General features: G+C 36.3%; 1 protein-coding gene and 2 non-coding genes across 3 annotated transcripts; 2 read left to right on the plus strand and 1 right to left on the minus strand.

Annotated features, from left to right (window-relative positions):
* Positions 1 to 7,282: 7,282 nt before the first annotated feature.
* LOC105734696 (cytochrome c oxidase subunit 7C, mitochondrial) lies at positions 7,283 to 10,095 on the plus strand. Its single transcript, XM_012477613.3, has 3 exons — positions 7,283 to 7,467; positions 8,691 to 8,834; positions 10,016 to 10,095. The coding sequence occupies exons 1-2, from the start codon at positions 7,393 to 7,395 to the stop codon at positions 8,805 to 8,807; spliced, it is 192 nt and encodes a 63-aa protein (XP_012333036.1). The 5' UTR covers positions 7,283 to 7,392; the 3' UTR covers positions 8,808 to 8,834; positions 10,016 to 10,095.
* On the plus strand, positions 9,854 to 9,916 carry LOC135275023 (small nucleolar RNA Z39). The gene has a single exon (XR_010342746.1). It is a non-coding gene; the product is annotated as a small nucleolar RNA Z39 (small nucleolar RNA).
* Positions 10,096 to 53,566: 43,471 nt separating the features above from the next.
* On the minus strand, positions 53,567 to 53,669 carry LOC135274979 (U6 spliceosomal RNA). Its single transcript, XR_010342716.1, has one exon. It is a non-coding gene; the product is annotated as a U6 spliceosomal RNA (small nuclear RNA).
* Between the last annotated feature and the right edge of the window lie 18,420 nt (positions 53,670 to 72,089).

Below are 72,089 nucleotides of genomic sequence, written 5' to 3' on the forward strand. Positions count from 1 at the left end.
AGTTGCCTATTCACTCTACTGATTATTATTCTTTGCAGTGCTAAAGCTTTTTAGTTTAATTAAGTCCTATTTGTCTCATTTTAGATTTGTTGCTTGTGTTTTTGAGGTCCTAATCATGAATTCTTTGCCAAGGCCAATGTGAAGAAGGGTTTTTCCAAGGCTTTCTTCTAGTATTTTTATAGTTAGGAGTCTTTTAAGTCTTTAACTCATTTTGAGTTAATTTTTGTATATGACGAGAGATATGGGTCCAGTTTCATTCTTCTGCATAGAAATATTCAATTTTCCCAGCACCATTTATTGAATAGGTTGTCCTTTCCACAGTGTATGTTTTTATTGACTTCATTGAAGATCAGTTGGCTGTAGTTATGTGGCTTCATTTCTGGGTTCTCTATTCTGTTCCATTGATCTATCTATTTTTATTATTACAGAACCATGCTGTTTTGGTTACTACAGGCTTGTAGTATGATTTCAAGTCAGGAAATATGACACCTTTAGCTTTGTTCTTTTTGCTTAGGATTGCTTTGCCTATTCAGTTTCTGTTTTGGTCACCTATGAATTTTAGGATTGTGTTTTCTAATTCTGTGAAAAATTATGTTGCAAGTTTTGATAGGGATTGCATTAAATCTGTATATTTCACTGGGCAGTATGGTCATTTTAATATCATTAATTCTTCTGATCCAGGAGCATGGACTGTTTTCCACGTGTTTGTGTCATCTACAATGTTTTTCTTTAGTGTTTCATAATTTTAGTTACAGAGCTCTTTCACTTTCTTGTTAAATATACTCCCATGTATTTTATTCTTCTTAGAGCTATTGTAAACAGGATTCAGTTTCTGATTTACTTCTTGACTTGATCATTACTGGTGTATAGAAACACTGCTGATTTTTATATGCTAATTTTGTACCCTAAAACTTTACTGAATTTATTTATCAAATGTAGGAATCTTTTCAGGGTTTTCTAGGTATATTATTATATGATTAGCAAACAGAGGTAATTTATTATTTTAAAATTTGGATGCCTTTTATTTTTCTCTTGCCTGACTCCTCTGGTTAGGATTTCTAGGTCTGTTTTGAATAAGAGTGGTGAAAGGGGGGCATTCTTGTCTTCTTCCAGACCTTAGAAGGAATATTTTCAGCTTTCCACATTTATTATGATGTTACCTATGGGTTTGTCATACATGGACTTTGTTATTTTCAGGTATGGTCCTTCTATTTTTAATTTGTTAAAGATATCTATCTTGAATAAATACTGAATTTTATCAAATGCTTTGTCTACATTGAGATGATCATGTGGTTTTTATTTTTAATTCTGTTTATGTATAAATCACATTTATTGATTTGCACATGTTGAACCATCTTTGAATCTCTGGAATAAATTCCACTTAATTATGTTGCATCTTTTCTTATATTCTGTTGAATTCCATTTGCTGTTATGTTTTTGAGGATTGTTGCATCTATGATCATCAGGGATATTGGTGTGTGGGTTTCTTCTTTTGTTGAGTCCTTGTCTAGCTTTGGTATCATGGTGATACTGGCTTCATAGAATGAGTTAGGGAGAATTCCTTCCTTCTAAATTTTTAAATAGAAATAATAACCCAGGGATAATCCAGGCATTTATTACTCCCTTCTAGCAGTAGAAAATCACCATAACTGTGGTAGGATCTAGCAGCCCCCTGCAAAAGAGATCCAATCCCAGGTCAGCTAAGTAGCTGAGAGATGATAAGGATGAGGCAGTCAGCATGCAATTCATCGCATTGCAATCCCAAGCACTGGCAGATTTGATTTTTCCGAGAATATTTCCAAAGGTGGATTTGTATAATGTTTCCAAAACCAGTGACTTCAAATCTCCTGGAAGACAATTTAGATGTGTTAGAAGCACAAATTCAGAGCCCTGGTGATAGACAACAAACACAGGACCTCGTTATCTGCCATGCCATTCTACCACCCAGCCATGCTGTCTCTGGAACCTGAAGAACAGTCCAACTCTAATTCCCTCTGCAATGTGAGAGCTCTTTTCAGCCTAACACAGCAGAAGATGCAGCTGTAAGTCATGAAGAGCCTACACACACTGTATTAGTCTGTTCTCATGCTGCTAATAAAGACACACCCAAAACTGGGTAATTTACAAAGAAAAGATGTTTAATTGACTCATAATTCAGTATGGCTGGGGAGGCCTAAGAAAACTTGCAATCATGGTGGAAGGTGAAGGAGAAGCAAGGCACCTTCTTCACAAGGCGGTAGGAAGGAGAAGTGCAACCAGAGGAAATGCTGATAAAACCATCAGATCTCATGAGAACTCACTCACTATCAGGAGAATAGCATGAGTGAAACTACCCCCATGATTCAATTCCCTCCCACAACATGCGGGGATTATGGGATTACAATTCAAGATGAGATGTGGATGGGGGCAGAGGCAAACCATATCACACACACACACACACACTTAAATCCATATATGATCATGTAAAACTATATCTCTCTCACACACACACACACACACACACACACTTAAATCCATATATGATCATGTATAAAGTGAATTCTCACCTGCCTTCCCTTAGGATATGAGCAACATGTCTTCCAAGCAACTCATTTAGACCATGGTATGCAATGATTATGAGTAGAACTTTGAAATCAGTGAAAACTTGGTTTAACTTCCAGTTTTGCTACTTACCAGCTGTTGATGCTCAAAGCAAGTTATTTAGACTCGTTAATCTCAATTGCTTCTTCTATAAAATAGTAATTATAACAACAGTAATAGCTCCTTCATAGGATTATTATGAAGATTAAATGAGATCTTATATGTAAAGTCTATAATAAGAACTGGATGTTAGTTTTTATTAATAAATTTTAAAAATTTAAGTAGAATTAAGGACACGGTAAGCCACTAATAAAATATGTATTTTGAACCAGGGACCACTCTATTGAAGAAACACTGAACCACTTTGTATTGAATACAACATTATTTATCCATCTATTCATGAAACATAAATTTATTGAGTACTTACTATATGAGAGGATAAAATGACAATAGAAACACTGTCTTTTTTTTTTTAAGAAGCATATGGTAAAAAGATAGAGACAAACATAGCTAATTACAATGCATGATATTACTACCATAAGAGTATTATAAATTAAATTCTAGATGATTTTGAAGGAAAGATAAATTGATTTATTTTAAGAGTTTGAGGAAGACTTCTTAGAGAAAGGACGTGGATGTAGAATTTTGAAAACTACAACAGAAAAAAGAGAAAGGAAGTGAGGGCACTTTAAAAAGAAGAAACAATATAAAGAGTTAAATATATGTTATAGTTTGATCAGTAAGTAAGCATTATTTGCAAAATTTTCTCTTTCAGTGGGTCACCACTAAGTCATTCAGAAGACTAACAGAATATTTCACAACCCTAAGTGCTTCAGAAGAGTCTCATTTTCTCCTTTTCCTGAAGCCAGTTTCCCTTCTACCCTTCCCCCAACAAACATATAAAATTTCAAATAGATATTAACACAGAGCCCTGATTCTAATGCTACAGTAGCAAGAAGTTATAAAAACTTAAAAAGAAACTTATTAACTTGAGTTTTGAAATGTAGGATGGAAACATATAATTTACTAACAAAACAATTTATTTTTTAAAAATACTTGAACCTAGTCCTTAAAAATCTAATATAGCAGCTGTTGAGAAAAATGACAAATATTGTACTTTAAGTTTTGGATATATTGTTCTATATAATATCAAGAAAAATGACAAATACTGTAATTTTTGGATATACTGTTTTATATAATGTAATTTCAGTTTCTAAAGCCTCTTGTGGATGTAGAAAGTACATTGCTCATTCTTTGATATACACCCCACTCACTACTTAAAATAATTGGATTTTATTTTTAAGATATAATGCTGAAGTAAACCTCAGGTCTCTAAAGACATTTTCTATTTTGTACCCATCAATTCATGAAATGTCTCATTTCTCTTTAAATGCACTTTATAGTGAAAGAGTACCATACTGAATCCAAAGTTGCTCTAGAATTATTCACATTTTTCTTGCCAGCTATTATGACATGAATATAGATTGTTAGGCTACTTATATAAGAAATAATATATATTCCAGGTTTATACTCCTGTATAAAAAACTACCCCAAAACTTAGTGACTTAAGGAAACAATTTACTATCTTCTCTTACAGTTCTGGGAGCTAATGGGCTCAGTTGAGCAGTTCTTGTTTAACATGCTTCATAAAGTTGCAGGCAAATATAACTGTGGCTAGAGTTACCTGAAGGCACCTTTACAAATACATCTGATGCCTGGGCTGAGATGGCAAGAATAGCTGGGTGCTGGTCAGTCTGTCCCTTTCCCTGTCTCCCTCTCCCTACTTACACTCTCCTTCTCCTGTCCTTCTTCCCTCTCCCCTTCTGCAGGTAGCGCCTCCTCCCCACAAGTCATGTGGCTTCTCCATAGAGTTAGTTTGGTTTTCCTCTTAGTCCAGAAAGTCTCTGGATAGTTAGACTTCTTATGTGGTAGTTGACTCCTCCAAATAAAACATTCCAAGTTGCTAAAAAGAAACTGCTAGGCTTTTGATTTGCTAACCTCAGAAGTCTCAGATTGTCACTCTGTTGCATTCTATTGGTCAAGCTGGTCACTAAGGTCAAGAAAAGGGATGTTCATCCCCACCACTCAATAAAAAGAGTTTCCAAAAATTGTGGCTATCTTTAATTTCCCATGATGCCTATCCAAAAACAGAATATTGCCAGATTTATTTAAACTTTTTCTTCTTCTATAGTGAATTTAAAAGAGACCAAGATTAGCATAAAACTCCTAAACTCAGACTACATTCTTAGTTAACTAATTTGTTAATTGCTTTCTACTTAGTAATTAAGAAAAAAACATATAGCAACTAGTAGAAATTTTTTTTTGCTTAGTTTGGCTTAATGACAAAAATATTCTTTAGAAAATATTTGAAATAACTATCAAGAGTGTGCTCTACAGGTAATTATCTAGCCACTAATACAAAAGTCAGTAATCTGCCAAGAATAAGTGATCTCAGCCACTTTGAATCCCACTTTAATTTGCCTCCTACCTCATCAGGAGCATCAAAAAGCTGCAAAGTGCATTTCTGAGTGTGAAGCACTTTCAAAAATATGCCAGCTGCTACACCAACTTCAAATGGAACCACTCTACCTCTCATACTTTCAATGTTTTGGCATGTTTGGCACATCCATCTTCATTATAGCTGAAGAGCTATCACAGAAACATGACTCCAGAGAAAGATATATTTGAAGCTAAGATAATATTTTACATGATACAGCCAAATTCTAATCTACAGATTGGTAATGAGAAACTGTGTTCTCCTCAGGGCAGCTAGAAGAAAGGCTAATTTCCTTAAATAGAGCTGCTGTGTTACTTCTAGGTCTCTCTTTCTTGCTCCATAAAAAACTTAATGACTTGAAAAAACAACTTTATTATGTCACACAAATCTCTAGAACAACATTTTGGGTAAGGGTCAACTCGACAATTCTGCTCTACAGAGTGGTGACTGTGGTCACTCAGCAATATTCAGCTGGGGCAGGGCTAGGCTGAAGGGTCCAAGATAACTTCACTCACATGCCACTTGAATGTGACCACCCCCTACCCATGTTTACATAGGTGTAAACATAATTTTTTTATGTTTAATTTACCACAAAGCTCACGAGAAGGCAGACAAATCTCTGGCCTGCAGGTCCTTAAAGAGTTAACTGAAAGCCAGATACCCAGAGGAGACTTAATTAATGTGAATTAGAAGCAGCAATGAACCAAATTCACAGATAACAATACTTACAATACATTGAAAAAGTATAATCCAGAAATATTAAGTGTGAAAAAGTTTCTCAATTACAGTTAAATCAGAATCCTTTAATATGTAAAGGCAGTGAATGGAATGTTAAAAAAAAATGAATGTCACATAATTTCTATAAATTAGGTGGTGGGGGACACCAGTTATAATCCATGCATCCCTATTCAAAAAGAAACTACTTGTTGAAACAAAATATTAATTTAAGTGTTTTTTTTTAAGGGGGGCATGGTTTTTCTCTTCCAAAAACTGAAAAAAAAAAAAAAAAAAAGAAGAAGACAAAATAAAACATATATGTTATGCCTGCTTTTCAAAGCAAACCTTAGGTCTCATTTGAATTGTTTCCTAACGCTCTATAAATGAGACATGAGAGGCAATATACATTCTCCCATAGATGAATAACGTAACACTTAGGTTAGGAGGGTCTTTCACAGTCTAACCTAACATCACTTTCCCAGGTTCATTTATCACTGGTTTCTTTTCAAAGACTACTTCTAGTCAAAGACCACCATAAGCACACCTGTAATTGACAAACAGTTTATTATTCATTGCAGTAAGAGAGACCACATACTATGAGGAACTATGATGTCTGAGGGTTCTCTGTAAAATATCAGAAAATGCTTATTGGATTTGGGATTTTTTTTCCCCCGAATTTTGGCTATCTTACTAAATCTTAGTAGGAAGAAAGGTTAGACCAAGGCTAAGATTGTAATTGGTAAAGAAGCAGAAGTCATAACATTAAACCAGATAGGGTGATGTTTGGTCATTTTTGTGGCTTGGACAATGTTTTATCTGTGTTCAGGTATGATTACACAGTGATCATATACTTTTCTTGATGAACACTGTCAGACTGGTCTTGTTGGATGCAAATACTTGCTGAAATTGTGTGCCTTCATCTGGAGGATACCAGTTCCTCCTCCAGGCTAGCTCCAGGTGTCAGAGGCTGCTTTTCACTTCTACTCCCTACACATGCAGTACTTATATCAGCCTTGAGTTTTGTCTTTTGTTCTTCATTCTGTTCCCTTTATCGTTCGTGATTATTCCCTTAGCACTTCAGTTCAGTTTTCTCTGAAGTCCTTTGTGCTGCATATTGTTTGGTTACTTATGTTTATGCTTTGTTTCCTCAGCTAAGATCATAGCACATACCTCTCAGCATTAGCAAGAGTCCTGGAAATCATTGACACCTAGCATATACTTTATGCAAATAAGAAAAGGGATGGGTTTCTTGTTCTGTTCAACAGACTAGAGTACACGGGTGAAACTGCTTAATTTGATTCAATAAAATCATTTCAGGTAGCAGTTCCCAAGAATTCTAGCCCTAGGCCTGGCGCGAAACTACATTTCCCACAATCCTTGGGGGCCGATGAGGAGCCGCAATGATCTAAACTACAATTCCCACAATTCATGAAAATCTCCACTGTGTCGCGTTTTCTCAAGGCTCCGCCCCATTTCCCATCTTTCCTTTCGGTCCGTGCGCACAGGGGAACAAGGTCGTGAAAAAAAGGTTTTGGTGAGGTGCCGCCATTTCTTCCGTCCTCGGTCTCTGCGCCTTTCGCAGAGCTTCAAGCGGCGCTATGTTGGGCCAGAGCATCCGGAGGTTCACAACCTCTGCGGTCCGTAGGAGCCACTATGAGGAGGGTCCTGGGAAGGTTAGTGTGTAAGGGGCTTGGCTTCGTTGGGGGAGGGGAGACTTGGCTGTGACTTGCTCACCTGCAAGCCGCCTCCGAGCTTTGGCGACGGAGATGATAGCCAGGAACCTGGCAGAGACGCAGACTAGCATTCCACTTACCTCAGGGGCCAGTGAGGAAGCTGAGGACCCGAGCGCGTAGCAGCGAAAGGAATGGACAGGTAGATCCGGAAGCCCTGCCTCCGTCAGCCGCCTGACGCCCCCTCCCCCGCCCCGCAGAAAGCCCTGGAATGACTCTGGAAAACCGAGGATGCAGGTGCTGTGGCTTAAAGCGGAATTGGAGGTCATTAGACCCTAAATGAAGGTCATTGGGAAATCATGAGGAAATCGGGGCCTGTGGTTATGGATCAAGCTTTTTAAACTAGTTGGGAGACTTGGAGGTATTAACCCTTCTCAATAGAGGCTGGCGTCAGGTGTAAATAATTTAAACCAGATAGCAGTAATAACTTCGGAGGATCACACGAGGCCTAGTCGTAAAGGACAAAGAAGGTGCTTTGCAATGAAGAGAAAAAAAAAAAAAAAAACTCTGGGCCGGGTGTGATGGCCCACGCCTGTAATCCCAGCACTTTGGGAGGCCGAGGCGGGCGAATCACCTAAGTCAGGAATTCGAGACCAGCCTGGCCAACATGGTGAAACACTGTCTCTACTAAAAAGTACAAAAAAATTAGCCGGGCGTAGTAGGGTGTGTCTGTATTCCCAGCTAATTCGGAAGCTGAGGCAGGAGAATCGCTTGAAGCCGGGAAGGAGGTTGCCGTGAGCAGAGATCACGCCACTGCGCTCCAGCCTGGGCAACAGAGCGGGACTCCATCCCTAAAGAAAAAAAAAAAAAAACAACTTTGTATTGCGCTTAACATTGCCATGTATCTTGTTCTAAAGTGACTACTTAGAACAGTAGTGTTTTCGATTTTCTAAAATAAGAAATTTTTCACCATTTGATATGAGTTCTTAAGACCATTGCCTAGTGCTCAGTAAAGCCAGATTGTTTCTTACCTGTTAGTGGTGTGTGATGAAAATCATAGAATTTGAACGATAAATGTTCAAATTAAAAAGATATTAGCATTTATGGCATATATAACCTGATGATGTAAAACACGTAACTAGCATTTCCTTTATACTTGTATTTTGATTTATTAAGCAGATGATCTAAGATTTTTTTTTCTGTTATTTTCTTTCTTTTTCCAACAGAATTTGCCTTTTTCTGTGGAAAACAAGTGGCGGTTACTAGCCATGATGTGTTTGTACTTTGGATCTGCATTTGCTACACCCTTCTTAATATTAAGACACCAACTGCTTAAAAAATAAGGATGTTTCAGCTCATCCATTTAACAGGTAGTTAATGGGTTTCTAATCTTTGTAAAGCAGTGCATTTATTCAGGAACCTCTTCCCCCTCACCCAGAACATGCACACAAATGCATTGTTGTATAGGGCTGATGCCTGAGGTTATGTGTAGATGTGACTGGCATGGCGGAGACTGGCTGTAAACCTATATACAGATATTTCAATAATCAATAATGGCCAGTGTTTATTGAATACTACTACTTACCAGGTACGCTTTACATCACTATCTCATGTGGTTCCCTAGTAAGCTTGTGAGGTGGATAATAGTAACCCTATCTGAGACAAAAAGATGTTAAGTTGTTCAAGATCTCATAGCTAGTAACGGTGGACTCGGACTTTTGCCCAGGCAGTTTCTTGTTCCAGAGCTCACACTTTTAACCAAGTAAAGCTCTGATAAGCTGATTAATGTTATGCTATCTTGAACACTGTTACTAGAACAGTGGCTGAGGACGTGTCTTTTAAAACACTATAGAAACTTTTCCATTCCTTTAGAAAGTGGTCACTGTGGTCCCAGTTCTTAAAATCTAGGCTTACATAAGTTGTGAAAAACCTCTGAAGATAAAGAAAATCCTTCTAGCGCTCCTTGATATGTAAGTCCCAGATAATGATGCAATTGTAAATCTGTGCCTCACCAACTCAGTGATGTTGGGAAACTCAAACTTGTGAACATACTTCTCTCATTAAGTCAGTGGCTTTTACGTGAGAATGATTTTACAACACTATGGAGCGTTTGACAATGTGAGACATTTTTGATCGAACCAACTTGGGGGCAAAATACCAGTGGTGCTGGGGTTGAGAAGCCTTGTGTCAAGGGGATATGTTATTGCATGCTCAAAGGAGTTTTTCGTATTGGGAGGTTAGATTTCCTGTGTGTGGATAAAATACTTATTTAGTTTAATCGTGATCAAATTTTCTCAGAGTAATACTAGAGAACACTGGGATGATTGGAAAGACTCTCATAGTTGGAGGGGGAATAACTTATCGAAGCTATTAATGTGGAAAGCTTTCGGTGCATATGATGAAGCAAATCAGTATGAATGATGTCATGATACTGTAAACGCTTTCTGATGTACCACTGAAACTGACAGAAAATATTTTAATCAAACTATATGATTTCTGTTACATGAATGGGATTTTTTAAATGCCATTAATTTTTGTTTTTATTTTGCAGATATGAAGAGCAGTCTCTGGAAAATGGATCAAACTCACGTGGCATACTAGATATGTGTGTAAATAAACTTATGACATGAATGCTTAATGCCTCTTTTCTGAAATAGGGAATGTAATAATTGACCATTTGCCTACTTTATTATTTGGGTAATATTCAAGTATTACTCTTTGTGATTTAGATTATTTAATGGTGTTAAACTGAGTGTTATATTAAGGGAAATACAAATTGATCTTAGGTTTTCCTGTGATTTTTTTTTTTTTTTTTTTTGTCATTAACTTGGAGGAAAGAATACTTTTGCTCTTGCTCTTTACTTTGATATGGTAAAAAAATTTTTCCCCGTGATTAATCATTAGGAAAACTATTAGTTTTTTCAAATTGAAGTTCTGGTTAATCAGATATTTAGGAGCTTCATTTTTATTTTCTTCTGGACCTGTAACCTAAAACAGAAATGTTTGCCTCACTAAGTGTTCTGATGACCAGTATTAGTCTTATTTAGCATGAATAAAAGAATATTTGAAATGGAATGTAATAACATGTAATATGTAGTGTAGGAAATACTCCCAGTTTATTCTGGTGCTTTGACTATCATAGCATAGTAGAAATGGGATAAAAGGTAGTTCTGATTACTAATTATATATGTGAATCGAATTTATAAGTAGTGAAATGCTGCTTGCCATTTAAAATGTGAGAAATCATTACATTCTAGGGCTTTTCATAAGATGTGGGACAGTAATCAGCTACTGAATATTTTCATATGCTCACTGTCAAAATACCACTGGTGTTAAAATCCTATAAAGCAGACTGCAAACTGGTAGTCTGTATGGCCTCCAGACTGGTGAAAGGGTGGTGCTCTGTTTTTAAACCAGCATTCAAAAAAACAGTATTTCCATAAAAGTATATTTCTGGATTTTTTTAAAAATTGCTCTGAGTGGTTCTACATCTCTTCATTGAAGAAAATAGCTGCCTTGGCCATTCCCCACCATATCATAGGATTTCTTACATGGCCCTTCTGTACAACTACTGATTTGCTAAAACCTTACATTTTTATTTTTCTGTTTCTCTTCTAGTGCCTCACTTTAGGCTCTTCAACAGTCACCTGACACTACTTTATGTGACTTTGCTCAGATACCCCTGTACATACATGTGTGTCATTGTTTTTTGATTATTCAGTGGTAAATCAAGTATCCTGTATTGAGAGAGTTCCTCATATGGAATGTAAAGGTTTTTATCTTTGGAAAAAGTAGAAGTGACCGAGTGCAGTTGTTCACACCTGTAATCCCAGCACTTTGGGAGGCCAAAGCAGGGGGATCACGAGGTCAATAGATCCAGACCATCCCGGCCAAAATGATGAAACTCCATCTCTACTAAAAATACAAAAAAATTACCTGGACGTGGTGGCGTGCACCTGTAGTCCCAGCTACTCGGGAGGCAGAGGCAGGAGAATCACTTGAACCTGGGAGGCAGAGGTTGCAGTAAGCTGAGATCGCTCCGCTGCACTCCCGCCTGGTGACAGAGTAAGACTGTCTCAAAAAAAAAGTAGAAACGAGCAAGAGTCTAAGGTTTGTTAAATGATTTTGGTTTTCCTGGAAATTATAAGGCTTTCCTCACTGGATTGTTGAGATCCAATAAGTTATATAAAAACTTCTCACAAGTCCTAAATGAAGATGAATTTTTTGGAGAGAAGGTTAAAATATATTAGGAATCAATAGTAATAGTTTTGGGTAACCACGTCTAGGCATGAGTGAGAGAAAACTTCCCCTGCCTGTCTCATAATAGAGATTGTGCCATCCCCATAAAAAGGCTTCAGCAGGCTGGCTGTTGTGCATGAGTTTATTGTAAGTGGTAGAGGCTGTATAACTGCTTAGTTTCTGTATTAGGGTTCTCTAGACAAACAGATCGAGAGGATGCATATAGAAAAATTGAAAGTTGTCTCTTCCAATTCTGGAGGTTTGCTGGGTTGAAAATATGGGTATGCCAGCATGCTGGAGACCCAGCAAAAGCAGTCTGCTTGCAGAATTCCTCCTTGGTGCAGGTCAGTCTTTGTTCATTAAAGTTTGCAACTAATTCAAGAAGCTTAGCCACATAATAAAGAGGATCAGCTTTACTCAAAGTCCACTAACTTAAATGATAAACTCAATGATTCAAGAAATACCTTCACAAAAATATCTACAGGATTATTGATCCAAATATTTGAGCACACTGTGCCCTTGCCAAGTTGACACAAAATTAACCATAACAGTAGTTTTTCTATTTCCCTAAACTGGTTCAATTCAAGCCAATATTTAAAATCAGGAGGTCTCGATAAAAGTCCAGATTCTAGGAGGAAAAAAAATTAGACTGACTGAACCCACAAATGCTCATGTGAAACTAATCGGGACCAAGTAAAAAGTTTGTACCTTTTGCAGTGGCTTCCCTAACTCACCAGAATACTGGAATAAGAATTTTGATCAGAATCCAGGATTTGTTTTCAAGAGAAGCCATTGTCATTGCTTTCATAATTAAGCCATGACCACAAAAAGGAAGTAATTCAAAATGTCAGGTTTTGCTGCAGAGACCATAGGCATTAAGAATGTGGGCTCAGAACTAAGACTTGGCTGGATTCAAAGCCATATGTTCCTCATCTTCACCAATCTGTACCTTACTTTCCTGATATGTCAGACAGTATCTAATTTAGTGTAGTTGTGAAGATTAAAAATGAAAATATAGGCTGGGCACACTGACTCACGCCTGTAATCTAGCACTTTGGGAGGCCAAGGCAGGCAAATCACGGGGTCAGCAGTTCGAGACCAGCATGGCCAACATGATGAAACCCTGTCTCTACTATAAATAAAAAATTTAGCAGGGTGTAGTGGCGGTGCCTCTAATCCCAGCTACTCAAGAGGCTGAGGTTGGAGTGAGCAGAGATCCCACCACTGCACTCCAGCCTGAGTGACAGCAAGACTCTATCTCCGAAAAAAAAAAAAAAAAGTCTAAATTGAGGCACATTTCCAGTGTAGAGTGCTTAATTGAAATGAGGTGAATGAAGTACAATGGGCATTGTGTAAGTTAAAGATGACAGAGCAGTTCTCCAATAGTTAATAGGTTGGTCATCTGTGCTATAGATACTGTGTCTCCAAAAGTGATGCCAGAATGATAGTGCTAAATTGCAAGTCATCATTTTACTCACTAAAACAGCTCACCATGACATTCAGTCACTTCCCTGTAGTTTCAGCCTCATCCCAGTCATATCACACAATTTTACGTACCACCTCCGTGTCTTAATTTAGCTCAGGTGCCACCTTTCCTGTAAAGCCTCACCTTTTTATTTTTTTAAGAGAAAAGGTCACGATTTGTCACCGAGGCTGGAGTACAGTGGCACAATCATAGCTGGCTGCCACCCTCCGGGGTATCCTCTTGCCTTGGCCTCCAGAGTAGTAGGGGCTACAGGTGCTTGTCATCATCCCTGGCTAATATTTTTATTTTTTGAGATGAGTCCCGCTGTATTGCCCAGGTGGGTCTCATACTACTGACCACAATCACTCCTCCTTTGAGGGATTATAGGCATGTGCCACCACACCCAACCTTGCTGATTTCTCCTCATTATCTGTAACACTCCACATAAATATCTAACACCCTGTAAACAGCCTTGTAATTCAGCAGGTACTGTAATTACTGATTTGCTCATCTACCTTCCATACCAGCTTGTGGTCTTTCTGAGCCCAGAGAAACTTCTTCACATATCCTGCATCTATAATTTAGTTGGTGATCCATGAACACTCTCTATTCTATTAATCCTTTCAATAATCAGAAGCCAAGATTGATAAAAATTGCCTAAAAAGAACAAATTCTAGGCCTCTTACACACCAAAATGTGTTTCCATGCTTTAATAGTAAAAATGAATTTTTCCTTGATAGTTGGAAATTGGTAGTCCCACCAAATATAAATGTATTGAAATAATCCAGTTGTTGAAAAAAAATGAGTTTAAATTTGCACCAAAATATACCTCAATTATGGCATCACTAGTCCATCTGATATTTTTTTTTCTTTGCAGACAAACCCTTAATAAAAGAAAGGGTTGATATACATTCTGGAATAGCTCTTTTATCTTGTTTCAAACCAGCATTTTAAGAAGCACTGGCTTAAAGAATTGGGGAATTTTTTTTAAATCTTGTATAATGAAAGATGGAGCTCAGGAATTTTAGGGCCCTCCAAGTTCCTCAGCCCATTTTCCCTGAGCTGTTCTTTCATCATCATAAGATGGCTGCTGCATTCCGGGCATGCCATACAGACTTGACAATATCCAACAAGAAAAATTACTGTCTTGTTATTTTTTAAAGTGAAGAAAGTTTTCCTTCAGAGTATCCCTCATTAGTCATTGGCCAGAAAAGTGATAAATTCACCTCTGAATATAACGGACAAGGGAATAGCATGACAATGATTAAATTTGACCAATTAGCATTTTCTCACAAGTCTTACCTGGGCAGAGTGGATACTGCAACAAGTCAGTATTCTACCGGAAAAAGAAGAGAAAGTGGTTATTGGTTATGCAAAAGACAGTGCCTGCTGCAACTATTCTATATACTTAACTGAAAAGATGGACTTGAATGCTGTAAAATGTAAAAAGCCTTCATTTTAGTGTTTCCAATAAAGACCATAGCATAGGTCTTTAGAATAAGCTATATAGAGTAGAGGAAAAATGCTGGTTATGCTTTTTTTTCCCCTGTCTCCTTTCAATAGAAAATATAATAAATAATACAGTTTTTATATGATTTGTAGTCTGCCCACATCAAAACCTTTAAAAAAAAATTCATCTATTAGCAAATGGTGTTTTGTTATCATAGCTATTGTAACTTTATAACCCAGAGGGAAGATAGTCACTTTCTATGTATATTAATACAGTGAAGATTTTTTAGTGAGTATGTAATTTAAATAATGTGTAGTTGATTTGTGTGGTACCCACATTTCCTTCCTTAACCTGGTATAGTAGTCCTTAAGGCTTTTCATAAATATGACAGCTCTGTTTCTGTACACATAGGATCAAACTCTAACCCCTTTGCTTTGACAGTGAAAAAATGAGAAGTAATATGCACTACTTCTGCATGAAAGCTCTGAAAGACAGTATACCCTTCACCAACTTCCCTTCTTCCTGCTATAGGGATATAGCCTTCATCAGCCTGGGTTCCAAAAGACTCTAAGTATAGCCTTTTGTCAGATGTATAGAGTGAGCAAGAAATTTTCATCGTTCTAAGCATTTGGGGTTTGGGGATTGTATGTTACTGCAGCAAAAGTTGTCCTACCCTCAAAATACTTAAGTATTTCATATGTCCTTGAAAAGTATCACTTCTCTAAGTCTCTGATTCTTCAAAGAATTGTGTTAAGTAGATGATCTTTTAAGGACTCTTGCCATTTAAAGTGAATTGTATCTACAATTAAAAATGTGAGCACCACACAAAAGCTTGACTCAGAGGTGGTAAGATCTTTTTGCATTTTTCTTGTGTGGACAGGGGTCAGAATGATGGAGGTGATGTAACATTGTAAAACAGTACAGCTCTATGTTACATTCCTGTACAGTCATCTCACCTTTGAATTTTTCATATTATTCCTACTAAAATTCACTCCCCCTCCCAAATTTTCCCAGCTCTAACAAAAGGTGGATAGCATAATTATTATGGGTTGAATAGGGCTCTGTATTTTTTTAGAATAAGCTTTGTGTGTTTTCTTTGCTGGATTCCAAAACGTTGTACTATGCTTAGTAAATATTAAGCTTCCAACAAATATATTTAGATAGATAAAGGCATGGAAGAATACTAATTAGATTTAATAGCATCTTCAAGTTTAATAGCATTTGAAATCAGTCTAGGAAGTTCTCTACTTGTTATGTCCCTCTCTAATGAGGACCAGGAGGTGATTGTTATGTACCCATATATTGATAAATTTATCAGGGTTACATCTTAACCCTAATTTGCTTAATATTAGCAAAAATTTTTTCATTTATGTTGTGAGAGTAATTTTATACCATCTATGAAACTGCCTAGTGTGAAATCTTTATTCATGCTCCAGCCCTCATGCTAACTACCAAAACAATTGTTTGAAAGTAATTTTTTATTTTCCCCAGACAGCATATATGCTAAGTTGAACCATATGACATTACTGATATTTCACTTTTTTTTAAACCTATCAGTCAGCAATTTCTGATGGTTCAGTGGTTGTAGTTTCCCTTTTCAGTTACTGGACCACCCATGGAGTTCCTTTCATCCATATATATATATGTATACCTGTTTTGGGAAACTGGATTCTACTAACAACAAAAATTGACTAATTGGGTTTTATACACTCAGTATACCAGAACTAATTCTGCTTAATCTGGGTACCATTATTTCATTACCAATTATACAACAAGGTAGTCTGAAGTTCCCAAATGTCACCTTTTCCTAACAATCTGTACTTTGGGGAATATAGTTCTGAATTACACAGCTCTGAAATCCATTACTTTCAGATGTAGAGTAAAATGAGCTTACAGCAAGACTCTGTCTTGCAGTGTTTTCACTGTGGGATTTAATGTAAATTATCTGGATTTTAGAAAAGAAATTCCAAATATCTCCATGTTTTCACAGGGAAATGGAATATTCTAAATCTAAATCTCCCCACATATCCTCCAAAAAAATCATACTGATTGTCAGGAAAAGAAAATTCACTCATAGCCTATAACTTTAATACAACTTGGAAATAGATTTTAAATTACCTATAAATAGGAAAATAAACACTTGAGATGATTAGAAAAAAAAAAATTGTATCTAGACCCTATACCCAATGCGAGACAAACAGAGGTGAGGGCAAGATGGGAATATTGATGAGGGATGTAGGGTAGGGAGAATGAGGGTGATAAAATACAGATAAAAATCACGCAGAAACCAAGTGCCACTCAGAGTAAGAAATAAAATACTGAGAGTTAGTTTGAGCTCTTGTAGATGACTAATGGGGAAATTGAAGGGACTTGAAAATCAATGGAGCCCAAGGCAGGAGTTTCCAAATGGCACCACTTCCAAGTAAATACAAATGTCGGGAAGATGGTGTCCTTGGTGCCTTAGAGGGAAAGGAAGCAAAAGGGGGAAATGAATATTCCTGTTAAAACAAGAAGAGAGCCACAAAATCAGACAACACAAAATTTTTCCCAACAAAACAAGTAAAACATTGGTTAAAGCAACAATAATATTTCACCATATCAAAGAAGTAAAATATCTTTGAACTAAGAAACCTAGTTTTCTTCCTCAAATTCTCAAAGGTTAATAATTATATTAACACATGAAAAAAAAGCAAAGATATGACAGGTGACATTCACATAAATTTTTAAGAAGAAAGTAGAAATTTAGAAGCATAACATTTCATTTCAGCTGATGGAAATTCTGCCCCTAATAAATACTATTCATGAAGCAGAAAAAAATACCTAATATAACCCAATCTGAATTAACTTCAAACAATCATTTGAAAATATTAGGGGAGAAAAAAAACACTGTAAATTAGAAATTCAAAAATTTAGAACAGGAACAGAGTGGGGAAGGAATAGGAAATGAGTTGACTAAACAGGGAGAAAAAAATAATACATGAAAAATATAGTAATCTTTTAAATTATAAAATGCCTAAGGATAGATTTGCCTAAAAATTTAATAAAGGAACTAGAGGAAAAGTATATAACAGCTAAGAAATAAATACAAATCAGAGACAGACTAAAGGTAAAATGTGCATACAATGAAATGCACGAAATCATAAGTGTTCAATGAGTTTAGACAAATGTATATAGCTGAGTAACACAAATGCCTATTAAAATACGTAACACTACCTTAATCTTGAAAGTTCCCTCTTTCCCAGTTAATCCCTGTCTCCATCTTCTAGAAGCAGCAACTGTTAGGGTTTTCACCATAGGTTATTGTCTTTTCAAGAACTTCATATTGTATATATTTATTTGAAAGTTTCAGAATATAAACATGATGCTTTGTGTATACTCTAGTAAATGATGTTATTTTAGGATACGTGAATATTAGTATCAGTTTTAGCACTGTCAAAGCATTTACCAGAGAAAATCTGTCCTAAGAAACTAGAGATGACAAAGTATAATTAAAGAATTGTGGAATATGAAGGAAGAAAATATATGGAGTAAAAGAATAAGCAGCATCAGGTGAGGTAAAAAATTTTTGTCTCAGAAGTATCTTAAGTAGCATTAAAGAAAAGACAAAAGTATTGACAAAGATTAAAAGAAGGAAGTATCCTTGAAGGCAACTGTGGCATATGTCTCTATTACCTAACACAGTCTCTGGGAAATAGTAAGTACTTGATAAATGTCTGTGGAAGCGAATTGAATGGAGGATGAGCATGCCAATGAAAGGGAAAAGTATGAACACTGTTGAAGATAAGAAAATAACTAAGATTTGTGAAGTATGAAGACGCCCTTGGCTTAAGTGAGTACCCTCAGAGGAGACTTGATAGATATGTGTGTGGCAAAGAAGAAAGGTCGTGGTGGGGAGTGGGGTGGGTGAGTTGTTGATGTAACACCTTAAGATCTAGAATTGTTGGTAGGCTTCAGCCCTTTACAGTTCTTAACATATGGATGACAAGAGCAATATTATATTTGCAACTGCCTGCCTGACGACCTGGTAAGAAGAGAAACTGTGGAGAAGAATAGGCAGAAAGAAGTAATCTGAGAATGGGAATATGGAGGTTCAATCAGGTTTAGAACATTATCAGTTTAAGAGATATTTGAAAATAAAATGCAGAAAAAGAATGTGTCCTGGTGTCCCTAATTGTCCTGTTTCAGCAATGAGCTTGTTACACCTGTGCACCTCATTAGATTCTTTAGCAATTCTGTTATATTGTATACATGTGCAAAATGCAAAAACTGAACATATAGTAACTCAGAAAAAGAAATGAGAGCAGAAAATTCTTCAAGGGGCCAGCCAATGTGAAAAGTGCTACTCTATCTCCATAGTAAATTTAATTCTGATCTTAAAATCTAAATGCCCCTGTATTCTAAGACCTGTGGTAGTCTTGTGATGTCTTGAACACTTCACACTTTCTCTGACATTATAAAATAACTTTATAGTGCAGTTAATCAAATGACAGTAAAAAAAAAATTACTCTACAGAGAGCTCATTTGAATATTTAGTAAGATGAATGCTGATCTCTGAAGTTGAAGGCAGTCCCATTTACATAGGTACATAGGATGTCAGTACTCTATCAATGCAGTAACTGTCAGTCCAGAAACTCTATGTGCTCTTCCCAAGGAGTTATTTGACAAAGATATATATTCATTTCACTCAATATCTATTAAACTCCTGTGTTTAAGGTATTGTAGTGGCCTTTGAGAGAAACACTAAGAGAAGTAAGTATTCCCCATCTTTCAGGAGTGCGGAAACTCAGGAAAAGATAGAAGATGCTTATGCACATAAATTGAGTACAAATTAAGATGCCATAAGTACTAGAAAAGAGGCTTAGAAAGGGCAATGGGAAGAATGGGGTCAGGGGCTGGAAGCCTAGTGTATCTAAATATTTTGAAGTTTGGGTCTTAAGGCATGTGGAGAATTTGAGCTCATAGAGAAAAGGGTGAGTTATACAAAGTATATATACCCACATATGTATATATATACACACATATGTATATATATAAAAAGAGTATATCTATCTAACTAGAGAGAGAGAGAGAGAGACAGAGTCTTGCTCTGTTGCCCAGGCTGGAGTGCAGTGGCATGATCTTGGCTTACTGCAACCACCTCCCAGGTTCAAGCGATTCTCCTGCCTCAATCTCTCAAGTAGCTGGGAGTACAGGTACCTGCCACCATGACCCCACTAATTTTTTTGTATTTTTTTTTTTTAGTGGAGTTGGCGTTTCATCCTGTTGGCCAGGCTGGTCTTGGACTCCTGACCTTAGGTTATCTGCCTGCCTTGGCCTCCCGAAGTGTTGAGATTACAGGTATGAGCCACCACACCCAGCCCTATTTACATATATTTTAAGTGTATACATACCTATACGAGAGAGAGAGACAATAATTGCATAGATTATTGCATAGATAAAATTCCTAAAGCACTTTAGTGCTCAAGGTAAACATTTTATTTATTTTAAAAACTGTTCAAAGCAAAGCAGAAGGATACTATTCTTCAAGTATATGTATTAAATCTGAAAATCTGGAACACAAAGCCACTAATCTCTGGTTGTTATGACAACCTCTTTTGTACAGTTTGTAAGTAATGATGATAGACTCCAGAATATTATATTGGTAGAGGGAGTCTTCATTAAGACAAAACGTTGGACCTCTGTGCCCTGGCATCAAATCAATCATCAATTGGCAAATGTGAAAAACTTCCCAAGCAACAAACTTGGGAACAGACACATATATGCATTTTAAATATATACACACACATATATAAATATATATGCATAGATACACATACATATCTATGAATGAAGAAGAAAATTAATGAATCTTTTATCTTATGGGTACATCTAAAATCTTCTGGAGAAGGGAGACCACTGGGCCATTTCAGGTGGTGTTTCATGAGAAATCTACACCAACATGATGACTGCCTGGGTTCAGAGACTATAACTCGAAGTTTAAAGATTCAGTTTTCTCATTTCATTTGTATGGGTTAACCAAAATTACAGAAGGCTGCACTATAAATGAGAATGATAGTATATTGGTATATACATGATAATCTGCATTCACCTTCTTAAGAAAGCTTAGTGAAGAGACTAAGGTAATATTAAAAGTATATTTTGCTTGTTATAGTAAGATAATTTAAAAACATGAATATTTTTATATCAATGACAAAGTACAATATACCAGGTTGTAATGTTCAAAATCAACTAATATTTAGCTGAATTTTTGGACTTTCATACATTACCTGTTGTGTCCTTCACTATACTGCAGAATATTAATTTTTTTCTATATATATATATATATATCATGCTGATAACTAAGCTGTTATGAGGTTAACTGAGATGGAAACATTACAATACAATATATTTTGTCACCTATGAGTGCTATTGCTGATTCTTCTTCACTCAGTTGATCTTAAAACTGGCTATTGTTTCTAATTGTGTGTGTGTGTGCATATGCGCACTTAGCATTTCCAAGGAGGCTAAATTTCTTCAGACTGTTCTATTAGCAGTAGGTCCTGCAAAGGATTAGCTAAAATGCAACTAATGAAACAATTAACCAAAGCAAGCAAGGATGTTTATGAAAACAGAAAATAAAATCCATTTTAATTTTTTAAAAACAATTTTTAGATAATATTTTTTATATTTTATTTCTTTCTTTGACAGTTGAGAATATGGGGAGGATGATGACACTTTACAAACAAGAAAATAAAAATAGGAAAGAATGTGATAGCACTATTAAACTATTGAATTTAATATTCAAAACAACATGGCATAGATGTTTATTCATACCACAAATATTTATTGAGTACCTACTATGTTCTAGGCACTGTTCCAGGAGCTTAATATACATCAGTGAACACAACAGACAAAATTCCCTGCCTTTCTTTATAATAATTTCACATTCTAAAGAGGGAAAGACAGATAAACAATTTTAAGTCTAACAGGTAAATTATATAGTATCTTGGATGTTGGAATACTATATGGAAAACATAAAAGTGAAAAAAAGAGACAGTAAGTAGGTTAAGAAGAAGGAGGTTGCAGTTTTATTTATTTATATTTTTTATTTTTTGTAGAGACAATGTCTCACTATGTTGCCCAAGATGGTCTTGAACTCCTGGGCTCAAGTGATCCTTTTGCCTCACAAAGTGCTAGGATTATAGGCATGATGCACCATGCCCAGTGGAGATTGTAATTTTAAATAGAAATATAGGCTTTATTGAGAAGTTAATATTTAAGCAAAAACTTGAGAAATCAGAGAGAAGAGTGTTTCCTAGGCAATGTTTTGCCTATCAGTTTTAAGGAATAGTAAAACAGAATAGCTAACGTATACCAATGAAATACAGCTTAGTAAGACGCACGTCACTGGGGCTGGATAAAGTTGAGTCTTGTAAGCCTTTGTAAAGACCTTGGCTTTTACTCTGAATGAGAAGGGGAGTCAGTGGAGATTTTAGAGGAAAGGAACTACAGATTTTAAAACTTACAATCTAACTTAAATTATGAAAGGTTCATTGTGGCTGCTGCATTGAGAACCCAAGACAGTAGGAAGTAAGATTGAAATCAGAAGGAAAAGGAGAAGGCTATTTCAGTATTCAGGCAAAAGATACTGGGCTCTTGAACTAACATGGATTCGTTTTACATTAACCTGCATTCCCCAGAGAAACAGACCCAATAGGAGACAGACATCTACATCTCTATCCATCTATCTATATCTATAAGTATATCATCATCTATATCCATCTATCTATCATCTATCTATTGAGACAGAGGAATGGGGAGACTGGCCATAAGTTATTGGCTCATGTCACTATGGAGGTTGAGGATTTTAAGATCTGAAGTTGGCAAGCTGGTGACCCAGGTGAGCTGATGGTATAATTTAAGTCTAAGTCTGAAAGGCTGAGAACAAGAAAAGCTGATGGTGAAGTTCCAGTTCAAGTCAAAATCTGAAAGCAGGAGAAGATTGACATCCTAGCCCAAAAAACAGGCAGAAAGAAAGACTTCTTTCTTAGCCTATTATTCTATTCAGGATTTCAGCAGACTGGATGAGTCCCACTCACATTGGGGAGAAAATATGCTTTACTTAGTCTACTGATTCAAATGTTAATCTCTTCCAGAAACAACCTCACAGACACACCCAGAAATCATGTTTAACCAAGTATCTGTGCACTACTTGGCCTAGTCAAGTTGATGCATAAAATTAACCATTATATGTTTTGAAGGTAGAGTTAATAGGATTTCCGGACAAGAATTTCCTGGCAAATTGGTTGTTAAAAGAGTAAGAGAAAGAGAGAAGTCCAGGATCCTTCTTTCTGTTTTTACATAATAATATACTGTACCTAAGAGAGTATCCAGATGTGCCCAAGGACACGTACCTATTAAATGACACAAGGGCATTTGAACTCGGGCTTGCTTTATGCCACATAAGCTCTTAATCTTCCCAATGCGTTCTTCTCACATTGGGTGGGAAAGGAGGCAGAGGTTGCTGTAGAATCAGTCTTTCCCCTAAATAACGTTTACAACATTATTTTGTAAGTAGTTTCTCTTATTTGTGAGTCTATGCCTTCCAAATATCCCTTATTTTTCTACATGTCTGCCTTCTAAATTATTTAAATTTTTCTTCTATTCAGTTTTCAAGGTATCATTTAGCACTTGGATCCTTATCAAGGCTAAGATAAATGCTCTTGTTTGGAGCCAAATCTATGCCAGTAATGTAATTATGAGGAAAAAAAAATAAGGTAAACCATTAAAAGAGGCTCTGTCAAAAGACTTACTTAGCTAAAACCTTCTTATTTACTTTTAATTTTTAATGTGGAAATTAGTATGTGCTTACCATCCATAAGCATATTGTTTGCATGTCAATTAAATTCACAATACCTACAAATACTTTAATTATACTACAATTAAGAGGTGGAAAATTATAACTAGTTATGCTTCAGATACTTCTTCCCAGATGTCAAACTAAATTACAGGTGAGGAGAAACCAAATACCATGTGAAATGCTGCAACAATATGCACAAAAGAGAGTCATCATTTACCCCAACTTTTTGAGGATAGAAATTTTATGGGAGAGAAGAATTATTTTTATTATTTTCATCAGGAAGATAAAATGTTCCTCTCCCTGGAATGTTAAGGTTTTGAAGACAGACCCCTGTGGCTCTGTGTTGATGAGCTAAATTTAAGAGAAAAAAAAAAAACACAAAAAACTAAAGCCTTGGATAAAGTTCATGTTATTTTATATTGTTTTCTGGTAGGCTTTCTGTTTGTAAGAGGAGGAATGTTTAGAATATGATGCCCTGGTTTCCCAAGAGACACTCAGATCCTCCTGGAAAACTGGATTAGAATTTACATTTAGAAAGATTCTATAGCTGATATTTAGATTTCCATTTAATTTCTCTTAATAAAGTAATAGCATAACCTCAGTTTAAGAGCTTTACTTTACCCTTAAAGGGAAAAATTTGAAGTTTCTTTGGGTCTTTTAAATACGAAGTCCAATTTACAGTCAGTTTGTATGACAACTCCTAGAAATCATCACTAGAGAAAAGTAGGATGAAGGTGGCAGCAGAAACCAAGCCCGGGAGTTGTTTGTCCCCATACTGCACGTTCTGGGCCAGGTCCATGTAATTAAATTACTTTAAGTTATTATACCAAGATTGAGTCAGACTTTAAGGAGTTGGAATCCCCAGATTCTTATAGAAATTATGACTTCTACAGAATTTATTCTGATAAAGTCCTTTTTTCTCAATACAGACTTCTTACTACTGCTTTGAGCCTCTCTCACATTTGAACATATCAGACCCTTGTTAGATGTATTCATATTGACATATAGACACTCACACACCAGATAACAGGGCCTCTGCTATGTTTTGAATTTTCTCTCAAAAACTTGTGTTGAAATTCAATTGCCTTGTGATGGTATTAAGAGGTGCCATATTGGCGGGCCGGGCACGGTGGCTCAAGCCTGTAATCCCAGCACTTTGGGAGGCCGAAGTGGGTGGATCACGAGGTCAAGAGATCGAGACCATCCTGGTCAACATGGTGAAACCCCGTCTCTACTAAAAATACAAAAAATTAGCTGGGCATGGTGGGGCGTGCCTGTAATCCCAGTTACTCAGGAGGTTGAGGCAGGAGAATTGCCTGAACCCAGGAGGAAGAGGTTGCGGTGAGCCGAGATCGCGCCATTGCACTCCAGCCTGGGTACCAAGAGAGAAACTCCGTCTCAAAAACAAACAAAAAAAAGAGATGCCATATTGGGGATCAAATTTCCACATGAAGGTTGGAGGGGGAAAACATCTAAACCATAAGACAGTTCCAGCTGGAAGGAAGCTCCAGAACCTGAAGATCTCTCGAGGTGGGTAGGTTTTAAAAGTTGAGATATGTGTCGACTATCTGGCTCCTGGAGAGATTTTATTTGCCTATCAAAGGGTTGAAGTATGGAGATCCTTTTAGGAGGGAATGGTGACAGCTGCCTACTTTCTCTTTATAAGCAGGGGAAAATAATGTTTCCTTGGCCATTAATGTAGGTCAATTAGCCTGGCTTTTATATGCTGCCCTAGGGTTAGGACTTGGGCAAAGGGGGCCCAATGCACTTCTTTACTGTGAGGAATTAGCATTAAGAAACCTGTCTCTGGCCCAGAACACTTTATATGTGTATTCAGGATGAAATGAATGCAGAGGAACATTTAAAATGGAACAATGATGTAAGAAGGTAATCCCAAAGTCAAAGTGGTTTAACAAAACCAAGGTTTATTCCACATAATAATTAGTCATCAAGTTGGGTAGGGTAATAGAGGTCTGCTTCTTGTTTCAGGACTCAGGATGGCAGAGGTTTAGTCCTCTTATGGCACCATCACAATAATAGAAATTCTTAGGTACAATAATAGAAATTCTGTGTCAGGGGAAAAGAGTACACGGGATGGAGTGGAGAAGAAACTTGCTTGTCGGCTTCTGCTAGAAGCATGTGCCACTTCTCTCCAAACATCATTTGCCAGGACTAGTCACATTGCCCTGCTTAACAACAAGGAGATTGGAAATGTTGGGGAGCATGTGAAAATGTAATATATGGTAATTATCTTCAATATATTTTTGCTTCTGTTCACATCATTCCAAGAGCTGCAACTTTCTGTTTTTTCTACCACCAACACCTTAAAACACAACACAATTTTCACTCCCTGTCAAGCCACGGTTACACATTTGGAATACAGACAGTTGCCATGGGTTATTACTAAAGGATTCCATTGAATTACAAGAAAAAGTTGATGATCATAAAGTCCAGGGATGATGTCTTAATCCATTCAGGCTGCTATAACAAAATACCTTAGACTAGATGATTTATAAACAGCAGACATTTATTGCTCACAGCTCTGGAGGCTGGGAAGTCCAGGATCAAGGTACCAGAAGGCTCAGAGTCTGTTGAGGGTTTGTTCCTCATAGATGGCATGTCTTATTTGTTCTTACATGGCAGAGGGAAAAAACAGGCTCCATCAGGCCTCTTTTGTAAGGTGAGGAATCTCATTCATGTGGGCAGAATCCTCCTGACCTAATCATCTTCCAAAGATCTCGCCTCTTAATACCAATATCATGAGGGTTATGTTCCAACACATGAATTTGGAGAAAACACAAACATTCAGACCATAGCAGATGGTTTAAAAGTTTTGTTCCTATCATTCTTCTCTATCATGTGCTGCTTGTTTTCTAGCCAGCATCAACGTAGTTTTGCCTTCTGTTACTTTTATGAGGGTTAATGGTAAACTGGCTCCAGTGGCTATTTTTGCAAAAATAGTTCTTGACTGAGGAAAAGCACAACAGAATTCTGGTTGCTAGACCTAATAATCACAGGTAATATGATTCGTAATTATTTGATTTTTTGCTCAGTAGAATTTAGAAGTGATATTGTAAGATCTATTCTTTCCACAGTGAGAAAGAATTAAAAGTTCAGAAATGTCATTTAAGACTACTAAGAATATGCAAAGGAAAACTCAGTACTCTCTTACTGGGTATTTGTAATATGCTTATTTGTGCAGTTAATTCTCATTCACAGTATTTATTTTCTACAAAGTTGTGGCAGACACTCAATTAATAAATACCGAATTGTTGCTTATGGGGAAACACAAAGTTAGGTTTCTGCAAACCCCATTCACAGCTTTTTTTTCAATAGATCCATACATAAACATGTTTTTGTGCTTCTGTTTAAAGACACTTTATTTAATGTGTATCATTGCTTCATTAACATTGAACTCATAGCCAACAGCACTATAGCTCATGCCTGAACAAAGCTTATCTAACACATGTACTTCTTCTGTAAGATATATCACAGCCTTCTTGCACTAGACAGTACTTCAACACTGAGCTTGGGAGCCATTTAAATAACAGAATTACCAACAAAAAGCACAAAAATGCAAAATACATGGCACTAACTAGATTGCAGAAAGGATATTTATTTACAGTATCAGATCTGAAACAAGAAGGCAAAGCGTCATCTTGTTCCTCAACTGTGAACGTGCTCATAATTACATTCAAAGTTTTTGCCACTTTGCTCACATCCATGAATGACTGCAAAAGTGCAGTAACTATTGATTTTGGAGTTACAAATAAATTTTTGTGAGTAGGCAAAGTTACAATTGCAGGGTCTTCGAATAAAGAGAATCAACTGTATTTGCAAGGAGACTGAAAAGGAACTAAGCACCTCACACTGGATGCTAGCCATGCTTTACCCTCTCACTGAAGTTATTTAAGAAAAAAAAAACTGGACAACTTTGGTAGGAAATTTTGTGGAATGGATTAAAACATGGGAGAAGTTTGGGGACTAGATGATTTTTAAAGTCCCTACAAACAATGAGCTTTTATGACTTTATTTTGAATAGATTATACACCAGAATATCAAATTTATTATTAGAAGAGGTCTTTGACCTTAGATTTTTTAAAATTAATAATTAGCTAAGATTTTAAATTTTCATAAAAGTGTATCCTTTTACGTAATGAACACCTTTTTCTAGCAGTGTCCCAGAAATTGTTTTGATTTTCAGAACACTTGAAAAAGTTTTCAGATAATGGGAGACTTATCACACACACACAAAATACCCCTATAGAATGTACACTAAAGCACTTATGTTCAAATTTACATAATTAAGTGGATATGTACTTGCCAGTAAGTCTCCTTGGAGAACTAAGCTAAGAATATTTTTATAGTACTACCACCATCATGGTCTCAAAACATTTTTCTTTTTTGAACTTCTTTCTTTAAGTGATTTCACAGCCTATTTCTAAATCTCTCTCTCTCTCTCTCTCTCTCTCTCACACACACACACACACACAAATTTGCTCTCCCTACTTTACATTACCTTTATTTGAACTCAAGCTGGCACTATCCAGGTTGATTTCTTATCAGAATCATATAACACTTAGTTTTTCATGAACTCTTATTCTAAAATTCAAATCTGCCACTATTCATGTTGATTTGCCTCATTTACAAATATTCAAAACACAGTTTGCACTGTGTTCAGTGAGGACATCAATTATGACTTTGTCCCTACAACTTCAACCTCATCATCTTATCTACTGCTTGCTACAGAGCAGGTACTCAATAAGTGTCTGCTAAACAACAACAACAACAAAATGAAGGGGGCCAGACATGGTATCTTACGCCTGTTATCTTAGCACTTTGAGAGGCTAAGGAAGGTGAATTGCTTGAGGTCAGGAGTTCAAGACCAGCCCTGGAAACATGGCAAAACCCCATCTCTACCAAAAATACAAAAAAATTGACTGATCACTGTAAGGTCTGTTCTCGCCGAGGATAAAACGAAGAAACTGAGGCCAGCACGAACATAATCCAATGCAAGGGAATTTATTCAGGCTCCCGGACGAGGTTCTGCAGTCCGACAGGAGGGGCCTGAGAAGTCGCGCGGACTCCTCTCAGGCACGGGGTTTTATAGGGAGTGGAGGCGTTTGATTGGCTGTGCACAAGGTGAGTGGGACAAAATGGAGGGGAGTGGGACCTGGATGGAACAAAATGGAGAGGAGTGGGGCTCAGATAGGACAAAATAGTATCAGGTAGGTCTTGATGGGGCTTTTTTCCTGGGCTCCGTGAGGGGGGTGGGGAGGCGTGTCCAAACTCCCGGCAAGGGGAGGAGGCGTGTCCGAACTCTGTGCGATGCAGCCAGCCTTACAATCATGGTGGCATGTGCAAGTAGTCTCAGCTACTTGGTTGGGCTGAGGCAGGAGGATTACTTGAGCCCAGGACCTTGAGGCTGCAGTGAGCTGAGATTGTGCCACTGCACTCTAGCCTGAGTGACAAAATGAGAGACCCTGTCTCAAAAAGAAAAGAAAAGAGAAAAATCAAAAACACAGAAACTGAAAGTACACGAGACGGATAGTACAATTAAGTATTAAAAGCTGAAAGTATACGTTCATCAAACAGAATGATATCTTTCTTCTATGATAATGGCAATTCCTTATTTGCCATTTTAAAACTATTTCTATTACTGTTCTAAATATCATTATATAGGAAAAAAGTCCAAGTGTAAATCTCAGCCAGACTTTTGTTAGTGTGGCAGATTGTATTTATCCACATCTAGACACAGCAATATATATCCCATGTCACATTCTTACAATGTGATATTGATATGCCTCCATTAAATGGTGCCATCTATGTTCCCCCTTGAACGTGAGCAGAAATTTTTAACACAATCCATCAGTTATAGTGGTTAAAAGAAAAAATCAAGGTCATAAAAGATGATATAGGTCCTAGCTTGCTCTTTGTCTCCCTTTGGGAGTCTTGAGTTAGCATGTAAGAAACCAGACTATCCTGAAGCTACCATGCTGGAGAAATCACACAAATCACAAAGAGATGGGGAAAGATGCCCAAGCAGTTCCAGCTGGTTCAGTCCAACTGCTACAATTTTCCCAGATCAGACACCTGTAAGGTGAATAAAGAAACTTAGAAGCTGACCCAGCACAGCCAACTGACCGTAACCTCATGAGAGACGTTGAAAGAACTTTACAGCTGAGCTTCTCCTGAATTCTTGATACACAAAACTGTGAAATAAATTATTGCTATATTAAATTTTGAACTGATTTTGTTCACAACCATTATGAATGAAAGAACTTGCCTAAGCAAAAGGAATGACTGCCAAAGCTCTAAGAGCTGGGGCAGCATATGAGATCCTATAGATTTTACTGATTCAAAGAGCTAAACCCTTACCATTATTAATTTTCTAAAAATTCAGTGCTCTGAATTCAGTTTTCAAGTGGTGTCACTTCTGTTTTGTCTTACAATTTGATTATATAAGTTGCCTGTACTCATGTGTGTGTGCACACGCATGTGTGTGTAAACCTAGAGGTAAAATGCAAATAAGTATATTTCTAAGAATATAAATTTGGGAGTACAGAAGTGCATAATATCCATAACAATTATAAGTTTCATGCAATTAAAATCAGACTTGTCTCTTTAATTTCTCAGGTATTTCAAAGTCCATTTTTGCTGCTTTGCAGTAAAATATACTTTGATGCTAGAATCTCCTTTCTATTTCTTAAAAATAGATCAAATTAAAGTTATTTCTCTTTTGCATCAAATGGATACATTTTGTGTTCTATCCAAGATTTCTCAGCCCACATACTCCATCAACATTCTCATGTATTTTTTCTAAAGCTGTTTCTGATGGGTTATTATTTAAAGGTGGGTTGGTAGAGATTTGATTTAATACATCTTCTTAACTCCAAAAATAATTTCTTTTCAAACTAAATAAAAATACTGCCTTTGCTGCTTTTAAGTTTGTTACAGCAAAAAAATACCTTTTATATCCATATTTCATAGTCCATATTAAGCCAATAATTATCAATAATCTAGCTAATTCTGTCACTAATTTATTTATGACCCTGAAAGGAAAAAGAAAATCTAAGTGACAAAAAATTCCGGGTTTAATAGAAAACATTTTGCTGCCAAGCAGGGAACCCAACTCAGTACTGAGTTTGAGCTATGTATTTCAGAAGATACATGAGGTAGGTCTTTTAAAGCCAAACTATCTCTGTCTCATTTTGAAACATATGAAAGAGTTGCAGACTAGCTGGCAAAGCCTGGGCTTGTCAATAAGGTAAATGCTGAGTTGAAGGAAAGGTGGCTGCTTCTTTATAGGTGGAGCACCCACCTAAAAGCTGTGGTGTCCAGCTACCTCTGTTGCATGTGAGGTGGCCAGCTCAGGATTATGACACAAGTCAGAGCTGTACCACTGTCAGCAAGTGAGGCAATGGTTTGCCAACCATGTTAGATATTAGTTACTCTGGTGTAATAGATCTATTTGTGGACAGGAAACATGTGTTTCTCCTATTGTTTCCATGAGGTTCACTCTTAATATTGCAGCAGCTATTGGTAAAGTTTATTGTCATTGCCATGTATTTCTATCGACTGGCTGCTCTGTGCTTCCTAGAATTTTGAATCCTGTTGGTAAGCTTATAACAGGATATACTAGTCATTATATATATAAAAAGTTAGAAATAGTCAAAGCTAGATCTGATACTAAGAGCTCAAAAAAAAATCAAAATACTTTTGTAAAGAGGAGGGAGGGAGAATTGTTTTAGGTAACTCCTTGTTCTTTATCAAGAAACTGCCTTATTCTTGTTTCAAACTGAACTTTGGCCTGACTGCTAGGCCCATTCTGATTTTTTTTTTTTTCTTTTGAGGAAAAAAAATCATTTAATTCTTAGTTTCTGAGCTTTCAAAGGCTAGCTTCTGGATATTTTACATAAATGTAATAGATCCTTCAAAGGGATATTTTGATTCTAAGAGCAATTTCTATGTTACCTGCTAGAACCAACATCCATATTAGCTGCAACTCCTAGTTTCCTTTTCTAAGAGTCCTTTTTTGGTAGTGTGAATTCTCAGAACTTTTCTATACTACCTTTCAAAGAAATACTTCCATATTATTTAATGTTCAGTGGTAATCTGAATTTAATTTCCCTTTAGAAAATGCCAAGAAAATCTTAGATATTTTGATATCTAGAGAAATACAGAGTGACCTGTAAGAGTAAACACGAAACAAAATTTTCAAAAAGTAGATTAATTAGAATCTGGGAAAACAAGATTTATCAAAAAGAGGATTTTGAAAATATATCAGAAAAAGTCAAGAGGGGAAGGTAACTCAGATTTGGTGGCCAATAATTAGTACCAATATTATTTCCTGCCTTTATTTCTTCAATTTCCTTCTGCTTAGAGCTAAAGTTACTACATAGATGAGGATTAAAATGAGAGATAAGTTAGGAGAATAAAGAAGACACAGCAACATAGTGTAAGAAGCTACGAAAAAGTAGAATAAAGGACTGGTGGCACACAGAATAGTATGCCAAATTTCTCAAAATTAGAGTTTATTATTGTAAAATAAAAAACATTTGGGAAAAAAAATCACACACAGAATCGTATGCCAAATTTCTCAAAATTAGAGTTTATTATTGTAAAATAAAAAACGTTTGGGAAAAAAATCAGAGTACAATTTGTATAAACCAAGGCTAAGCATCTATTATACGTGAATTGCCAGATTATATTCTTTGCCTTGCTTTGTTTTGTTTTGCTTGTAGTTTTTGGTTGGGATGTGCATCATTATTCACTTACTGATTCATAAGGGCTTTTTGTCTTTTAAGGAAATAAGCACTTTGTCTTTCAAACTGTTTATGTAAAGCAGACTTAAGTGTTTATCTTAGAATGAAAAGGGGAAAATAACGGTGAAACACTAGATTCTATTATAAAGAGAAAGAACTTATTGTTAACAGAAGAAGCCTATGTTTCCAGTTTCTGCTATCTTATGTTTACTTCAGTTAATAATAAACTTTAAATGAAGTGTTCCCTGCAGCTCTGTTATGTTTGAAATTAATTAAATGGATTTAAAATTAAAGAAAACTTTGTTCTTAATTGGAAATCAATTGGCTTTGAATAGGTCAGAAACCAAATGGTAATGGGACACAATCAAAGTAGATTTAGATGATAAAACTTGTGCCTTCCCTTTCAGTCTGATAAAGAACAACATCAGGTGAAGAGATGCCTGAAAATACTGCATAGTTATAAAATACTAACAGTAAAACCTCAAATTAACCTACAACTAAAACCATGTATTTTCAGAAGCCACACTTCATAGCTTCGCTCCCCGTCTGTATCACATCATTGAATCAGCACAAAGAACTTTAAAATACTATGGCAAGTAATTTAATAAGAATGACTCAATGTAGCTGATCCAATTTTTCTGCAGCTAGCTAATAAAAAGGTGAATACGAGAACATTCAAGATTTTATCCAGTCCTGTGGTTTTAAGTACCATGTAAAAGCTGAGGTCTCACAGATCTCCATTTTCAGTCTTCACATCTCCACTATGATCCAGCCACATATACAGCTGGACAATTGCAAATTACCAACAGCCAAGCCCTTAGATTAAGCTATTGTTATAGATAAAATCAAGTATTTCATCAGATCAATAACTAGACATCCTTAGTTCTCTCTTTCCCTCACCCTTCTCCTTCAATCCATCAGCAAGTCCTGTTTTTGCTCTCTCCTAAACATACTTTCATGTCCATTTGTTACTCACTGTTGTCTCATTGCTGAAGGCCTAGTCTCTACCACCATCCTTATCCTTCTGCCTTGTCTGCTAATACTCTTGCTTTCCTACAGTCTATTCCCTACATAGCACCTCATATAGTTGTCTTAAAACTTAAATCAGATCATACCACTCTTCAGCATCAATATCTTCAATCTTTTCCCTTTATCATTAGTCTCGAAGTCGAACTTAAACTCTTTATCATAGACTCGTCGCCCCAATGCCGTATCCTATCACTGTCCCAGCCTTCACAGTGGCCTTTTTCCCACCTTGGGGCTTTTGCATTTCCTGTTCTCTGCCTGTCACACTGTGCCCCAGCATTTTCATATGACTATCTTCTTATCATGTAAGTTTCACCTTAAATGTCACCTTCTCACTTCTAGTCACTCTTTTGTTCCACCTTAATTTTTACATAGCACTTAACATTGCCTGAAGTTATATTTCTAATTTACATGTTTATTAACTATTTCTTCATAGGCAAAAAAAAAGCGGGAAGTGCTCCTAATGATCATGTAGTTTAATTTTCTTGTATTATGTAAGAAACTGAGGCCCTCAGAAGCTAGGTGCTTTGCCAATATACATCCACAACTAGTTAGGAGAGAAACCAGAAAAGAAAAGAAAATTCTTGTTAGACAATAATAGAACAGAATTCTTCCTGCTCTATTTCTCTATATTACACTTTATCAATTTTTGCTTAATTCAATTATTCTTCCTTTCTCAAGTTATTCAGTGGGTAAGAGAGAGCTCAACTCCCCACAGACTGGAAGTTTTGTCTACCACAGTTCTATAACAGAAGTATATCATTCTTAAGCCTTAAGTTGTCTAAATACTAAGTGGATTTTATTTATATAACTATTCCTAGAGCTAAGAAAAATAACTAAGATGCTTTATCCAATAACTTTTGTTCATTTGGTGGTACAATTGTAGAGATGTTTTAAAATTTTTCAGAGCTTGCCACTGTCCTAACTTTTTTCCATGGAATAGGGAGTGGTGGGAAGCTCTGGGTTAAAGCTTTCTATAGCTTTTATTACATAGCAAATCATTTTAATTTGAATTCACATAGATTACGGTAGTAATCTTTAATTGTAAATATAGAATCCTTAATTCTATATTTAAGTAGTGTGAAATTTTACTTTTGAAAATTTTAAATGTCTAAAGTACTTATTTGCCACAGGAAATAGTGCAGAATATATATATATATATTTTTTTTTTGCCAAAGAAGGATCTGGCAGTGACCTAGGACTGTCATTAGGAACAAGGGTACTAATTTGCAACAGAGCAAGAGAAGGCAAAGATGTAGCAGACAGAGAAATGTTAACCACTGGGCCTCGTAAATGCTTACCACCAGGAAATTGTTTATAGGAATCCAACATCTGAAATTATCTTCTTTTGCTGTGACTTTTCATGCTTCTCCTTGGGGTGTTGAAAAACGAATCTGCCTATTTGAGGGTTGTGATTGGCTGATTCAAACAAATGAATCTTTTATTCTTTGAGAAATGTTGGATACAAATATTGTAGTTTATACAAATCATTTAGCAAGGATGCATCAATGCAAGCATGATCCAAATTGTATTAGATTCCATGCGATGTGCATAAAGGAAGCAGGAAGCATAATTTCCATCCTAGACATTTTCATGGTCTACATTGCCATGCATACACAGTGCCTACTAACACCCAGATAATGGCAGCATGGTAGCCACACTTAGATGGTTATTTCAGTCAATAGACAAGTAATGCAACTGTTTTTTTGTTTGTTTGTTTGTCTGTTTTTTTCAGAATTGCCACAAAGTCTAGTTAATGCTAATTCAACATGTATTTATGAGGCCTTATAGTATGCAAAGGACTGTGTCATATGTTGTGAGGGAGGCTGATATAGTTTAGATATTTGTTCCCACCCAAATCTCATGTTGAATTGTAATCCCCGGTGCTGAAAGTGGGTCCTGGTGGGAGGTATTTTGATCATGGTGGCAGATTCCTACCAGCAGGATTATGGTTTGGTGCTGTCTTTGTGATAGTGAGTTCTCATGAGATCTCGTCATTAAATGTATGTGGCACCTTTCCCCACCCCTTGTTCCCACTTTACCTTCTGCCATGAATAAAAGCTTCCCAAGGCCTCCCCAGAAGCAGATGCCAGAACTGTGTTTCCTGTACAGCCTACAGAACCATGAGCCAGTTAATCTTCTTGTTATAAATTAGTCAGTTTTAGGTATTCCTTTACAGCAATGCAAGAAGGGCCAAATGCAGAAAATCGGTGCCAGGAGAGGGGTATTGCTATAAAGATACTTGAAAATGTGGAAGTGCCTTTGGAACTGGTTAGTAGGCAGAAGTTGGAAGAGTCTGGAGGGCTCAGAAGAAGATAGGAAGATAAAGGAATGTTTGGAACTTCTTAGAGACTGGTTAAAGTGTTGTGACCAAAATGCTAATAGTTATATGGACAATGAAGTCCAGACTGCCAAGGTTTAAGATGGGAATTAGAAACTTATTGGAAACTGGAGCAAAGGTCACATGTGTTATGCCCTAGCAAAGAGCTTGGCTGCATTCTGTTCATGCCATAGAAATCTGTGGAAGTTTGAACTAAAGAGTGATGATTTAGGGTATCTGGTGGAAGAAACTTCTAAGCAGCAGAGTGTTCAAGGTGTGACCTGGCTGCTTCTAACATGTTATACTCAAACGACAGAGCCAAAAATGACTTAAAGTTGGAACTTATATTTTAAAGGGAAACAGAGCATCAAAGTTTGGAAAATTTGTAGCTTGACCATATAGCAAAGAAAAATCTTTTTTGGGAGAGAAATTCAAGCAGGCTGTGGAGCAACCACTTGCTAGAGATATTTAAATAACTAAAAAAGAGCCAAGTGCTACTACCCAAGACAATGGACAAAAGGCCTCAAAGGCATTTCAGAGACCTTTGTGGCAGCCTCTCACATCACAGGCCCGGACGCCTAGGAGGTCTGACTGGTTTCACAGGCCGGGCCTACCACCTTGTGCAGCCTCATGATACTGCTCCCTGCACACTGGCGACTCTAGTTCCAGCTCCAGTCAGGGCTCAGATGGGCCCAGGTAAACCTCAAGCTGCCACTTTGGAGAATGCAAGCTGTAAGCCTTAGTGTCTTCCATGTGGTGTTAAGCCTGCAGGCACAGAGGGTATGAGAGTGGTAGATTCCTGGTAGCCTTTGCCTAGATTTCAGAGGACATATGGAAAAGCCTGGATGCTTAGGCAAAAGCCTGCTGCAGGGGTGGAGCCCCAGAGAGAACCTCTACTTGGGCAATGCAGAGGGGAAATGTAGGGTTGGGGCCTCCATACAAAGTCCCCACTGGGACACTGCCTAGTGGAGCTGCGGGAAGGGGACCACTGTCTTCCAGACCCCATAATGGTAGATCTACTGGCAGCTTGTGCCCTGAGCCTGGAAAAATCATAGGCACTCGACAACAACCTGCAAGAGCAGCCTTGGGGTCTCTACACAGCAAAAGCACGGAGGTGGAGCTGCCCAAGGCCTTCTGAGTCCACCCCTTGCACAAGTATGTCCTGGATGTGGGACATGGAGTTAAAAAAGACTATTTTAAAGCTTTAAAATTTAACGACTGCCCTGCTGGGTTTGGGACTTGTGTGGGGCCTATAGTCCTTTTCTTTTGGGTGATTTCTCCCTTTCAGAATGGGAATGTTTACCCAATGCCTATACCACCATTATATCTTGGAAGTAAGTAACTTGTTTTGATTTTACAGGTTCATAGGTGGAAAAAAATGAATCCCAGATGAGACTTTGGACTTGGATTCAGGACTTTTCAGTAACTGCTGGAATGAGTTGAGACTTTAGAGGACTGTTGGTAAGGCCTGATTGTATTTTGCAGAGTGAGAAGGACAGAGACTTGGAAGTGGCCAGGGGTAGAATAATATAGTTTAGATATTTGTCTCCACCCAAATCTCATGTTGAATTCTAATCCTCAGTGCTGGAGGTGAACCCGCATGGGAGCTATTTGAATCATGGGGGCAGATCCCTCATGGCTTGGCTCTGTTTTCATGATAATGAGTTCTTCTGAGATCTGTTCATTTAAAAGTGTATGGCACCTCCATCCCCACTCTTGCTGCTGCTTTATGCCACACGAAGTGCTTGCTCTCACATCATCCTCTACCATAAGTAAAAGCTTCCTGAGGCCTCTCCAGAAGCAGATACCAGCACTATGTTTCCTGTACAGCCTACAGAACCATGCATGAACCAGTTAAACTTCTTCCATTATGAATTAGCCAGTTTCAGGTATCTCTTTACAGTTGCAATATCAGCCTAATAGAGAAGAATAAAAGAATACTAACAGTTTTTAAAACCCGGTTTCTTTCTAAAGAAAGAAAAATTCCCTAAATGAAAACATAATAAGTATTCAGTTAGTCACAATATAAGTTCACATATGATAATTTTTATATGAGAACTACCAACAAAATAAAGAAGGAATTTAGAAAAGAAAGAGACCACAACATAAGGAAAGGAAGAGTAGGAAGCTCTCCTTGAAAGGGTATGGCATTTATGCAACATCTTGAGGGATGAGGGTGTTTGAATGGACATGGAAGTGAAAAGGGCTGTGGAAAGGGAACATTTCGGATGGAGAGAAACATAATTAAAGAAATATAGGATAGGCAGAAAATCCCAGAGTTTTTCTGGGAAGTGGGAAATAACTCACTTTGGCTGGCAATTATGGCATATTCATATAGGTGATCAATCATAATTAATCCTATATTAATATGCCATATTAATCATAATTAATCCTATATTAATATGCCATAATATTAATCATAATTAATATATGATTAATCATAATTAATCATATATTAATATGATTCAGACAAAGGTCATAAAGCCAAACAAAATAGTTTGGACTTAATTTTATAAGTAATAGGGAGCTTCTGGGCTTTTTGAGCAGGTAGGTTATCTACTTGGAGTTGTGCATTGGGAAAATTAATCTGACAGCAGTAGACAAAATTGATTGGAGTAGAGAAAGACTAAAGACCAATTAAGAGGATATTTTGATAGTTAAGCTGAGAGATAATGAGAGAAGGGACCATGGGAATGGAACAGAAGAGACCAAGTCAAGAGATTAGGGAAGTCAAGCCAGTGGAATTTAGTGATTAATTGTAGGTGGAATGGCAAAACGAATAGAGGAGATAAGAGTGATAACAAGGTTTTAAGCTTGAGAGACTGAGAAATTGATATTGGCAGAAATGATAAATTCTATGGGATCTAGTGAAACTCTTTTGGAATTCTATTTGAAATTCGACTTCTGTCATGCTTGAGGTATTGTACATCTGGAAATGCAGACCCAGAGCACAGGAAAATGGTCAGAACTCGAGATAAGGTTTGTAGGCACACATGCATGCATGTGTGCAATATAAATTTAAGTAACTCTTTGTTGACATTGGTTGACATTGTAAGAGTCAATTAGCTCACTAAAGGAGAGACAATGAACATCCCTTATACACAGGAAATGATAAAAAGAAAGGAGGGAGTTGTCAGAGAAGTTGGAGGAGAATCAATAGACTAGCATCTCTAAATTAAACACATTCTTCTTCTTTTTTTGTTTTTAGTAAAAAGAGACACAGATTTTTTTGAGATTGTGCTTTAGATTTTCTTTAATTTCAAAGGGACTTTTAAATATACTTATTCTCCTTATCCTAATGGTAGTATAATCAAGTGAAATGACAAGAAATCTGAAAACACCAGAGATAAGTATTCTTTTTCTATAGAGAAAACTTGGTTACATATTTTATCAGAAACTTCAATATACCAATGAATTTTGCATTCATTATTCAACAGGTATTTGCAAACATGGAAGACACTTTAAATGAAATTGTTCCTGACTGGAAAAATAGGAGTGGAGGCTATGAATGGGGAAAATAAAAACCATGCCACCAATTATTTGATCCAGACATATGTTTACCTGGAAAGGGAAGTAAGTAAACAATTTAAAGCCTTCAGACTACATATAGCGGCATACATACATTCCTGACGTAAGTTCTTAACTCACAGTGGTAAACTATTACCACAAGTGACCAGTGCATATTTTCCTTTTCATCTTCTTCTTTTTTGATGTAATCACTGTTAACTAATCACTCTTGAAATTATCTAACTCATTAAATTAGTATTGATTCAGTAAATATTTGCCTAGAGCTTATGATACGCCAAGCATCTTTTCAAGTCTTGCCAAGTCAGCAGTGAACAAAGTAGAGAAAAATCCCTGCTTTCATGTAATTTTTATTCTAATGGAAGTTTACCCTAATGAATGTTAAAAAGTAACAGACAAAGTTTGTCTATGTCTTATATTACATTAGATACTTGGTTCCCCATACAATTTGCTAATGTTTCACTTTTATATACATTTATATATTTGTGTCCTAGATAGTGGTTGCACTTTTTGACAGTCTAGTCATGTGATCCAAGGAATGGAATCAAGTGGTTGTTGTTGCTGTTTTGCAGTAAATAACTGAAAGTCTGCTTGTCTCTTTCTTGTTTCCTACTATCAAATTATTGCCACTATTTAAAGCAACAGTCTTGTTTTCTGACAAGATAAAAATACCATAATGAACCACTTGCAGTGGCATGTACCTCTAATTCCAGTTACTTGGAAGGTTGAGCTGTAAGGTTGAAGCAGGAGAATCACTTGAACCCAGGAGTTCACCAGCCTGGACAGCATAGCAAGGCCGTGTCTCAAAAAATTAAATTAAATTAAAAATTTTGAAAGTGTTTGGAAAAATAAACATTACATATGAATAATATAGAAAGAAGAAATCAAACTAATAAATTCAGAAGGAATAACATAATTAGAAAATGTCCATTTTGCAAAATGGAATATAGTAACTAGTCTAGATAGCAATCATCAATCCCTTCTAAAACCATTAGGCAAAAGCTTGATGGCAACTTTATAATAGATGGATTAAGGTGAATATTGACCTCTCAATTGCTTTTAATATCATTAAAAGGAAAATCAGACATTATATGTCTTCTAATGTGATGCAATGAGGGGTACACAGAAAAGCTGATTTTTTTCTCAAGTAAAATGCAATAAAATGAAACTTGACCCCCCGAATGTAATCAAGCATGTAGATTCAATCACTGTACATAGAAAATAGATCCAGAAAAACATGCTAAATGAGCTCCTGAAAATATCAATCCATAATAGAACATGAGAAATTCTATCAGATAAATGACCTAGTGTGGAGTGGAGGGGGATATTTAGAAGGAGTAGGAAGAGGAAAACTGTTATCGAAGAAAGTTAAGAATGATAGCAATCAAATGAGATGTGTAAAACTTGTTTGAATTCAGACTCAAATACACCAACAATAAAAGGATATTTTTGGGAGAACTTGGAAGGTTTCAGTAAGGACTAGATATTAGCTGATATCAAGTAATCATTGCTGATTTTGTTAGGGGTGATAAATGTTACTGTGATTCTGTTTTTAAAAATTTTCTCTGTCAGAAAGACTAAAGCATTTATGGATAAAATTATATGATGTGTGAACACTTACTTAAAATACTCTAGCAGCAAAAGACATAAAAAATAAGAAATAGATGAAAGATCTTCAAAAGTTGTATAATTGTGAAGCATGGGACTTCTTGCTTGTACTTTCTTTTTAAAATTTTTCACTATAAAATACGTTTAAAAAATAGTTTTACGGCCGGGCGCGGTGGCTCAAGCCTATAATCCCAGCACTTTGGGAGGCCGAGGTGGGGGGATCACGAGGTCAAGAGATCGAGACCATCCTGGTCAACATGGTGAAACCCCGTCTCTACTAATACAAAAAATTAGCTGGGCATGGTGGTGCGTGCTTGTAATCCCAGCTACTCAGGAGGCTGAAGCAGGAGAATTGCCTGAACCCAGGAGGCGGAGGTTGCGGTGAGCCGAGATCGTGCCATTGCACTCCAGCCTGGGTAACAAGAGCGAAACTCCATCTCAAAAAAAAAAAAAAAAAAATAGTTTTACATACATTTTATAATAAAAGTGTTATTTTAATCTTTGCAATTGTTTTGTCCAGTTAATCTGATGAAGCTCCTCTTGGTGTTGTTCTTGAGTATAGAGGTATAGTGTCAAACAGGTGTTAGAAAACAAATGCTTTTCATTATCGTGACTGGCAGCTAAAGAGAAAGGTGACAAAAATACTTCAGAATGACAAAGGATATAATAAAATAGAGTTGAAAGAAATTGGAGAGATGAAATATCTGAAAGCATATCCATATTATATCATAGCCAGAGATTTCTGAAAAACTACCCTCTCCTTTTTCCTCCTTGATTATCATCAGTTTTAAACTTGCTTAAATACCTTGCCTGAAACTGACAGTTGGTTTGGTGATGTCTGGACATTCTAAATCATCTTTACAATGTCAGTACACTATCCGTCAGTGTGAGGTGACCTTTTCCCGGAACACAATCTTCCTGTGTATGTCTCAGCAAACGTTGACAAAGGTATATGAGAACAAGAGTGATAATAAAATTTATCATATTGAGGCACTGGGTAATAGAAATTCTTCTATAAATTAACGACCATAGTTGAGAACCTATTTGTGCATTTGTACAGATGCCAGCACAATCTAACATCTGTCCCAGCAGACAAAAAAATACACCATTTATTTGATATAGTTAGTCTCCTCTCATTCTGTAAAAGGTCACTTGCTCTTTAACCTGCTATGTGTGATTAAACTAGCTTTGAGCAGATGACAATGCTGTCCTAGAAATTAAGGCTCACTGTTTAGATGGCACTGACAGCAAAGGCAGCACTTATCTCATCTTCTAAACAGTTTCAGAATAAGAAGGCTAAATGCCCAAACGCTTACCACTATGATTAATAACCCACACATACACACATAAATTGAGAACCGTTGCCCATCTATCTTTTTTATGTTACTTATCTCTATTTACAGAATGAGTTCACTTTCACTTGAAAATATTCCATAGCTCTAAATAATCCTCATGAGTTTCTTCCAGCAAACTCTGTTTTATTCCCTTTAGCAAAAGACGAAACTATGTGAGTCTGGTGGCTCTGAAATTTGGCTTTTGCAGCAATGAATAAAACACTTTTTGTCTAATTTCTAATAAATTGGGTTATACTTATTTCATGCAAAGCTGTATGTATCCTTCCAGGAATAAAGGGAAGAGGATTATTATTTTTATTTCTGTTCAGTCTGCCAATTTAAGCTTGTCCTCAAGTAAACAAAATTATGATGGTAATTATGCTAAGAAGAATGTGATTTGAAACCATGTATTTTTCCCACCTTGATCATCTTCTCCATGTAACACTCTGAACTAAGTAATCAGAAGATGCAAATATAGACCTCGAGCCTTCCCTCGGTTCATAGTTTAGCAAAAGAGCCCCAGACAGGTATATTAGGTAATTTTGATATAAAGCAGAAAGTGATTTTTTTTTTGCAATGCCATAAAGTGTGTGTGAGTGTTTTTTTGTTATCAGGCTAGGCACAGTGGCTCACACCTATAATCTGAGCACTTTGAGAGCCCAAGGCTGGTGGACAGCCAGAGTTTAGGAGTTTGAGACCAACCTGAGCAACATAGTGAGATTCTACCTCTACACAAAATAAAAAATTAGCCAGACATATTGGTAGGCATCTGTAGTCCCAGTTACTTGGGAGGCTGAGGTGGGAGGATGGCTTGAACCCAGGAGGCAAGGGTTGCAGTGAGCTGTGATCACACCATTGCACTCTAGCCTGAATGACAGAACAAAACTCTGCCCCCCCCACCAAAAAAAAACCCAAAACACATAGATCAATAGAACAATATCTATTATCACATAGATCAATAGAACAGAAGAGATCATCCCATACCATATATACATGGTCAAAAAAGTTGTAAAGACTGTTCAGTGAAGAAAGGCTAGTTTTTATAACAAAAGTAATCACTATGATTCATACACAAAATTAACTCAGAATGGATCAGGAATCAGAATGCAAAATCAAAAACTAAAATTTCTAGAAAAAACAAAAGAGAAAATATGTGTGGCCTTGGGTTTGGCAAAGATTTCTTATGTATGATACGAAAAGTACAGTCCATTGTTAAATAAAACTTCATCAAAATTTTAAAACTTCTCTTTGAAAGAAACTTAAGGAAAAGACAAGCTAGAGACTTGGAAAATATTTCCAAAACATGTATTTAATAAAAGACATTTATCCAAAATATTTCAGATACCCTCAAAATGCAATAATAAGAAAATAAACCACCCAGTTAAAAAAAAGTATGGGCCAAGATTTGGACAGACACTAGACCAAAGAAGATATATGGATGGAAAATAAAGACATGAAAAAATATTCAATATCATTAATTATTCAGTAAGAAAATGCAAATTAAAACCACAATAAGATAGTATTACACATCTATCAGAATGCCTACAATGGAAAAGAAAAAAATTGACAATACCAAGTGCTTGTAAGGATGGAGACCAACTATAACTCACACACTGCTAGTATGAATACAAAACAATTTTGAAAAATAATTTGGCATTTCTTATAAAGTTAAACTTACCATACAATTTAGAAAATAAATTATTGAGATATTTACCCAGTAAAAATATTAACATGTTCAGACAAAACACTGTATACCCATGTTTGTAATGGCTATAGTTATTTAAAAAGTAGAAGCAATCTAAATGCCCTGCAACTGGTGAGTAAACAAATCATACATTTGCACAATGGAATCATATTCAGCAAGCAAATGGAATTAACTAGTGATACACAATATAACAGGCATGAAAATCAAATGCATTTTGCTAAGTATATGAAGCCAGACTCAAGAGATTACATACTGTATGACTCCACGTATATGGCATTTTGAAGAGGAAAAACTATAGGGACAGAAAACTCATCATTCAGGTTTGGGAATAGGGAGAAAAGTTTCTTACAAAGGGTGTAAGAGAATTTCTGAAGGATGAAACTGTAATGTATCTCGATCCTGGCTACATGACTATATGCATTTGTCAAAAGTAAGAACTAACACTGAAAATGATGTTGAGAGTTCAGAGGAAGAGGAAATCCCAGCTTGTCAAGAAAAGTTGCATGGAGCAATAGGCAATGAAAGTTACGGCAAATCATGTTTTGTAAAGCCCCGAGGGAATAAACTGTAGAATATAGGCAAGGATCAAAGTGAAAAAGATCAGTAAAAAACCTAATGAAGAATGCTGGCTAGGACAATACCGTAGAAGGCTTTTAGTGACATGCCAAAGAAGTTAAAGCCGTCTATGTGACATCATGGTAAACACTAGAGAATTTTAGGATAGAAAGGACATACATTTGTACTGGGGAGAAGGAATCAATCAAGGTTCTTCAAAATGTCATGTGCATCAGCGATTCTGTTTCTGATTTAGTAAAAGAATCATGGCCCAGAAATCTGCATTTTTAACAGAATCTCTAACTTCATCCCAATTTACAGTTTCCTCCCTTCAATACTACAGGCCCTATGAGGAGATGGAGCCACTAAGCACTTGTGCCATGATCACACATGTATTCATTGCTTACATCTATTTCTGGATGTATCTGATGTGGTCTGAGAAAGAACGCTGAAATAGGAGTCAGTGACCTCAGTCGTCATCTTGCTAAGTACTGTGTGACTCTCGGGCACCTCCTAAACTTCTCAGAGCCTCAAGTTATCAATGATGTGCGTGTAAATTAAAATGCCTATCCTCTCTGCCTCAGGGTGACTTAGATTCATAAGAATGTTTTTGTGAAAAGCCCTTTGAAGTAATCTACCAAGTGCTATACAAATGTGAGACTCTTTAATCCCTTTGGGTTAAATCATTAAATCTCCAGACAACCCTATTTAAATGTAAATATGTGGTATAAGAAGGTGTAACATTAGCACATATATTAGAATTTTAGCTATGTTTTATAGTATGCATTTTTTCTGAAAAATCTGAAATTGAAGAGATGGGGAGCAAGGCTGTAACTATTTGATGGGAGAGGCAGAAGAAACCAGAAAGAATGGAAGAAGAGAACTGGAAGAAATTCAACCAGAGGGTCTGAAGATCATGCCTAGGAAAGTACATCATGTGAAGTGGAAAACAGACATGAAAAGATCCGAAAGCCAACAGGCTTACTTTAAGCTGCGGCCTAGGCCTTGGTCCTGGTTCCCCAGGGGAAAACATCTGTCAGATGACACAACTTTTTCTTTTCCCAGAGGCAAACAATGCAGGGAGTAGTAGACATAGCTGAGCAATCTATTGCAACATTTAGTTTATACACACACACACACATACACACACCCCACACAAACACACGTGGCCCAAAGGGTACTATATGGATGTACCAAGCTGTGTGGAACCCAAAACACATAAAACATCTGAGAGCTGTATCCCAATTAGGTTGAAAGGACCATTCTGTGTATGAATGTCCCGCTGCTCTACATCCACCAGGCCCTTAAATTTATATATCCCCAGTGTACCGAAGGAAGAATAAATTACAACCTACTGTTGTTACTCAGTTTCGACCTTAGGCCTTTCCCACGTTAGATCTTCTCAATAAAGTGAACTGGACTACAACACTGCCAAGAAGAACCTGCGGGTCCCAGTTTTCATAGATGCTCTAAGACATTAAGCCTCCAGAAAGTGAGGAAAGGACATAAGTCAAACCTGGCCCCATAGCTTGTTAGCAATCCCAATTTCATCCTCTCCTCTCGTGCAATTCGGTGTGAAGGCTCTTATGTGTGATATGAGGAAAAATCAGAGCTCAATTAATAGGGAGGATAATGCCACTCTCAAGGAAGGAGGCTTCTCTAACGAAGATGCATTCTAATCACCAAGATGACATGATACGTGCTTGGAGTTTACATGCACTTCTCAATTACAAAGACGCACTTTCACCTTTAGAATTCCCAGCCTTGACTACTGCATAATCCCATTAAGGATTACGTACCCAAATAAGAACTTTCTTCAGCAGAGGTACATTTAGACCTCTGAAGGCTTCTAAACAAATGAGAGCTCTGAGAGGAATACGAGAAAATCATAGGGAAAAAAAAGTCTATTGCAAAGAAATACCTATGTGGATTTGTATTCAATCACTGTTTCTCAGAGGAGAAGTGAGTTCCTAATGTAGAATTAATATTACACAAAGCCTCTTTCTTGTCTCCATAGTCATATCTGATATTTGGCAGTAAGACACAAATTTGTCTTTTTAGAATTCATTTTCTTTCTCTTAAACATTAATTAATTAATGAACAATTTCTGAAAGGTAGAACATTCTCGTATTAGCAAATGTGAGAGGTACAAAATGGTGTAGAGAGAAAAAAATAGGTTTCTCTTTCATTCTAGTCCCGTCACCTCTTCCTTTTACAGAAACTAATACTGTTGCCAGCTTCAGATAGTGTCCACATGCTAACATGTATATGTATATGTGTCCATGTATTTCCTTTCTTTGTCTCTGTTTACCCAAATGGTAATAAACTTAGATTCTTCACTTTGCTTCCTTGCTATTATCCACATCTGGTTACCTCTTTTTGCCTCTATATGATAACAATTTTTATCCATGTGAGTTATGTATAAATATCCCTGTTATTTTTAAAAGCTGCATAGTGTTTCCTTATGTGACAAAATTTATTTAACTGACCCTCTATTCACAGCTACATACATTGTTATTAATCTCTTATATCACACAAATGAATATCATTGTCGCACTGTCATTTTATAACTGGTACAAGAATTTATCGTTTTATATTTATATTTATAAAAACATATCATTTTATAACCTGTGCAAGAAAAATAAATTTATAATAAGCTATAATAATTTATAATAGTTATAACATACAAAAAGTAGAAATAATCTAATGGATAAACAAATTGTACCTTCACACAATGGAATCTTATTTAGCAATAAATAGTTTAAATGGAGTCTATTTGTCCTAACATCATTTATTGAATAACCCATTTTTCCATGATATGAAGTGCCACTTATGTTGTAACCATATTCTCTTATATATTTTGCTTTATTGACGAACTTCTGTTCTGTTCCATTAATCCAGCTGTTTACTTTTTTTCAGTACCACACTACTTTATTTTAATTTCATAATAGGCTTAGTATTTGACAATCGAAATTCTCTTTTATTCTCTTTTCCTCTTTCTCTTTCACTCCTACTTTTCTTTAAAATATCCTTTGCATTCTTGCACATTTTATTTTCCAAATTAACTTTAAAACGATTTTTCATATACTTCAATATTTTATTGGCATTTTATTTGTACAATATGAAGTTATAGATTAATAATTAATTTTCTATGGATTTTCAACAAGTGATGTACAGTATGATATGGAGTATTAAGAAATGGTTCTGTCACAACACACCTGGGATGCAGATTCACTCAGATATTTGCAGACTCCCCTCTGGTCTCTTTTTCTTTCTCCAGTGCCCTGGTTGAGAATTGGGTTTATGTGTCCATGGAATGTTCTGGAGAAATGTAGAGAGAAACACATTTCCTCCATGAATAAGAACTCTGGGGGCCTTATGGCATGTCCAGTATTAGAACCATAAGAACCAGTACTAATGAGCCCTTTTTTGAAAAGGTTTAGCAGAATTTCTGGCAAACCAGAGTAGACAGGAGGGTGAGGAAGAAGATGGGAGAAAAAGAGAGATGTAAAGGATGGTCCATATCTCGTATCCTCAGCTTCAAATTTATACTTTTTATGTTATCTGCAAATGAATTTTTGGCATGGATATTGCATTTAAGGTAATAATTGATAAATAGAAATATTAAAAATATGCCATAGTTCTTTAATGCTATTTTAATATTTCTCCCCCTCCTCCTTTTCATCTTTATTCCCCTCTTCTTCCTTCATCATTGTAATGTAAACTTCAAAACACGAAGGTGCTTAGGTAGTATTTTGAACTTTAATAGATTATATCTATATATGCAGTAGAAAACACTAATGCACTTGAATAAACTTTTTTCTTTTTTTTACATATTTGGCAAAAGAAGAATAAAATCAGAGCTTTGAAGAAAACTTTTGCTTCAGATCCTTTCTGTAAGCCCTGGAAAAATTGTTTTACAAAGTGAGAATAGAGGTGGGGAAAATTAAATAAATATTCATTAACATCAAGGAACCATACACATTAGTGGATGGTATAAAATCAAAATCAAATGGGAGAAATGGCTGATTTAGTATGTCTGATTTAATGTTTTTGTTAGGAAATTAAATGCAAGCAAGGAAGGACTAATCTATAAAAATGAAAATTTGATATACCACTACACATTTCACCTTACTTTATATGGTTTTTTACACATTTAATATGATTTGTCTATTACTTTTTATTATGGTCAGATGATGGAAAAAAAAGATGGCTCTGAAATTGCTCAAAGAAAATGCTAGTATTTATAGTTAGTGGTAGGGAGGCCTAAATTTTGGAATGAAAATAAAGTCCACAATGTAGTGTAGCATTTTACCAGAGAAACATACATTTCCTTGTTTTTATGCATCTTCTTGATTCTACATCAAGAACATTTCTAAATTTTCTTGTAGTTCAGGGCTGTACAACAAATTTTTAAAGTATTTTTTTTTATTAGTTTAGGATTAACAAATCTTGAACTATCTAAGCTTCCTTTTATGTGATAAAATATGTCAGGAAGTAAAATCGTTTTTCTAAAGAAAAACTTCATTGATTTGAGATCAACTGATGATTCTTTTATTTGCCTTTCTCTTACATAGACAGTTTCCTTTCCATGAAGAAATATGATGATTACGGTGAAAACAATGTCCTATTGAAGAGCAAGGGTAGTACAAAGTGCTCTTAGGTCATAGCACCAGGATAATATTACATACTTCTCAAAACTCATCACATTTGCCCATTTCCCTCAGACATTTGGAAACACAGAGCTTCTCTAACAACTGGAACAATCTGTTTAAGAAATTGCCCATCTAATGAGTAACAGTCCATCTCTAACAACTGGAAAAAATTGTTTAGTAGAATTGTTTGTGGACAAAATCTTAGTTTTAATTTGTTTTCTGCCCTAATTTCTTTTTACTCCAATTTCCTTATTTTTATTATGTTGCATATACCTTGTGATGGGCATTTCCTGATTCAGAATTTCTAAACAATATGTTAACATCTTATGGGAACCACAAGAAAAGAGAAGAATGGAAAACATATTTTTATTATGCAATAAATATATATTGATCAAACATTTTAACCATAAAGTGAAGAGTGGGAAGAAACTCACTCTCAGGGGGTAACTACTGTTAATAATTTAATAATTTCTAATGTATCCTTCTAGAAATCATCTATGCACTTAAAAATAAATATTCATATACAAATATCTATCTTCAACTTTTATTTTAAGTTCACGGGTACATGTGCAGGATGTGGCTTTCTTATGTAGGTAAATGTGAGCCATGGTGGTTTGCAGCACAGATCATCCCATCACCTATGTATTAAGCCCAGTATTAATTAGCTATTCTTCCTGATACTCTCCCTCCCTCCACACTCAACCCCCAACAGGCCCAGTGTGTGTTGTTCCCCCACATCACCATATCTTCTCACTGTTCCAGTCCCACTTATGAGGACATGTGGTGTTTGGTTTTCTGTTCCTGCATTAGTTTGCTGAGGATAACAGTTTTCAGCTCCATTCATGTCCCTGCAAAAGACATGATCTTGTTCCTTTTTTATGGCTGCATAGGTATTATGTGGTGTATATGTACCACATTTTCTTTATCCAGTTTATTTTTGATGGGCATTTTGGTAATTCCATGTTATACACATGCATGTATCTTTATAACAGAATGATTTATATTCCATTAGGTATGTATATACCTCGTAATGGGATTGCTGGGTCAAGTGATATTTCTGCTTCTAGATGTTTGAGAATTCACCACACTGTCTTTGACAATGGTTGAACTAATTTATGTTCCCACCAACAGTGTAAAAGCATTCCTTTCCCTCTGTAACCTTACCAGCATTTGTTGTTTCTGGACTTTTTAATAATTGCCATTCTTACTGGTGTGAGATAGTATCTCATTGCGGTTTTGATTTGGATTTCACTAACGATCCGTGATGTTGAGCTTTTTTTCATGTTTCTTGGCCGGATGAATGTCTTCTTTTGAGAAGTGTCTGTTCATGTCCTTTGCCCACTTTTTAATGAGTTTTCTTTCTTATTAATTTAATTTTTTTGTAGGCTCTGGATATAAGACCTTTGTCAGATGGATAGATTGCAAAAATTTTCTCCCATTCTGTAGATCGTCTGTTTGCTCTCTTGATAGTTTCTTTTGCTGTGTAGAAGCATTTTTAGCTTAATTAGATCCCATTTATCAATTTTTGCTTTTGTTGCAATTGCTTTTGGTGTTTTTGTCATGAAATCTCTGCTCATGCCAATGTCTTAAATGGTATTACCTAGATTTACTTCTCAGTTTTCTATAGTTCAGGGTTTACAGTCAAGTCTTTAATCCATCTGGAGTTAAATTTTGTTTAAGGTGTAAGGAAGGGGTCTAGTTTCAATTTTCTGCATATGGCCAGCTAGTTTTCCCAACACAATTTGTCAACTAAGGAATCTTTTCTTCATTGCTTGTTTTGGTCAAGTTTGTCAAAGATCAGAGGCTTGTAGGTATGTGGTCTTATTTCTGAGTTCTCTACTTTGTTCCATTTGTGTATGTGTTTGTTTTTGTACCAGTACCATGCTGTATTGGTTACTGTAACCCTGTACTATAGTTTTCGGTCAGTTAGTGTGATGCCTCCAGGTTTCTACTTTTTGCTTAGCATTGTTTTGGCTATTTGGGCTCTTTTTTAGTTCCATGTGAATTTTTAAATTTTTTTTTCTAATTCTGTGAAGAATGTCAATGGTAGTTTAATGGGAACAACATTGAATCTATAAATTATTTTGGGCAGTATGGCCATTTTCACAACATTGATACTTCCTATCCATGAGCATGGAATGTTTTTCCACTTATTTATGTCCTTTCTGATCTGATATTTTAAAAATTGGTTTGCAATTCTCCTTGAAGAGGTCCTACACTTCCTTTGTTAGTTGTATTTCTAGGTATTTTCTTCCTTTTGTGGCAGTTGTGAATGGAAGTTCATTTGTGATTTGACTCTCTGCTTGCCTGTTTTTGATGCACAGGAATGCTAGGGATTTTTGCACATTAATTTTTGTATCCTGAGACATTGCTGAAGTTGCTTATGAAGAAGCTTTTGGGCTGAGACAATAGGGTTTTTAGATACAGGATCATGTCATCTGCAAATAAAGTATTCTATTTGAATACTCTTTATTTTATTTCTCAGTGGAAGCTGATTACCCTGGCCAGGACTTCCAATACTATGTTGAATAGAAGTGGTGAAAGAGGGCATCCTTGTCTTGTGCCAGTTTTCAAGGGGAATGCTTCCAGTTTTTGCCCATTCAGCATGATGTTGGCTGTGGGTTTCTCATATATAGCTCTTATTATTTTGAAGTATGTTTCTTCAATACTTAGTTTTATTATGATACAGAGTGTTGGCGAATTTTATTGAAGGGCTTTTTTGCATCTATTGAGATAATCATGTATTTTTTGTCTTTAGTTCTATTTATGTGATGAACCACATTTATTGATTTGTGTATGTTGAACCAACCTTGCATCTCATGGATGAAGCCAACTTGATCCTGGTGGATAAACTTTTTCATTTGCTACTGGATTTGGTTCGCCAGTATTTTATTAAGGAATTTTTCATTGATGTTCATCAGAGATATTGGCCTGAAATATTCTTTTTTGATGTTATATCTCTTCCATGTTTTGGTATCAGGATGATGCTGGCCTCAGAAAATGAGTTAGGGAGAAGTCCCTCCTTTTCAATTGTTTGGAATAGTTTCAGAAGAAATGGTACTGGCTTCTCTTGGTACCTCTGGTAGAATTCATCTGTAAATCCATTTGGTCCTGGGCTTTCCTTTTTTTGGTTGGTAGGCTATTTCTTACTGCCTCAATTTTGGAACTTGTTACGGGTTTATTCAGGGATTGTACTTCCTGGTTCAGTCTTGGGAGGTTGTATGTGTCCAGGAATTTATCACTTTATTTTAGATTTTCTAGTTTATGTGTATAGAGCTGTTTATAGTATTCTCTGATGATTCTTTGTATCTGTGGCATCAATGGGGATAGCTCCCCTATCATTTCTAATTGTCTCTATTTGATTCTTTTCTCTTTATTCTTTATTTGTCTAGGTAGTAGTTTACCTATTTTATTACTTTTTTAAAGAAAAATGGCTTCTCGATTTGTTGATTTTTTTCGTTTTTTAATTAATTTTTTTTTATGTCTCTGTATCCTTCAGTTCTGTTCTGATCTTGGTTATTTCTTGTCTTCTTCTAGCTTTGAGGTTTGTTTGCTCTTGTTTCTCTCATTCTTTTAGTTGTGACATTAGGTTGTTAACTTGAAATCTTTCTAGCTTTTTGATGTAGGCATTTAGTGCTATAGATTTCCCTCTTAACACTGCTTTAGCTCAGTCCCAGAGATTCTGAAACATTGTCTCTTTGTTCCAATTAGTTTCAAATAACTTCTTGATTTTTGCCTTAATTTTACTATTTACCCAAGAGTCATTCAGGAGCAGGTTGATCAATTTCCTTGTAGTTGTGTGGTTTTGAATTAATTTCTTAAGCTTAAGTTTTAATTCGATTTTGCTGTGATCTGAGAGACTGTTTGTTATCATTTGAGTTCTTTGCATTTACTGAGAAATGTTTTACTTCCAAGTTTGTGATCAGTTTTTGAGTGAGTGCTGTATGACAATGAGAAGAATATATATTCTGTTGCTTTAGGGGGGAGAGTTCTGTAGAAATCTATCAGGTCTACTTGATCCAGAGCTGAGTTCAGATCCTGAATATGTTTGTTAATTTTCTGTCTTGATGATCTAATATTGACAATGGGGTGTTAAAGTTTCCCACTATTACTGTGTGGGAGTCTAAATCTCTTTGTAGGTCTCTAAGAATTTGCTTATGAATCTTAGTGCTCTTGTATTGGGTGCATATATATTTAGGACAGTTATCTCTTCTTGTTGAATTGAACACTTTACCATTATGTAATGTCCTTCTTTGTCTTCTTTTATCTGTCTTGGTTTAAAAAGTCTGTTTTGTCAGAAACTAGAATTGCAACCTCTGCATTTTTCTGTTTTCCATTTGCTTCATAAGTTGTCCTCCTTCCCTTTGTTTTGAGGCTAGATATGTCTTTGACCCATAAGATGGATCTCTTAAAGACAGCATACCAGTGGGACTTGGCTCTTCATCCAGCTTGCCATTCTGTGTCTTTTAATTGGGGGATTTAGCCCATTTACATTTAAGGTTAATATTGTTATGTGTAAATTTGATTCTGTCATGATGATGTTAGCTGGTTATTTTGCAGACTTGTTTATGTGGCTGCTTCATAATATCACTAATCTTTGTATTTTGATGTGTTTTAAAAATATAGTATGCTTCAAAAACTTTCATATATCCTTGCACAGGTGCCATGCTAATCTCTATATCATTCTAATTTTAGTATATGTGCTGACAAAGTGAGCACTACAAATATCTTAATAATAACGTGAGATCATATAATACCTACTATACTGTTTTTTTTTACATTTATAAACATCCTTCAAATTAGTATTTATACCCTTATGTCATTTTCTTTTTATTATGCTTTAATTTCCAGGGTACATGTGCAGATCTTGAAGGATTGTTACAGAGGTATACACTTGCCATAGTGGTTTGCTGTATTCATCCCCCTGTCACCTACATTAGGTATTTCTCCTAATGTTATCCCTCCCCAAATTCCCAATCGCCTACTATCCCTCAACTAGTCCCCCCATCCCCAACAGACCCCAGTGTGTGATGTTCCTCTCTCTGTGTCCATGTGTTCTTGTTGTTCAACACTCACTTATGAGTGAGAACATGCAATGTTTGGTTTTCTGTTCTTGTATCAGTTTGCTGAGAATGATGGTTTCCAGATTCATCCATGTCCCTGCAAAGGACATCAACGCATCCTTTTTTATGGCTGCATAGTATTCCATGGTGTTTACGTGCCACATTTTCTTTATCCAGTCTATCCTTGATGAGCATTTGGGTTGGTTCCAAGTCTTTCCTATTGTAAACAGTGCTGCGATGAACATAGACACACATGTGTCTTTATAATAGAATGATTTATAATCCTTTGGGTATATACTCAGTAATGGGATTGCTGGGTCAAATGGTATTTCTATTTCTAGATCCTTAAGGAATTGCCACACTGTCTCCCATGATGGTTGCACTAATTTATACTCCTACCAACAGTGTAAAAGTGTTCCTATTTCTCCACATCATCTCCAGCATCTGTTGTCTCCAGATTTTTTAATGATCACCATTCTAACTGGCATAAGATGGTATCCCAATGTGGTTTTGATTTGCATTTCTCTAATGACGAATGATGATGAGCATTTTTTCATATGTTTGTTGGCAGCATAAATGTCTTCTTTCAAAAAGTGCCTATTCATATCCTTCACCCACTTTTTGATGGGTTTGTTTGTTTTGTTCTTCTAAATCTGTTTTAGTTCTTTGTAGATTCTGGATATTAGCCCTTTGTCAGATGGGTAGCTTGAAAAAATTTTTCCCATTCTGTTGGTTGCCACTTCACTCTAATGATTGTTTCTTTTGCTGTGCAGAAGCTCTTGAGTTTAATTAGATCCCATTTGTCTATTTTGGCTTTTGTTGCCAATACTTTTGGTGTTTTAGTCATAAAGCCCTTGCCTATTCCTGTATCCTTAATGGTACTGCCTAGGTTTTCTTCTAGGGTTTTTATAGTGTTAGGTCTTATGTTTAAATCTTTAATCCATCTGGAGTTAATTTTTGTATAAGGTGTAAGGAAGAGGTCCAGTTTCAGCTTTCTGCACATGATTGGCCACTTTTCCCAACATCATTTTTTAAACAGGGAATCCTTTCCCCATTGCTTGTTTTTGTCAGGTTTGTCAAAGATCAGATGGTTGTAGATGTGTGGCGTTACTTCTGAGGCCTCTGTTACGTTCTATTGGTCTATATCTCTGTTTTGGTACCAGTACCATGCTGTTTTGATTACTGTAGCCTTATAGTATAGTCTGAAGTCGGGAGCATGATGCCTCTAGCTTTGTTCTTTTTGCTTAAGATTGTCTTGGCTATGCAGGCTCTTTTTTGGTTCCACATGAAGTTTAAGGTGGTTTTTTCCAGTTTTGTGAAGAAGGTCAATGGTAGCTTGATGGGGATAGCATTGAATCTGTAAATTACTTTGGGCAGTATGGCCATTTTCACAATATTGATTCTTCCTAACCATGAGCATGGAATGCTTTTCCATTTGTTTGTGTTTTCTCTTATTTCCTTGAGCAGTGGTTTGTAGTTCTCCTTGAAGAGGTCTTTCACATCCCTTTTCAGTTGTAATCCTATGTACTTTATTCTCTTTGTAGCATTTGTGAGTGCGAGTTTGCTCTTGATTTGGCTCTCTGTTTGTTATTGGTGTATAGGAATGCTTGTGATTTTTGCACATTGATTGTGTATCCTGAGACTTGCTATAGTTGCTTATCAGTTTCACAGATTCTAGACTGAGAAAATGGGGTCTTCCAAATAAATAATCATGTCATCTGCAAATAGAGACAATTTGACTTCCTGTTTTCCTAATTGAATACACTTTATTTCTTTTTCTTGCCTGATTGCTCTGGCTACAACTTCTAATACTATGTTGAATAGGAATGGTGAGAGAGGGTACCTTGTCTAGTGCCAGTTTTCAAAGAGAATGCTTACAGATTTTGCCCATTCAGCATGATATTAGCTGTGAGTTCATCATAAATAGCTTTTTGAGATACATTCCATTGATGCCTAGTTTATTGAGAGTTTTTAGCATAAAGGGCTGTTGAATTTTGTTGAAGGCCTTCTCTGTATCTATTGAGATAATCATATGGTTTTTGTCTTTGGTTCTGTTTATGTGATGGATTACATTTATAGATTTGCATACATCAAACCAGGCTTGCATCCCCAGAATGAAGCCCACTTGATCAAGATGGATAAGCTTTTAGATGTGCTGTTGCATTCAGTTTGCCAGTATTTTATTAAAGATTTTTGCATCGAGATTTTTGCAAGGATTGTAAATTAGTGCAACCATCATGGAAGACAGTGTGGTGATTCCTCAAGGATCTAGAAATAGAAATACCATTTGATCCAGCAATCACATTACTGGGTATATCACCATTCTAACTGGCATGAGATGGTATCTCAATCTGGTTTTGATTTGCATTTTCTTTTTTTGATTTGCATTTTCTTTTTTAGTTGTGTCTCTGCCAGGTTTTAGTATCAGGATGATATTGGTCTCATAAAATGAGTTAGGGATGATTCTCTCTTTTTGTATTATTTGGAATAGTTTCAGAAGGAATGGTATCAGCTCCTCTTTGTATGTCTGGTAGAATTTGGCTGTGAACCCATTTGGCACTGGACTTTTTTTGGTTGGTAGGCTATTAATTGCTGCCTCAACTTTAGACCCTCATTATTGGTCTATTCAGGGATGCAACTTCTTCCTGATTTAGTCTTGGGAGGGTATAAGTGTCCAGGAATTTATCTGTTTCTTCTAGATTTACTGGTTTATGTGTATAGAGATGTTTATAGTAATCTCTGATGGTAGTTTGTATTTCTGTGGAATCAGTGCTGATATCCCGAGGTATTCAATTAGGAAAACAGGAAGTCAAATTGTCTCTATTTGCAGATGACATGATTATTTATTTGGAAGACCCCATTTTCTCAGTCTAGAATCTGTGAAACTGATAAGCAACTATAGCAAGTCTCAGGATACACAATCAATGTGCAAAAATCACAAGCATTCCTATACACCAATAACAAACAGAGAGCCAAATCAAGAGCAAACTCGCACTCACAAATGCTACAAAGAGAATAAAGTACATAGGATTACAACTGAAAAGGGATGTGAAAGACCTCTTCAAGGAGAACTACAAACCACTGCTCAAGGAAATAAGAGAAAACACAAACAAATGGAAAAGCATTCCATGCTCATGGTTAGGAAGAATCAATATTGTGAAAATGGCCATACTGCCCAAAGTAATTTACAGATTCAATGCTATCCCCATCAAGCTACCATTGACCTTCTTCACAAAACTGGAAAAAACCACCTTAAACTTCATGTGGAACCAAAAAAGAGCCTGCATAGCCAAGACAATCTTAAGCAAAAAGAACAAAGCTAGAGGCATCATGCTCCCGACTTCAGACTATACTATAAGGCTACAGTAATCAAAACAGCATGGTACTGGTACCAAAACAGAGATATAGACCAATAGAACGTAACAGAGGCCTCAGAAGTAACGCCACACATCTACAACCATCTGATCTTTGACAAACCTGACAAAAACAAGCAATGGGGAAAGGATTCCCTGTTTAAAAAATGATGTTGGGAAAAGTGGCCAATCATGTGCAGAAAGCTGAAACTGGACCTCTTCCTTACACCTTATACAAAAATTAACTCCAGATGGATTAAAGATTTAAACATAAGACCTAACACTATAAAAACCCTAGAAGAAAACCTAGGCAGTACCATTAAGGATACAGGAATAGGCAAGGGCTTTATGACTAAAACACCAAAAGTATTGGCAACAAAAGCCAAAATAGACAAATGGGATCTAATTAAACTCAAGAGCTTCTGCACAGCAAAAGAAACAATCATTAGAGTGAAGTGGCAACCAACAGAATGGGAAAAATTTTTTCAAGCTACCCATCTGACAAAGGGCTAATATCCAGAATCTACAAAGAACTAAAACAGATTTAGAAGAACAAAACAAACAAACCCATCAAAAAGTGGGTGAAGGATATGAATAGGCACTTTTTGAAAGAAGACATTTATGCTGCCAACAAACATATGAAAAAATGCTCATCATCATTCGTCATTAGAGAAATGCAAATCAAAACCACATTGGGATACCATCTTATGCCAGTTAGAATGGTGATCATTAAAAAATCTGGAGACAACAGATGCTGGAGATGATGTGGAGAAATAGGAACACTTTTACACTGTTGGTAGGAGTATAAATTAGTGCAACCATCATGGGAGACAGTGTGGCAATTCCTCAAGGATCTAGAAATAGAAATACCATTTGACCCAGCAATCCCATTACTGAGTATATACCCAAAGGATTATAAATCATTCTATTATAAAGACACATGTGTGTCTATGTTCATCGCAGCACTGTTTACAATAGGAAAGACTTGGAACCAACCCAAATGCTCATCAAGGATAGACTGGATAAAGAAAATGTGGCACGTAAACACCATGGAATACTATGCAGCCATAAAAAAGGATGCGTTGTTGTCCTTTGCAGGGACATGGATGAATCTGGAAACCATCATTCTCAGCAAACTGATACAAGAACAGAAAACCAAACATTGCATGTTCTCACTCATAAGTGAGTGTTGAACAACAAGAACACATGGACACAGGGAATGGAACTTCATACTCTGGGACCTCTTTGGGGTATGCATCATAAAGGAGGGATAGCAGGGGGTGGGGTGATTGGGGAGGAATAACATTAGGAGAAATATCTAATGTAGGTGACAGTGGGTTGGATGCAGCAAACCACTACGGCATGCGTATACCTATGTAAGAATCCTATATGATCTGTTCATGTACCTCATAACTTAAAGTATAATAATAATAAAAAAGGAATTGGGTTGACAGTGAGATTCTATATTAGTAGCATAAGGTAAAGTAAAATGAGGTTTTAGTCTGGGAAAAAATGAATCATAAACTTATATGAGGAAAAAAATGTTTTTTTTTCATATATATATTATTTTTTTGAGGCAGAGTCTCACTCTGTGGCCTAGGCCAGAGTGCAATGGTGCCATCTCGGCTCAGCACAACCTCTGCCTCCCTGGTTCAAGTGATTCTCCTGCCTTAATCTCCCAGGTAGCTGGGACTACAGGCATATGCCACCATGCCTGGCTAACTTTTGTATTTTTAGTAGAGATGGGATTTCACTATGTTGGCCAGGCTTGTCTTGAACTCCTAACTTTGTGATCCACCTGCCTCAGCCTTCCAAAGTGATAGGATTACAGGTGTGAGCCACTGCACCTGGCATCTTTTTACTATATTTAACATCAGTAACAACCATGACCCTCAGACTAAAACAAAACAAAACAAAAAACCACAGGGTAATTAAAGAAAAAAACAGGCCAAAAATGAATCAAGTGAATGCTTTCCTCAGTATTTAATGGTACTGATTTTACTTCATGAGTTGCTAATATTTTCAGCAACTATCAGACAAAGGATATGAAATGCAGGGTTGAAAGCTCTTTTCTGGATTTGGGGTTTACAGATTCTTTTCCTTTTTCCTCAGACTGCTAAGGCTGAAATTGCTTGTCACCCTTTAGTTTGACAATAGATCAAAGTCAATCTTGATTTTGTTTCTCTATTGAGTTAATAAGTATACTACATTTAAATAACATGATGAAATTCCTCCAATAATTTAGTTAAGTTTTTCTAAATAATTGGGAGTACTACGTATTGCTAAATGGTCTCTCAGTTTTGATTTTTTTTTTTTTTTTGAGATGGAGTTTCACTCTTGTTACCCAGGCTGGAGTGCAATGGCACAATCTCGGCTCACCGCAACCTCCACCTCCTGGGTTCAGGCAACTCTCCTGCCTCAGCCTCCCGAGTAGCTGGGATTACAGGCACGCGCCACCATGCCCAGCTAATTTTTTGTATTTTAGTAGAGATGGGGTTTCACCATGTTGACCAGGATGGTCTCGATCTCTTGACCTCGTGATCCACCCGCCTCGGCCTCCCAAAGTGCTGAGATTACAGGTTTGAGCCACCGCGCCCAGCCGGTCTCTCAGTTTAATCCGTAAAAGTGCACAGGTGTCTGCTCAAACCAAAGATGACTTAAACCCCAGAGCTCTCATTGGAGAAAGCCCTACAGATATCATTGTATAGCTCCATGGTTTTCCAAATGCAGTCCTGTGCAAGGGCTCACAGGCATGGGTAATTCCAGAAGAATCGATTTTCTGACTTCCAAGATAGTCTTTTCTAAAATGGATCTGCCTGAGAATGAGCTTTCATTTAGGTACTGCCTCACACAAAATATTTCCCTTAAAAACACATGCAAAAAGTAAAATATAGCTGCTTGGTATTTTTGCTAGTTAGGTGATTTCCAAATACATATTTAGTAAAACTGAAGGAGACAGTATAATTTTTAACTTACAAGTTGTCACAAATAATTTCTGATGAGAGTTTACTATGTCATAAATAAATAGATCCTCATTCATTTTTCACATTAAAACTATAAAACAAGAAATAATTGAATCATAATATTCATTAAAAGAAACCATGTAAAATTTCTGTTACAGAAAAATTTTCAAGTATTGTGAATACTCATCTGTAAAATGGAAGAGGAGAATCAGATGTAATTCCATGTTCTTTGTTCTACAAATTCAGTGCTTATTTCTTGTCTGTAGAGACACATTGACTATCTCATCCTTCAAAGAGCCAGTTGAGTAACTGTTTCAAATAGGGAAATATGGCTAATCAAACATAATTTGATAGTCATACTAGAAACTGTCTTTTTTCAAAAACTTTGTCAGCTCCTGTATTTGATTCTACTTCTGTTTTCCTTTAATCATTAAATTAAAGATATTACCTTGAAATATTATTGAAGACAATTGGTTGAGACACTAACTTGTATTTTGCCTCCAGTGTATTTCTTCCTCTTACCAAGAACTTACCCAGTATCTTATGCTGTCTTGCTTCAGGGGTGTTGATGTTACAAGCCTTAAAGCAGAAGTTGTCTGAACACAACTTCCTCCCCAACATTATGTTTTTGAAAACAGAAGTCCATTTAATGGATTAAGCCTGTTCATTTCAGAGTGATATGGGAGACAGATTCATCTTTGGAAGGTGGTGGAAGGAATAGAGCAGGTGGGCAGAAATAGACAGTGCTCATGAGAATAAAAGATTCCTTATATCTATAGGAGAATGTGTGTTTATATTTGATGATGGTAATTATGTTCATCTGCAGCAACCTAGGAAGAAGATAGGACTTCAGAAGGGACACCTGCAAGGTGCAATCATGGAGACTAGACAATTGACCAAGGCTTTTAGCCTCAGCTAAGATATTACACTACAACCAAACAAACTGTGCCCATGCTAAGTGTAGAAATAGCAAGAAAAGTTCAGGTATGGTGGCTCACGCCTGTAATCCCAGCACTTTGGGAGGCCGAGGTGGGCAGATCATGAGGTCAACAAATAAGAGACTATTCTGACCAACATGGTGAAACCCTGTCTCTACTAAAAATACAAAAATTAGCTGGGAGTGGTGGCACGTGCATGCACTCCCAGATACTCAGAAGGCTGAGGGAGGAGAATTGCTTGAACCCAGGAGGCGGCGGTTGCAGTGAGCTGAGATCATGCCACTGCACTCCAGCCTGGCAACAGAGCGAGATTCCATCTCGAGAAAAAGTGAAATAAAATAAAATAAAAAAGAATAAGAAGAAATAGCAAGAAAAGTCTACCTTCTAATGACTCACATAGGATTATATAATTTATTTTTCAGCTGTGACCATGATATAAAAAGAGTAGAAAACTTTTCTTTATTTTCAAGGCAGGCTGAGAACTTTTTGGATATTGGTGCAACCTTAAAGAATAAATGCTGCTCTCACCACCCTGGGTACTGTGGGACTCAGCAATAAGTTTATATTGATTTAGAAAAACAAAGTGTTATGACATTTCTTGTAAAAATATATGCTCAAAGAAAACTCACACCTCTACATATCTACTATAATTTTCATTTTTCAGACAGAATAACTGTGGTATTCGTTGACGTTTTTAGCCAGGTGTTTCTGGTTTCTCTCCTGAGTACAAGGTAGCTTGCACTTCCCCACCCTTTGAAAGTGGGCGTGGCGATGTAATTTACTTAGATCAATCAAATGTGTGTGGTGGTGCCGGCCTCACTTCCAGGTCGAAGCAATAAACGTGGGTCTGCCCCCGCCCACGTAGGGCCTTGTCTTTCCCTCTGCCTCAGCGATTGGCAACGCTTCGGTTGGCTCTTCTGTCAGCTTCGGTTCTGAAGTGAGGATGACATGGAACAGAGCACCCAGTCTACCCACATGGACAGGAAGCATGAGCAAAATGTAAGTCATGGTCGCTTAAGATGGTGCGATATCAGAACTGTTTCCAGAGAATAACTTTGCACATCTTACCCAGTACAATAGAAACCCAGAGAGTCAAACAACTTGTTTGTTTACTTCTCAGTGAATGTGTTGATTTCAAAGACAACTTTCCCTGCTAAGCAGTTAATATTCTGTCAGTATTTATTAAGTGCCTGCTAAGGACACACCTTGCTAAGGACCCTGAGGATACAGTGTTGAACGCCACAGACAGGGTCCTTGCTTTCAGGAGAGCTACTCACAGATGTTAATCGTTGTTCAAGAATTTGGTCAGGAGTTAGTATTAAGTTTATAATTTCTAGAATCCATTTCCTCTACCCCTCACACACACCCCCACCTTTAAGAAATGGGAATAATATTTGCTCATCTCCAGACTTTTGGGGCCTACTTTTTTCTTTGTGATTTCTTAGACTTTAACAACAGGAGTGCCTTGATCACATCTGCAAGTTATTTAAATATCCTGGGATATAATTTATCTGGCCCCGCAGGCTTGAATTAATTTAAAGCTGTAAAGTAGTCCCTTATTATCTCTGCACCTATCTTGTACTTCAATTTCCTCCTAATGATGTTTGTTCTAGATTTGCCAGCTTGAAAATTATTTTCCTTGATGGGGAAAACAGCAAAACAGAATACAAATAAATCTACTCTCTCTGCTTTGTTGCTTAACATATTTTTTTGTAGTAAGTTGTAGACTTTTCCTGAGGTGCGTGGATTGTTTTGAGCAAGTGTATGTACCTGCAGCATAGCCAAAAAAGGCTACTTAACAGGGATTAAGACCAGTTAATAACGAGTGAAGCTGAAACTAAAAACTCATGCAGGTGTTCAAACAAATGCTGAGGGGAGCTGGATGAGATTAATGTGTGTCCAGGAGAACTCACTGGAGAAGCACCTGGAATGTTTTTGGTAGTATGAATACTCTAGCTCAACGCATTTTTTTTTTTTTTTACTCTGAGGCAACCTAAAGTAGCACATTCATATTTGAACAAACATAGAATTACAATTGGGTTTACATTTGTAAAGCACCTACTCTGTATTTGGTACTGTGTCTGTATGGTTGCTGTTATCCTAGGATGGTGATAGTGATCAAAATTGAGAGTCCCCACTGTTGGTTGTATTCAGTACTCTCTCTTACGGAAGGATTGTGGGCTTAGTTTGGGTCAGGGAAAACTTTATTCCTGAGATTTTTTTTCCATCTCATCAGATTCTTGTGCAGGTTTTGCAGTGTTGGCTTTTGATTCCATTTAAAGCTCTATTCTGCTTTATCTATGTAAAAGCCCTTGTTTTGTCTTAACGGCTTTCTAGTATTTCAAGCCTTTGTAAACTTCTTCAGATTCTCTCCATTTTTCATATACTTACATCTTCTAAACCTTGAATGTCTGATCTCATTACTCGCCTTGTAAAGACATGAAACTTTTCTCTTTAGTTTCTGATTACTAAATTTGGTCAGTAGCTAACATTAAGTTTATAATATGGGAAGGAGTCTCTGATTTTTCTTCCTGACCATATACCCTTTAGAACTCCTGACCAAAGGTACAATTCCATCTCTCTCATAACTTTGGAAATGTTCTTTCAAAAATACATAGCATTTTGCTTTTCTCTGACTCTCACTGCTTAGCTATCATGAATTTCAATGTGACATGGTTACACTGTCTCCCAAAGTTTCTGTTACCTCCACATTTATAGCTCCATCTTCCTAGATTATAAGTCTATCCAAGAGTAACATTTCTTTGCTTCTTTAACCTTCAGTCAATCGGTTTCAGTTTTTAGAGCGTATCACAAGGTGGTCTGCAGAAACCTGAATCAAAATTACATGAGTGGTTGTTTAAAATGTACATTTCTCAGTGCTCTTTCTCAGAATCAGCTATGCAATTAGCAGGGCATAGTTCAAAATGAAAGTGCAAAGCCCCATGTTGACTATCATTAAGAATTTTTGATGGTGACATCAAAATCATTAAGAATTTGTCATGATAGTGACAGTAAGACATTGAACCAAGTATGGGGCCCTTCTGAGCATGCCCCAAAAGCCAGCCCTGTTTTTTCCTCAAAGATTCTGATTGAGGAAGTTTGGAGTGGAGTCAGAAAGTTGCATATTCAGCAAGCTCACTGTATTTTCTGATGTAGGTTGTTCTGTAGGCTTGTTTGAAAACCCTGTTCTGCATGATGACCCATACTCACGCCCACAGCAAATTCAAACAATAATATTTGAGGTTACATGCTTTCAGAAGATCAACACTTTACTAATACATTTTGCCTTGGTGCCTGTTTTCCAATGTATTTTAGAAAATCATTCACATACAGTCTGACAGGGTTATTTATAATATCATTCCACAGGAATATCCCATCTTGTCTCTTTTGTATTAAATAAATGCTTTTTTTTCAGGTGGTTCAATCTTTAGATTTTTTAGCTATATACATGCAGATGTAGTGACAAAGAGACATGTTTATGATATATAGTCTTGCACCACAGAACGATATTTTGGTCAATAGCAGACATATAGGACAATGGTCTCATAAGATTATAATACTGTATTTTTACTATATTTTTATGTTTAGATACACAAATGCTTGCCATTGTGTTATAGTTGCCTAAGTTTTCAATACAGTAACATATACAGGTTTGTAGCCTGGAAGAAATAGGCTATGCCATACAGCCTAGGTGTATAGTAGGCTGTAGCATCTAGGCTTGTGTAAGTAACTCTATGATATTTGCACAATGATGAAATCGCCTAACAATTCATTTCTTAGAATGTATCCCTGTTAAGCGATGCATAACAGTATAGTTAAGAAAACTTCTATTTGAATATTTAGTATGTACTTCTAGATTCTTTGGGGAGGGGAATGTAAAGCAATATATAACAGGAAAAATTTTTTTGTAAAACAAATATGAAAATGCTAAAAAGTGGCCTCTTCTGGATTTAGAACTCCCAGAATATATACCTATATATGTACATGTTTTTGCTTTGCATGAGCATAAAAATACTCATATATGTACATAAAAATACATATATATGTAATATTATAAAGAATACAAATTTTAAATATATGGTCCCAATACATGCATATGCATTGGCCCAGCAGACAACACATATTAAGATGATCACCTATGAAATCACATTTGTCAGTTGATGTTAATTGCATAAATCCTCTTAATTCCTAGATATCGTGTGTTGGTGCGTAAACATTAAATTTGACCCACTTTCTCATTAACTTCTTCAGAGCTTCTGGGTGTCTTCTCTACTATGTTCTATGTTGATCTTTTCTCAGGTTTAATTTTATCTATGCATTTTCAACAAATCCACTGAAATTTCGGTTCAGTTCCGTAGCCATCTATGTATTCATCGAGCACAGGTCATATTGCATGCCAGACAAAGAGACTATAAAGATAAAAACTACTAGGACGCGATCTCTTCCTTTAAAGAGTTCAAATGAAGTTGAAATTAGTAAATGGACATTTATAGTAATAATATATAATAATATATATATGTTTCCTTCCATGGTTCTGGGCTCAAGTCCCATACCTCTTGTTACAGTAAACAGAATCTTCCTCTCTGGTCTTTTCCTGCTCTCCTTTTACCTGCCATAGTAAAACTCTATGCTGGTTGTGGGTTACAAGAACATCATTCTAGAAAGGGTCCTGACTCATACCCCAGAGGAAGGAGTATTGCACAGAAAGGCCCAAAAGAATCTGAACAGACAGGCTTTACTGGGTTTAGATCATACCCTTTTTGTCCAATCACATTTCAATATGGTTGTCCATGCTTCAATCATGCCTATCCAATGAAGTCTCCCTAAAAAGCCCAAGAGGACAGACTTCAGGAGCTTCTGGATAGATGAACAGAGAGGTTCCTGGAGGGTAACATACTCAGGGAGAGTATAGAAGCTTTGTGCTCTTCCCCATTCCTCACCCAGTGCATCTCTTCATCTGTATCCTTTGTAATATCATTTATAATAAACTAGTAAACATGTTTCCCTAAATTGTGTGAGCTTCTCTAATTAAACCCAAAGAAGAGGTTGTGAGAACCCCAACTTGAAGCAAGTTGGTCAGAAGTTCTAGAGGCCTAGACTTGCAACTGGTGGGGAACGAGGAGGAGCTTTTGTGGAACTGAGCTGTGGGATATGATCCTATCTCCAGGTAGATAGTGTCAATTGAATTGGAGGAAACCCAGCTGGTGTCTGCTGCAGAATTACATGCGTACTGGTGGGGGAAATCACCACATATTTTGGGGTTACATATTTTGAAATCTTATGTGTTGATTGTTGTTTTTTGGTGTGAGAGTAGAGGAAAAATATAGCTTGCTTTTCCAAGAAGTAATGCGTGCTGAACCCAACAATTAAATTAAACTCAAGGTGCTATTGGAACTCCATAAAGAAATGCCTACTAAACCTAGATTAGGTTGTGGGAAAGTTGTTCAGAAATAGTTCCCTGAAATAGGTACAAACTGAATGAGGCTAGAACAATGAGTCAATTGGGCAAAGATTGGGATAAAGGTTGTGTGTCAGTCAGGGTTCTCTAGAGGGAGAGGACTAATAGGATAGATGTATATATGAAAGGGAGGTTATTAAGGAATATTGACGGACACAGTCACAAGGTGAAGTCTCACAACAGGCTGTCTGCAAGGAGCAAGGAAGCCAGAAGGATGTGTTTGCTTCCCATTCGGCCATGATTGTAAGTTTCCTGAGGCCTTCCCAGTCATGTTAAACTATGAGCCAATTAAACCTTTTTCCTTTATAAATTATCCAGTCTCATATATGTCTTTATAAGCAGTGTGAAAATGAACTAATACATACAGTTTGCAATAAATGGGCTGGGTACAAAAATATAAGGGGCAGATTTTTGAAAAATGCTTTAAGTTAAAAGCTAAGCCAAATAATATTTATTTCTATTTACCTAGGTGAAGAATTTTAAACTTTATTCTAAAGGAAGAGGAATACTGATAAATTTTAACCAAGAAGGTGATCAGATTTTGTCTATAGTAAACAAGCCTCCTGAATTATCCATTCTTCTCAGTCCTAAAGAATATTTTACCCTTGTCAAAATAACAGCTTAAGTCATGATCCAAAAGAAAGCTTCTCCTCTTTGACACCATCTAGTAGTACCAGCTTTTGTCTACGTTCTCTTTAAAGACATAACAGCACAATAAAGAAGAATTGAAATTCCCATCTGCATCATAAACCCTTTTTTTATTTCTAATTAGGACTTTAAGGGACCTCGAGGCACTTTAGAGTTTCTTCAGAAGGTGTCACAGTCTATAAGGGCATCAACAATTTGGTCATAAATGGGAAAGATGGGCCTGATACCATCTGCTATGCTCTTGTCAGCCCTGCATCTAAACTCCTTAAAGATCACACATCTTCCCATTTGCCACATCACATTCCCATATGACTGCTCAGTTTTTCACTACTACACATTCTATTCTTGTCTGGAAAAGAAAAAGGTTTCTACGAAGACTACTCTTAAATAAGAGTATGTTATTCCTCAAGTAGAAGTAATACAAGTCATAAGAGGAGACAAAGTTGATTGCTATTAGTCATAACAGCTTTCACAATTGACCATTTTCCCTAAATATGAAAAAACCCCAAAAGTTTCCCTTTAAGACCTCATAATTGAGTATAAAATTTAGAAAAAATTGTATGGAGGGCCAGGTAATTGGCTCATATCTACTTACTTTACAGCATTACAAAAAATCAATTTATCAGCAACAACCTCTAACTGTAGGTGATATTACCTATTCAAACTTAAGGAAGAGATATTTGAACTCTGGGAATCTCACTGCCTATGAAGATGTTATTGTCAATTTTTAGTAATATGTTTACTGAAGAATTCACTATAATAATGGTTGTTATATTTCTACAAAACCTATAGCATTACAAATCTAAAAGATATCAAGGACAGTGTTGCTATCTAAATGTTAATTCCTACTGAGCTTTGGCATTCATCTTAGAAGTTATTTTTTAAAGTCTGAATTTTTCTTACATTCCTATTATTTTGAATAAATTATTATTAGCATTTCCCAGACCTGTTTTATAAATCTAACTTTGTATTCTTTTAAAATTTACTTTTCACATAAAATAATTGGTTCAGTATTTTCCAGAGGCATGAAGGAGTTTTTCTTTCTAAATATAAAAATAAGTTCCCCAGTAAAAAATTCTTTCTTTACACTGTATTTCCTTTATTGCTTCCATTTTAAGGTGACATTATGGGAGAAACAATAATTGCCTTGTTCATTTTGATTTATTTGGCCCTATGCTTCCTTACCTTGCTAATGAAAAATATACTGTCCTACATGGGTCATTTACGATGTGATTCCCTTAGATGCTTTATGCATTTCCAGGCTGCATCATAATATATTAGCTTAAAACTACCTAAGAGGAAAGAATTTGTTGTGTTTTGTTGTTTTTGTTCTGTCTTTCTACCTAATGGGTAATTTAAGCAAAGATTTTTTTTTAATTGTAAGGACTAAGAGGCAAAAGACAAATGACAACTATTGTCAAAATGAAAGCTTTTGCTAAGACCTGTTCTTCTTTGTCCTAATTTCCTGAGTCCTGCTATATAAGTGAAATCTTACCCTTGCTTACTCTGTCAAACCGTCAATACTTTCTGTTGTGTAATTACTTACCAACAGGCAGATAACTACTTTTGTTTCATCAGAAATGTGTAAATGTGGCCACTTTCTTACCAAAGGAACAGATGTCTATGAAAACATTTTTAAGTCATCATGAAATTTGTACAAAGGCAACTTCGTTTGTTTTATTTTCAGGGAAGAGGATAGCATCACATAGAGTATCATTTAAGATCCAGAAAGAAATTCATACATTTATGATGAACTTATTTTCCACAAAGGTGCCAAGAATGTACACTGGGAAAAGACAGTCTCTTTAACAAATGGTGTTGGGAAAACTGAATATCCATATGCAGAAGAATGAAACTAGACCCCACTCTCTTGTCACATATAAAAATTGAATGAAAATAGATTAAAGACTTAAATCTAAGACTTGAAACTATGAAACCACTAAAAAAAACTTTGGGGAAACTCTCCAGGACATTGGCCTGGGCAAAGATTTCTTACTGTTCCACCAGCATCAGAAACCAAAGTAAAAATGGACAAATAGAATTACATCGAGTTAAAAAGTAAAGGAAACAGTCAACAAAGTGAAGGGACAACCTGCAGAATGGGAGAAAATGTTTCCAAACTATCATCTAACAAGGAATTAATCACTAGAATATATAAGGAGCTCAAACAACTCAATAGGAAAAAATCTAATAATCTGGTTTTAAAATGGGCAAAAGACCTAAACAGACATTTTTCAAAAGGCATACAAATTACAAACAGGCATATGAAAAGATGCATCAGAAAATTGCAGATCAAAACTACAATGAGATGTCATCTCACCCTAGTTAAAATGGCTTTTATTCACAAATAGGCAATAACACTTGCTGGCAAGGATGTGGGGAAAAGGGAACCCTCATACACTGTTGGTGGAAATGTAAATGCTCTTCAGTCACTATGAAGAGCGGTATGAAAGTTGCTCAAAAATAGAACCACCATATGATCCAGCAATCCCACTGCTGGGTATACTCAAAACAAAGGAAATCGGTATATTCAAGAGATGTCTGCACTCCCATGTTAATTGCAGCACTATTTGCCATCGTGAAGATTTGGAAGTAACTTGTGTCCGAGTAACAGATGACTAAATAAAGAAAATGTGATATATGTACATAATAGAGTACTATTCAGACATAGGAAAGAATGAGATCCTGTCATCTGCAACAACACGGATGGAACTTGAGGACATTATGTTAAATGAAGTAAGCCAGGCAGAGAAAGACACACTTTGCATATTCACACTCAACTGTGGGAGCTAAAAATTAAAACATTTGAACTTACGGAGACAGGGAGTAGTAATGGTTGCGAGAGGCTAGGAACGGTAATTGGTAAAGGGGAGTGATTAATGGGTAAAAAAACAGAATAAATAAGACAGTATCTGATAACAGGGTGACTACAGTCAACAATGAATTATTGTACATCTTAAAATAACTAAAAGAATATAATTGGAATGTTTGTAACACAAAGAAATGATAAATGTTTGAGGTGATGAATACCCAATGTACCCTGATGTGATTATTACACACTCTATGCCTGTATCAAAATATCTCAGGTACCCCATAAATATATATACCTACTATGTTCCAATAAAAATTTAAAATTAAAATAATATGTAATATTTCCAGGAATATTAAACTCACATGTTAGCAGAGTAAGAAGGTCATTTTCTCCATAGTTTATTATTAATATGGTTGAGGCCAGGAAATGTTTTAATAGAAAGTTTATATTAAATGGAAAAAGATACATCAGTTGTTTTAGTGGCAAGACTTTATAGTTCATATTTTCTGATGCTCTTACAAAGCTTGTTTTCACATGAATACCTTAGTCTTTAAGCCTTAAATGAGTTGATTTTAGTCCCATATTAGATGGTATATCATTTTTTTTGTTTATATGTGATCCAATACACCTAGATGGGAACACTCTGAGAGTTGAAACAGGATAATGCTTAACATGAAGCCATAGATTCCTTGAGAACAGGCTGTCTCAGAGCCAGCCTGGGACTGAAGACTGCATAGGGAAAGGAGATGTCAAGGTCTCTGAATACTGCCGAAAGGAATGGTCTACAGACTCACCCAGAATCTTGAGTCCATGGGAACATTTGAGCAGTTCATAGACTTGGTCCTGGATGGCATTAGATTTCTCCAGCAAATCTGAAATAAGTAAAAAAGTCAAATATGTATGGAAATGTCATAAATACAGAGTATGTTCTTTCACCAATTGACATGAACTGACTACAGATACATAATGAGAAAAACCCGGAATTGTATTAGAACAAAAACCTTCCTCCAAACTAAGAGAGAGCCAAGAGACGGAAGATTGACTCGGACAAGTCCAGCTTGACAAGTAGATGAGTTTATTAGCACTTACATAAGAGGCACTCCTGGATGGCAACAGAACAGCTTTGAAGATTTGTGCTGTCTCCCATCCCTATGCTGCTTTTAAGCTAGTTTAGTGGCACTTTGCCTACTGTGTGTGTAGTGGGATTGCTTTCCTTGGTAGTTCTCAGCTACTCTCCAGGCTGCTTGGCTTCTCAGGAACATCTACTCTTCAGCTGAGCACCATAGCCTTGGCTCATCACCTTGCATTCAGAACCTGACACACTACAGGTCTTTTAATTGATAGTGCTTAATTTTGTCTTTTTTTTAATGTATATTCTCATAAATATCTATTTTTAAAAGACATCCACAGAGCCAAGACATTTAGATATTTTATTTTAAATGTCTTGGTTGTTTACAAACAACCAAGCAAGACATTTATACATTTTCACTAAAGACTATGGTGTTTGTTTCTACAACTTTCTGTTAGGTGCATTTGTAGAAATGTTTTTCAGCATTAATAGTTCAAAACGTAGTTTTAAGCAGCCAACCCACTATAGTCAGACTACAGTAAAGACATTAATTCTTTTTTTTTTCCTAAAGGCCTTCCAATATGAACTTTATTTAAAATTCATTGGTCCTTTTTTCCAGATCATCCTTTCTCCCTAGATTTTCCTAGTTGCTGTTAACCTTAAAGATGTTTCACACAAGTACATAGAGACAGATACAAATAAATACAGAAAATCCTATGAAAAGAAAAAGATATACTTTAATTGCTAATAAACTTTATGTTGTTGAGAACCATTATTTTTCAGAGTGATCGCATGAAAATTCCCACATGAATGCATGTACTATAATTATAATAAT

The sequence above is a fragment of the Aotus nancymaae genome, unplaced genomic scaffold (genome assembly GCF_030222135.1).
Source record: "Aotus nancymaae isolate 86718 unplaced genomic scaffold, 86718_ANA_hifiasm-v0.15.2.pri h1tg000014l, whole genome shotgun sequence".
NCBI classification, from domain to species: Eukaryota; Metazoa; Chordata; class Mammalia; order Primates; family Aotidae; genus Aotus; species Aotus nancymaae.

What these genes read in the sequence shown, in the direction of transcription:
- LOC105734696 (XM_012477613.3), top strand. Translation starts at nt 7,393, where the DNA reads ATGTTGGGCCAGAGCATCCGGAGGTTCACAACCTCTGCGGTCCGTAGG. An exon ending in ATGAGGAGGGTCCTGGGAAG is followed by an intron (nt 7,468 to 8,690) that starts GTTAGTGTGTAA and finishes TTTTTCCAACAG; the next exon opens with AATTTGCCTTTTTCTGTGGA.